Genomic DNA, 72,089 nt, shown 5'->3' on the forward strand with positions numbered 1-72,089 from the left:
CAGGGCGCGGCTCGGCCACTGGTAGCCAAAGATAGCTTAATATTCACTGAGCTCGGTTTAAGCGGGCCGGAGTCAGTGGGATAAATAGAGGGTGCGACCTAAAGGCATTAATCCTAGTTATCATATGTGGATTGATTATTGATATGAAATGATATACTTGGTATGCTGAATACTTGATTAACATGAATGCTTAGACTGTTGAGTACATGCTTATGTGGTATGATTTATATGATTGTCTATTGAGTGATTATGCTTTGTTATTGTGTTTTCTTGCTGGGCCTTGGCTCACGGGTGCTACGTGGTGCAGGTAAAGGCAAAGGCAAGTTGGGCCAACCTTGAGGTGGAGAGCTGCGGGGCTGAATGTACATAGTCAGCTGTTCGGCCGCCACAACCGAGGAGTGGAACAGGACGAGAAATGCTTAGCTGTCTGTGTTTGCCTTAGAGTGGCTGGTCACAATATCTAAATCTTGAATATTTTGTAAACAATATTTAACTTATTACTTTTGGGATCCCATGTGAAAATAAAATGTTTATTTATATGAAATGCAACTTTTGAGACCAAAATCTTTTAACCCTAGTCCAACTATAGTTTCAGTAACACGTTTTGAGTTAAACGACTTGATTAGCGAGCCTTGCACCTTTATAAACACATAGTGTAACGGTCTTGGCTATCCAGGGGGTTACAACTCGATAACCCCCCCTTTCCTCTCTCCCATCTTCTATTTCCCTCATCTTCTTTCGTCACTTAAAACCTTAGCAACCGCCATACCCACTTCCCACCCCCAGCTCCATTTGTGACTTCATGCCCAGTTGCAGCTCCATTTGTGACTTCATGCCCAGTTGCAAGAACCTAGTGCCCAACTGCAAGAACCCATCTGCACCTCCTCTTCAACCCATCTCCATGTACTCCGAGACCCTAGCTCCATCCGCCTTCGTGCCCAGCCTCTCGCGTAGGTGCGTGAGCCCAGTCGAGGCACCCACGTGATTATAGGCGCGAGCGTCCTCGAGCCCAGCTTCAAGAACCCATTTGCACCTCCTCTTCAACCAATCTCCATGAACTTTGAGACCCCCAGCTCCATCCACCTCCGTGCCCAGTCTCTCATGTAGGTGCGTGAGCCCAGTCGAGGCTCCCACGTGATTCCAGGCAAGCGCATCCCCGAGCCCAGCTGCAAGAACCCAGATGTGAAGCACCCAATCGCAAGCCTTTGTGAACCCAGATTCGAAGCACCCAGTCGCAAGCCTCTGTGAACCCAGTCGACCACTTTGAACATTTTTTTTCTGGGTTTGCTTCCCCCCCCCCTTTTCAGATATGTTGTTTTAAAAGTTGAAATCTTCTTATATTTGCTTGAGTACGAGTTTAGATTTTAATTTTTTGTTTGAATATAAGCTTGAAGATTAATAATAGATTATTGGGTTTGCTTGGATCTAAGTTATTTGCTTGTGTTCTGTATATTGACAAACAATGTGGATTTTTGTTTTAAATTTGTACTATTTGTTTAAATAAATTTGCAGTGGCTTGGTTAGAAATTTCTCAAATTGAATCATTTGATTTAGCTATGACTGATTTAGTTTTTCAACTTTATTGATATATTTATCTTCTATTTTTGTGTTCCTTCTAATCTTGGATTGCGAAGAGAGGGTTTGTATGTGAGTTAATTTTAGAACTTAGGTTTAAGTATAATTAAAGAGTTTAGTTTTAGTTTTGGCTGATTCAAATTCAATTTAATTTTCTCAAACAAACAAAATAAATAATTAATGTAATTAATTTTTAATAAGAAAATTGATTTTCAATTAATTATTTAATTTAAATTAATTCTTTTAGAAAAATTGATTATTAATTTTTAAACTAATTATCTAATTATTTTAATATTATTAATTTTTTTAAAATTTTAATTAAACACGTGGTTCTACCATATAATCAGAGTGATAAAAGTTTGGGACAAAAATACTATATATTAAAAAAAAAAATTCAATTAATAATTGATGGAAGTGGATCTCTATAAGGCCAATACTTGAATAGGGCTTATAAAATGGGCCGCATGTAAGTAAATGGGCCGTGGAAACAAATCACCCCGTCGGCTGTTTTTACCAATTCGGGCAAAATCACTTGGTCAGTAGAGAAATTAGGGTTATAATTATCCTATCAATAATTGTAATAATAATAAGGATAATAGTATAAATTCGTCTTTCCCAATTCCCGCAATTAAACCAATAATAAGAAGAAAAAAGAGAGAAAATTCCTTAGTGGTTATACTTTGGAGTACTTGTAAGTAGAAGTAGTAACGTTTTTCAAAACCCTCGCTTCCAACCTCCCCCCACTTTTTCTCTTTTCTTCTCCTCTTCTCTTCGAATGCTTCCCAAAACCCTAGCCTTGCTTCTCTCATCATCGTCGTCTCCGGTTGCGTTAGGGTTTTGATTTTGCTCATTTATAGATATAGATATAAATATATATTGTTTTCTCTTTTCTTGTCTTCTGTATTTGGAAAGCCAACGAGCGCGCGAGAAAGATATGGTCTCTGCCTCGCGAATCGAAGGTGGACCTCAGATACTCTCGGCGGGAGTGCGCAAAACCATACAATCCATCAAAGAAGTTGTGGGTAATCACTCTGACATTGAAATATACTGGGCGCTTAAAGAAACCAATATGGATCCCAATGAAACCACTCAGAATTTGTTAAACCAAGGTGCGCCTTTACACTTTTATAAGAAATACGATTTTGACACTTTTTCCCCTCTGTTTAGAATAATGGGCTCTCTTTTAACTCTTATTTGTGGTTAAGCCGGTTTAGACCACTATTGGGATTCTTGAGCTTTTTTTGTCGTAAGATTTTTGAGCCTTTTGTTTTCGTGTCCATTGGGTAACGCATTTTGACTGTTGAATTGGTTATATCTTTTGCTTACATACATAGGTTTCTTTAAATTAATTTTAAGTCTTACATTCTTTCGGTTTTTTCCCCTGGCTTTATTGGGTTGAATAATTTTGGTCTTTCATTTTTCTTCATGTGGGTTGTTGTCACGCTTCATGCAAATGGGTACAGAATTTTAGCTGTTTAATTATTTTCCCAGTTTGCAGTTACTTTGATGTTGCATAATTATGGTTTTTGCCTTGCTTACTGGTTGTGTTTGGGTGCATTGTGTTACGTGAATGGATATATGTTGGGAAAGATTTGAGTTTAGTTAGTTCTTTGTTGTCATTTTCCCCCTCGTTTTGTGACTCTTCTCTGATTGGAGATTTTCATTTATTTGTGTCATCGCTAATGACCGGCCACCCACTGATGAATTCATTGCATTTTATTGCCTTATTAGTCGTGATTCTTAATTCATTGCGTTAACCTCAACTTTTTTCTGTCTTCTCTCCCACCATAAGTTTCTTCTTTATCTAGGTATTGTTCTGGAACATGTCGCAAATGGTATAAAGTAATTTATATTCGTTATTCTTCTGAAATATTACGTACTGATTCTTTTTATCTTTTGTTTGTTTATTTCTTGAATACGGTTAAGCTTGTTTGAAAAAATTGATGTAATTTTCTTATTGCTGAGTTCTGACATTGTTCCCCTGATTTACCTCAGACCCATTTCACGAGGTGAAAAGAAAAAAAGACAAGAAAAAAGAGGTAAATTATGTCTTTGAGTATGTATTTCTATTTTTAGACTTGGTAGTTTATATTTTCTTGTCACATACCCTTACTACTTTTTTAACCTGTTGTTACTGTATCAAGATTGTGTGCTTATATATTAGAGTCAGTGTTGTATTCTGCATGTTTATGTGGTGGACATTCTTATGCAAAAAATAGAACACTTTCTTAGTGTTTTCTTAAAAAAAAAACGCCAGTGCAGCGGCAAGGAAGGACCTGAGTATGTCTGACTTTGGAGACATCTCAAGTTTGATTTCAAGTAGCTGCACAAATCTAGATTCTCTCTCGGTACCTGGCTATGGGGCATCCCTGTGGGATTTAGTTGGGATGGGGTCTGGATATCCACTGCTATAAAAAAAATCAGCTACTCTTTTTGTATCCTTCTCTCTATGTCTTCATATGAAATTGATTTTGTGAATGATAAAAAGCATTTTGCATTATGGTAATGTGCTCTAAGCTGTGTTTTAACTATGAATTTGCTTTCCCACTTTGAGAGTTGAGACATTGTGGACATTGTTCTTTTAGTTTTTCTACATATTTATTTTTTAGTTTCTGTTGTTGTTTGCTGGAATAGGGAAATTTATGCCACTTTTAAATACTTCTAATTATAAGCACTTAATGAGCAGTGTTAGAAGTAAAATGGGCAAAACAAGTTTGTTCCTTTGTTCTTAAGTTGGTAGTAAAATGATATTTTTTACTCTTTTTTTAGGAAGCAAATGCTTTCTTTTTTGGGTATCATTATTTTTCAAACATATGATAACTCCTTATGTTGGTGGTTTTGTAATCATCATAAATAACAATATTTGCAGATTGTTAAGAAAAAAGTGCTTTAGGAATGCTGTTGAAGTTTTACTGATGAATGTTATATGTGTGCTTGTGGTTTTAGAGTGTAGGGTATGAAGGTTCAACGGAGCCACGGAGACATTCTGAGCTTGTAGGTCAAGAAGTGAAAGCAAGTACACATTCTGATCGTAATTCTCGCAGAGGAGGCTACTCTCGGAATGCTTTACCTGGTAATTCAGGAAGTGTTTAACTACTAATCTAAATATAACTGTATTTTTATCAGTTTAAGCTGGCCTTGACCTTGGCATTAGATATTACTAAGATTTAGAATGTCTTGAGCAGTCATTATATACTTTTTATCTGGTTTCTTATGAAGGATACTTGCTCTAATAGATTGTTTAAGTGTGTTTTTCTCTAATATGAGATGTACTCCCCTTTTGTAATTTTAGAAAATGTCAAGCTTTGTTTCTTGTTGGGCTAAAAAGGGGTTGATCTTTTTGTATGTGTAAATACCTTAAGAGATAGTGATCTGTTTCTGATCAAGCTATGCCTTCATCCTTTTGTTTGTTGTCTTTTTTAATTTTTTTGTTGGAGTAAATTTAAAGTATTGTCTTATTGTACTCTTTTGTTCAATCAAGTCATGTTACTTGAAGGATGATTTATTAGTGTGTTATTTTTATTTGGGAAATCCTTAATTGTTTTTCCTTTTAATTGATCTTGAATATTTTTTGGAACTTATTGTTTATTAGGGAATTGTGGCAATATATCTGTATGATGTTCTTTCAATTGTTTGACACAGAATCATATTACATGCAGGAGTTAGCAGAGAGTTTCGTGTTGTTAGAGACAACAGAGTTAATCGAAATATTAATAAAGAGTCGAAGCCTGCTTCAGTGCCTGCTGTAACATCAACCATTGAGAGCATGTCAAGTGGTACTGGAAAGGGGTATGCCATTGCATTTCTATGCTAACTTACTTTTCTTTTAATTGATAAATACTGAGTTGCTTTTTACCACAATATTTCATTTAGAATGCTAGCATAAAACTGACTACATATTTTTTGAAGGAGTTTCATATACTTATAAAACCAGCCAAGTAAGGCCTAGGTGATCTATATCCCTAGATAAAGAATTTGAATGATACTTGTAAGTTGTGACACCATAAAAAGTGGAAAAGTGAATAAAAGATTGTATTAAAAAAATCTTGGTATTGCATGAAATTAAGCTGTTTCAAGAATCTGGGTTATAATTTATAACTTATAACTTCTTATAAGTATGTTATAACTTATTATTACCAGATGTCAACTTACCGTGTAACTGTTTGGCAGATATCTGGGTTCAAGTTTTTGTCATTTGTGTGCACTCATGCGTGTGTAGTTTTTCCTTTGTGATGTATGCATTTGGCATGGCATCTACGGATTTTAAGGTCTAATAAATGTTCACATAAATTACCCAGACACTTTGTTTCTTGGGATTCTGGTAAGCATAAATGGAAGGAAAAGACAGTTACACAGGGAAGGTTTTATACTGTCCTGTTTTTAAGCATGCCATAATCCAGAGGATATTTGCTTGCATAAACCTAAAGCAAACCATGTTGAATTTGCTATTAAAGGGGTTTTTGACATTAATCTATGGAGGCCACTTTTCTATTATTAGGCCTTTAATTTTAGGGTGTAGGTATATGTTATACTTTTACTTTTTAAAATTTTGTATATGATATGATTTCTTTGTTGTCAAATTATGCAAGACATTTGGGGGTTGTTTCGTGATAATTATTTATTTATTTTTCCTGTTGTCAGTTCAATTGGAAGTTCAAGCAGTCAGAAACCCTCTGATGGCAAGATTTCATCTCAGGGTTTGAATAAATCATTTGATTCCCATTTTAGAATTGTCCAAGATAATGACTCCAGTGGCTCGGTCAGAAAAGAAGTATCTGAGGAAAGACGGGTTGTTCAGGCAGGGAAGGCTAACAATGCTCGATCACAGTCTGCGATGGTGGCATCAAGCAGTTCTGCTATAGGGGTGTATTCCTCTTCCACAGATCCTGTTCATGTGCCATCTCCTGATTCTAGATCTTCTGGTTCTGTTGGTGCTATTAAGCGTGAAGTTGGGGTGGTGGGTGTTCGTCGACAATCATCAGACAACTCTAAGCAGTCTGTAGCTAGTAGTTCTTTACCAAATTCAATTTTGGGAGGGGAGGGCGCTACAGAATCTTTTCAGTCTTTCACAACCATTTCTAAAAATGATGAACTTAGTCAAACTCATGAATCCATTATGCCTAGCATATCAGTCAGCAGATCATTATTAAGTCATTATGGTAACAGGCAGCAACATCAACAACCAGTAGGTCATCAGAAAGGTAAGTCTCGAAATAAAGTGTCTGCTTGAAATAGATGATATTTATATACTAGCAGGAATGTTATATTTGCATATGCTCTTAAAAAAGTGTGTTTGCACATAGTATATGTTCTGAAGAATTTTTTGGTGCATTTCCCTGCAAAAGAATTTTATAAGATTGTAGAAAGCTTGCAAGTGGATTGTGTTTGCTCTTAATAAATAGACCCTTCCATTTATACATGTTTATAATTTTGGTAAAATATGAACCATGTGTTTTTGTTTGCAGCTTCCCAAAATAAGGAGTGGAAGCCTAAGTCAAGTCAAAAGCCAAGCCTTAATGGCCCTGGAGTGATTGGAACACCTACAAAATCTGCTTCGCCTCCTGCGCACAATTCTAAGGACTTAGATGCATCTAATGTGCAAGATAAGCTTTCAAGAGCAAACATACATGAAAATCAGAATGTCATCATTGCACAGCATATAAGAGTCCCTGAAACAGACCGTTGTCGTCTGACCTTTGGCAGCTTTGGAAAAGATTTTGACTCCTCTCATGATCTGGTTAATGGGTTTCAAGCAGGAAGTGCAGTGGTGGAGGTAAATGAGGAACCTGCTGCAAGGTTCGTGTGGTTGCTATTTTTCTTCTGTATTATTCACATTTTCAGACTTTCTGAATTTGTTAAATCCAAAAAATTTGAATATTTGGGAATGTTAAACTCCGAAATAAGTTAGATGTTCAGTAATGAAAACTTGACACTCTTTACACATTAAAAAAAGTGTCAGAAAGAGATATAGGACTTGTAGATTTATTTTGTATATTATTTAATATAGATCCATTGTATGTATTTGTTGCAGTTTGTCGGCTCCTGAATCAACTACTGATGAGGCTATTAGCAGCAAGCAAGTGGATTTGATTGATGAAAAAGTCAGAAGCTCTGAATCTGATTCTCCAAGATCAGGTGCTGTGTCCGACGATCAATTACCAGATAAGAAAGAGTCCTCAAGCCCTCCAAATTTGGATAGTTATGCAGATATCGGATTGGTTCAAGACAACAGTCCATCCTTTACTCCTTCAGAGTCACAGCAGCAGCAAGATCATCCAGAATTACCTGGTTTCTCGGTGAGCAATGTTCAGACTTCTGTAAATATTTTTGTTCAAAAGCTGATCCTTGATCTTGATCAAATGTACAAACTTTTTGTTGTTTGTCGATAGCAAACATGGGTTTTGGCTTGTCTTTGTGATGATCAGATGCTACTATTTGGAACCTGAATGTTTCTCGTCAATGGTATGGTTATTATTTCTTGCCTATGGTCCTTCTAACTCTTGTTTTACAAGCAGGCATATGATCCCCAGGCCGGTTATGATATTCCATATTTCAGACCTGCAATGGAGGAAGCCATTAGAGGACAAGGCCTACCATCGCATCAGGAGGTATGCTTCAATTGTTTGATATGTTATAATTAGTACTCTGGCTACTTTCAGCATGCTTAAGTCAATATCTCTACTGGTTTGATTTTCTTACAATTCAATATATATCTTTTTTCCTTGTTTTACTTCCTGATTTCCTTTTTTGAGTTCTGTTTTCAATTCTTGTAGGGCACCTTTTAATGAAAATTAGTCTTCTCTCTATCTGTTTGAAAGAGCAAAAGCTTTGTGAAATACAAGTTCTGCTTATTTGCTGCATTAACTGTGTCATTTTGGTCTAATTATACTATTTCTGCGCTTAAAGGTCAAGTTGTAGGATAGCCTATGAAGAATATATTGATGTAATGTATCTGGTTATGTATGTCTGTTTGTATGTGTGCTCATGTGTTCATGCATATATGAAACAACATATGAACTGGTTGTGAATGATTTATTTACTGTCATTGACTGTAGGTGTTGAGCTCACATAATCCCAGTGTTCCTTCATCAACAATTGCCATGGTGCAACAGCAACAACAGCCTCCCGTAGCACAGATGTACCCACAAGTTCATGTTTCTCATTTTGCAAATTTGATGCCATATCGCCAGTTTCTGTCTCCAGTTTATGTTCCACCAATGGCCATGCCCGGTTATTCCAATAACCCTGCATATCCTCACCCATCCAATGGAAACAGTTATGTGCTGATGCCTGGAGGTGGTACTCATCTAAATGCCAACAGCCTAAAGTATGGAGTTCAGCAGTTTAAGCCTGTCCCTGCTGGCAGTCCAACAGGGTTTGGAAATTTTTCTAATCCAAATGGCTATGCTATCAGCACTCCTGGTGTGGTTGGGGGAGCTTCTGGGCTTGAAGATTCATCACGCATTAAATACAAAGATGGCAATCTCTATGTTCCAAATCCGCAGGTCTGTTTCATATGCTAGTTAGAGTTCTTATGGCTTTTACTTTTTATTGATTGCCTTATTTTGCAAATGTGGACCACATTATTATCTCTTTATTAAACTTAGTTTGTATTGCTTGGTGTGACAGGCCGAGACATCTGAGATCTGGATCCAGAACCCAAGGGAGCTCCCAAGTTTGCAATCAACTCCGTACTACAACATGCCTGGGCAATCACCTCATGCTGCTTATATGCCATCTCATACTGGTCATGCTTCCTTCAATGCGGCTGCAGCACAGTCATCCCACATGCAGTTCCCAGGTTTGTACCACCCTCCTCAACCTACTGCAATCGCTAATCCACATCATTTAGGCCCTGCAATGGGTGGCAATGTTGGTGTTGGGGTGGCTGCTGCTGCTCCTGGTGCACAGGTTGGTGCATATCAGCAGCCTCAACTGGGTCATCTCAATTGGACAACCAACTTCTGAAAACAACAAATATAAGTCTAACCCCTGGGTTGTAAGGGATTGTGAAGTAGCTATATAAGTTTTTTTCTTTCTTTTTTTCCCCCTGTGAAATGAAAGACTAGTAATTTTCTAATTAAAATGCGTCAGCGCTGTTCAGCATCTTTTTTCTTTCATCTGCTTAAATATTATTTAGCCTTGTTGAGTTCACTTTCACATAAATAACAAAAATATTATAAAGAGTGATGATTTTGGAACATGACTGACCGTATTAGTTCAACCCAAGTGAACTCTCGAACATTCTCAACATTTGATAGTATGACAGTCGACCAGATCTCTCTTTCCAAATCAAGCTGTTCTCAATTTCTATCCTGATTTCTGCTGATGATGGTGATTCTGCATCATTCTGTATCATGTGTCCTTTTTCTCTTTAGAGATGCCACATGGGTGTAATAAAGGGTGTATTGGGATGCTGTCATTTTTAAAGGTCGCTTATTACGATCGTATATATTGGGATTGCCGACTCTTCTGTATCTTTTTTCTTTTCTGTTTTTCTGAGATTTCATTCATGAAATCACCAGGCTGAGGGAGAGAGAGAGATAGAGGCCAAGCCCCCACGAGGCCTTTCACTTTCACTTTTACTTTCACTTCCACTTCATGATCATTTCATTCTCTTTACTAATTACCCTTCCATGCTTGTTGCCTTCAAAAGCAATGAATGATTACCAGGCTAACTTCTAAAGCCCCTTGGTTTAAATTGCAAGCTACCTAAGTCAACCAACGTTTACAATTTCAGGGTTGCTTTCTAAGTTACCATTATTTTATCTAAGTTTGTTAACCAAGCTAAGTTTTGTGCATTTGGGTTTTTCCAAAAGAGTAATAATAATCTAAACTTCCTTTATTGATTATAACTTTCTTAAATAGCAAACGAGTATTACTATTTAATATATGATTGCATGTGTAGTTAGTTGTCTCATAATGTTGATTCCAAGAATTAAAATTTCTTAATGAATACATTTTGAAATATGTTTTAGTATCAGTAGTTGAGAAATAGAATTGGATGTCATAAGTGACCCTATACTCGTAATCATATAAGCCTAGCTAGAGAGAAGAGAAGAGAGATCTACAAACATAGCAACAGATTTTGAAAATGGCTTATGCTAGGACACACGTGCATGGTAGGGCCTGACAGATTGTCAGTCAGTCAGTCAGTCAGTCATTGGTAGTTGTGGTCCTTGCCTACGCATGCTCTGTTTATAACTCTCTTAATTTAAAGAAAAAGGAATATATATTCTCTCTTTTATTACTATAAAAAAAAAAGAAAAAAGAAAAAAGAAAAGAAATAAAAAGAGAATGAGTAGTTGGCTGCTCGTGCAAGTTTTAATTTGGACGCTCTCTATTTGATTTATTTTTTTGGATCGTTAAAGTGCTACGGTTGATAAAAGGTTTAGGACCACTTTAAGCATTTATTCCGTACATTTTGTACGGCAATAGCCGTTTGGTTGGAATTGGTAATAGAATCGAAGCAGTCTCTATTCCATTTGGGTATCTGAAATTTAGCAAATTGACAGCTTTAGTTCTACCCAAGTACAATTAAAGTTAATTGCTATGAATATTTCAAAAGAAAAAAAAATAAAAAATAAAGAAAGTTAATTGCTATTGATCACACAATAGATAATAAATCATCTAAATTTCTGTAAAATCAACGTCCGATTGCACTTAATAACTTTTTTTAAAGGATATGAGTGAAGTATTAATAACTTAAATAGTAGTTCTACTACTATAAATTTAATGATTTTGGTTTTTTAATTTAAAAAAAATTGTTAGGATTTAAGAAGTGTGAAAGATATTAAAATCCTAAAATGAGTGCTTTTCATCATATTTGATAAAATAAAAGGAACTTTATTGGTTTCAATCTTTTTTTTTTAGGAAAAATAAAATAATATTGCTTTGGTACTCCTTTTAAGAGTTGTTTTTGTTTTACATGTATTTTTGACTTATCCTTCATCAAACAACCTCTCCTAAAAATTTATTGGAATTTACAAGCTTTAAAAATTTGCATGATTGTTAACAATAATTGTAATGATTTCAATGAAAATTTAACAAAGTAATAAGAATCACCAAGGGTTTGCACTAGCACGATTATTATGGGGGCAAAACAATGTATTAGGGGTTTCAATAGGGCTAAGTTTTGGAGGTGACCCCTATAATAGACCTCAATTTCTACCATTTTTTTTTTCAAGTATTCCATGGCATGGTAGGCTATGGTCTATGGACGGTGGGTGGTGTAGCATTTTTTAGGTGGAGTCAATTGATATAAATATATCGTGATCTATTATATATGATGAAAAGACTAGAGAATTTGAAAAGGAAATAAACTCAATCACGCACAAAGAAAAAAAAAAAAAAGGGAAAATTGATGTGAATTATTCCATCCCTTGTGGAAGCCACCATACCCCACCCCCAATTAGATAGTGTTTTAGTACGAATATCAAATGATCAAAATTTAGAAATTTGATGCATCTCTATATATAAATTATTTTGCTGAGTGTGAATTCCTTTACGGCTATTTAACACAAATGGCTTAGTGAAAATCTCATTGTTTACTTTTATTATATGCGTAGGGACAAAATCTATTTATATGTTATCATGTACAAAAAAACAAAAGCTGAAAAACAACCTTTGAATCATTTTTAACGGTTTCGTCGACATCTAAAATAGTATAATTGCGTCCACTTATATAATAATAATAATAATAATTGTTACAATAAGTGATATTAGGAAAAAAAAAATATGCAGAGGAATGATTTGAAGTGTTGATAAATGTGACTGAAATAAATAGTATGTGAAATGAAAAAGTGATTATGTTTAGTACGATAAACAAAACTAGCTAGAATTTGTTTCCCACTAGTCTAGCTAATATCAAAATGAATAGATATATAAAGGACAATATATATATCATGATACCAACCAATTAAGCTAAATGGAAGAGTGGTATGTATATATTTATTTAGGGATTTATTATATATAGTTAGTGGAGACTCTATTTTTACGTCAATGAAAGAATATTTTGATGAGAGATTGTTTAGTGGGATTGGGATGATGGGTGTGATGGAAATATATTTATGGGTATTGGGCTAAAAAGAGCTTTTTTATTACTTGGTTAGGGGAGGGCACGTCAATGTTTGCATTGTGTTGGGTTTTGGGTCCCCAATTTGGTCATTAAATTCCATAGTGATCTGAATGGAATCTTCCCTCTCTTTCATGCATGTTTCCCACATCAGCTGCCCTATATGATCTCAAAAGAATCTCTCACCTCTTTTTACGAGTCTCTCTCTCTCTCTCTCTCAATATATATACATCATTTATCGTAGAGTTAGGTTTTCATGTAACTTTTCAGAGCATTACGTACACAAAGTAGTCATGAGATATTAATGGCTATAGTTTTTTACGTTTATTGACCTTATCTTCCTTTTTGGTATTAATACTGTTAGTTCATCATGCATGCATGTTGTGAAAATTGATAAACATTAGTACACTACTAATTAATAATTAATGATAATAATTAGATTATTTTGTGGTTATTATTGACGTGGAAGTAGTGGAACTAATATGGATAATATATGAGTACTTGTATCATGTTTGATTACTGCATGGTGGAATATGGTGATATAATTAATATTATACCATAAAGACATGTACATAGCTACAATGATTAATTTAGTTGGGCAAAGTAGCAACTAGCTATTTTTTTAAAAATTTTTTTCCAATTATTTGATAATGGGGAATTTTATTTCTTAAGTTTGAAGGGAATGTAGAGAGAGAGAGATTATATTTAAAAAAAAAAAAAAAGAGAAAGAGTTAAGGGAAGGAGAGCAAGGCGCACACGCACGTTGCTTTAGGCTTTTTGAGGCTTTTTCTTTATTCTTAGAGCACCCTCTGTATAAAACATATATAAAATATAGCTTATAGGCTAACTTTTTCTCCGTTTGTTTGTGTACACACATGAATTCTCTTGTCCTAATCTTACTTAGATTTTTTATTTTAATTTTTTTTGTGGGGACTGATCTTACTTAGATTAATCAAATAATCTACTACCAAAAAAAGAAAAACAAAGGATTAACCAAATAATCATATATAGATATTGCTTGGCTACCTCTCTCTCTCTCGCTCCAAAAAGCTTAAGAGCCACGAGTGCAATCATTGTGCAAATAAGCATCCACTAAGAACATGCAATATAAAAATTACTTATATATATTCATATAAATACATTGAATATTTTACTAGTGATGAAATGATCAATATATGTGTGTTTATATACATATATTTATAGGTAATATATAAGGCTAATATGATGATAAAATGAATGAGTATCACACAATATGCAACAAAAAATTACATATAATATGATGATATATGATTTTTTTTTTCAAATTAATAAGATTTATTATATATTAAAAATACTTGCCCATGTTTAATGTTTTGGTGCATATATAACAATTATCACTTTTTTTGTTGAAAAATATTGATCCACAGTATATGTCGCCTTCACGGGAAAAAAATTAGCTGACTTGGTGTGTCTGTCCACTATCACCCACACCGAGTCTTGAAGCCCTACTGTCCTGGGTAAACCTCCCACAAAATCTATCGTAATATCCTCTCATATCCACTCGGGAATACCTAAAGGCTAAAGCAACCCTGCCGATCGCTGATGCTCAGCCTTCACCTGCTAACAGGTTAAACATCTGGCTATGTACTCCACCATATAGAAAATATAAATATATATTAAAAAAAATTCCATTTACGCAATGAAATAATTGTTGGCATGTATATATGGAGCTAAGGTTTTTCTTCCAAGTGAGCATGCAATTGTCATTTTCTACAAATTTTTTATTTAAAATTTTAATTATAAATAATTTTTTATTAGGTAATTGTGGACTTTTAATTTAAGAAGTAATATATATTTTGAGATGATTACATCTTACAACTAAAGATATTACAATTTAGTGCATAACATGTTATGATGAATTCCAATTTTCGCTAGAATTCATCAAGGCGAACACAACCCACCAATAAAAATATTTTAGCATGACTTTAAAAGAAAGAATGTCAAACAACTCGCAAAGTGATAAGAGACGAACACCACCACGACCACATAAGGGACATCAACCACCACTACGTAACATAGGGGGACAATGTACAATATAGATGCACCCGGTGAACGTGAGTTGCCTCCGCCCATAATTGTCATCAATTGTTTAGGCTCTATCATGACCTAAATGCCATTATTAATTATCTTCGGTATAATAACATATTTATTTAGTTTTTGTGTGTTAATGATTTGAGATCATGCACTTAATTTTGCATTATCAAATCACTGAAAAAAGTTATCCCATATTCAATACATGATGATGAATTTAAAATTTATATCGGGACACAAAATTAAAGGGTTCAAAGTCTCCCATATCATCGCCATTTATATTAATCCGATATATATATATATATATATATAGTATTGTTTGTTTCCCGAATCATCAATCCCAAAATTTGAGACATTTTCTTACAAAGAAAAAATAACTCATTTATATATATGTATATTCTTGCAATTAATGGTATGTCATAATACTAGCCAGAATATGTATGACAAAAGTATGGGGCTAGTAATTTATATATACATTTATTATTTAATTTAATATGATCAGTATTAAATGCCTACATAAATATCACAAACGAAAGAAAAGAACAAAGGAAAGATATCTTATTTTTGCCAGCCTTGAATTAAGCGGGTACAGCATGTCATTGAGATAGTAGGTAGACTTTATAGTGAATGAATCTCGTTAAAGAAACAAAATAAACAAATATGCATTGCTAATATACATATACATATACATATACATACATACACTCACTACTCACTACTCACTACTCACTACTCACTGTGTGTCTATCTAAATAATGTTTATATATATGTATAATGAAAAAATTAATAAGGAGCACCACTAGTGCGCATACCACAAAGAATTGACATATTTTTATTTGTGTAATTTAATATTGAGTCTTATATATTTAAATTTAACGATAATTATAGACTATCGTTAACCAATTATAGAATAACCCACCTCATATAGTATTGAACACATTAAGATACCAAATAGTCGCCAAATAACAACACTGTATAATTAATAAGATCTCTTGCATGAATTGCAAATATAATTATTATATAATAAGATCATGCATGTATATAATTCTATAATTAATGTACCCTATCATTTGTCCATAAAACTCATAATTAATATAGTATGTCTACATGTACATACGTGTTTGTTTATATATAGATATATATTATTATGCATGTATTGATCCATACTGACACACACATGTGGTAATAATATATACAGATTTTTTCATCAAAATTTGATTGATCAAAATATATATATATTTAAAAACAAATACAAGAAGTAAATTAAAATATATTGATTTTATATAAAACGAACACTTAATTATAGTACTTGAATAATTTTCTCTAAACAAACGTTGAAGTTTTGGAACACAGCCACGGAGCCATACATATGGTGAATAGGGTGGGCTGAAGCCTGAGCCTGAGCCTGAGCCTGAGCCTGAGCCCCCGATCAAATTCTAATCTCTTTAAAAAAATTATTATTATTAATGTGCTTTTATTAAGAAAAACTTTCAAAATTAAGAAAAACTATCCTTAAAATTGACATATATATATAATTCATATAATAAATAAAGTATATACATATGGTGAGGTAAGTAAGAAATTAAGTTGATCTGAAGGGGTTTAACTGTAAAAGAAAAAGAGTGATACAATATGATCACAAGAAAGGACTGCGTAATTATCTTGTCGGTAAATTATATGGATGATTCACTGTAATCAAACTGTTGGACAACACTACTCGGTAGTAGAGATACACCCTAAAAGCTTGGAGTGCCCACCATAACCCTTAAAGCTAAAAACAAATTCATATCTTTCTTTACATATAAACAAATAAAATAAAATCAACTAAAGCAAAGGTAAAATTGATTAGAGGAATGAAAATAAGTAAAGGCAGTAGTGTTATTTTACCATCTAATTTATTAATTAATTAATCAATCAATAATCCCTCTCTCTCACACTCTGATCTTTCTATATGTATAGTAGTGTTCTATTGGAAAAGGGGTTATGTATATATATATATATTTTATCTATTAGTAAATTAAAGTCAATGTTCACCAAATTTACTGCATAATTATATTCCTCATTTGCTGTTGTGAAAGGAGTTAGTAGATTTGTGATTATTGTGAAAGGATATGCCAATCATCTTTAGACAAAATTGACTGTGTGTGTAAATATATAATTAAGTATATATGTATGGATCTGTAATAGATTACTTAACCTTATAATATAATAAGATAATATAAGGCAATTAATATTGTTATAATATTTGCCACGCTTTTATATTCTATAACATTAATTTATTTTTGTGTTTGCCATTTTTTTAATTTGAATAAAAAATGTTTAAAATGAAGGATATGGATAAACACTTAACAATTTAAATATTATGTTATTATTAAATAATTTTACCTAAATAAAAAATTGCAAGCTAGCTTTATTAACTTTAACCCACACACTTTTAATATAAAGTTAAATATGCAGAGAGCTAAGTATGGATGGATTTGAATTATAGGTAGTGAGCCGCAGAAGTTGACTGTACATGCAAAGAACGCTAGCAAAATTATCTGCTCCAACAATCATACTGTTTATTATTAATGATGCACTCGTTTGATAACAAATCCCAGTAGTGCTATATATATATATATATATATATATAGCACACTTTATTTATTTATTTTTCTTTCTAAAAGTTGGGAGAGTCCCATATGTAGTATTGAAGGGGACTCAAACCTTAGGGTAATTCTACAGTAATACCCCTACCCCTTTTTATTTATGTTATTTGGAAAGAATATAATCTTATTGTTTTTTTTCATAAGAGTGTATATTATATTTACAGTAGACATCTCAATACATTTTATGAATTTCAAATAATTTATAGCACTCAAATCAGAGTTCAAACAGTTAGTTTGTCAAATGTATAAAAAAATTAATTACGCATGTAATTGATCGTTTGAATTATGATTTGAGCATTGTAAATTAATTAAAAATTTTAAAATATTAGTGAGATATCTGCTATAATTATAATATACACGATTATAAAAAATAAATTTGATTATAATTTTTTTATATATGTCAGAAATAGAAAAAACTTCTACAGTAGGAGCATGACCGCCGTAGGGGCATTTTCCCTACCAAAAATTATCCCAAACCTTAAATTATTAACTGGCCAGAGGTAAGATTTGTGAAAGAAACATGTATAATGTGAATCTTGGATTAAACAAAAAGTTATTTTGTTTGTTACAACTAAATACAAACCACTAATTAATTTAAATGTTTAATTGAAGAAAAAGGGAAAGAAATAGAGATGATGGACCAACGATCTGGACCCAGATGATCAATATCGGGTGTGGCTAAAGTAAATTAAAGGGTGTGCCAAAAATTTTGCCTGCTAATAGACCAATACAAAATTAAAAAGAAAAGGATATATTTTAAAATAATAATGTAGACCGCTAATCAATATCGGTTTGAGTTGTTAAGATCAATACCGGGTCCTACCTAGGTATTTAAATCGTATTATTTAATTTCCCTTCTCTTATTCTTATAATAATTATTATTATTGTTGTTATTATTATTATTATTTTTGCTATTTCCTTATCTTTTTGGAACAAAGGCAACAAGGATCTTATGTCAGTTCTAGTGAGCAGGCCAAGGAGATCAGAACTAGGCAAAGTTTGTTGTGTGATTACTGATTACTTGTGAGTTGTGGAGAAGAAGAAGATGATCGGGAAGGAGGGTCATATTATTTCAATAATGGGATTTTGAAAATAAAATAATATAGAAAATAAAGAATTTGCCACGTCATCATGCCATCTGGCAAGGAGTGTCCAGCTTGGACTTTCCATGCACGCGCTCGAAAAAAAAAAAAAAAAAACCACCCTTATAAAGCGTGTGAAAAAAAAAGAGGCACACAAAGAAGAGCTCTCTCTCTCTCTCAATCATCGTCTTGCTCTCTCTCTTCTGATCAGGCGTGGTCTCTGGCTTTTGATTACTTACTCAACTCTTTCTCTAAAGCTTAACGAACACCCATCAAAGCGCATGTCTGCTTTGTTTTCTTTCTCTTGTTTTGTTCTCCAACAGTGAAAGAGAGAGAGAGAGTGAAAAGAGTAGTGTTAGAACAAATCCAAGAGTCCTTGTCTCTTGAATTTGTCCTTTTTACACATATAATCATCAATAATTTTTTTTTTCTTTCTGCTTTGGTGTTTCATCAAACACCTAAGAAACACACTACAATCTCTCTTTTCTCTCAGCTTTTGACACTCTCTGATACAAAACAAATAATTACCCATCATTTGAAATCCAAAACCCAGTACTATACTGTTTCTTCCTCCATTATTCTCTCACTTTGAGTTACTATAAATTGAAACGAAACTATGGAGAGTTGGGATAATAACTTGCAACGTTATCATCATCACCATCACCGGCATCGTCATCGGAGAGAAAACCCTTCTTTCTCTTCCACTCTTCTCGACGCCATTTACCGGTCCATTGACGAAGGAAAAGGTAACGAAGAAGGAGAGCTGATCTTGTACAGAGAGACCATGAGGAAAAAACAGAGCAGTGCTAGTACCACAACTTCTGGGAGTCTAAAACAAGATGATGATGGCATGGTCAATTTCCGTCGAGCCTGCATGATCGAGAAATGGATGGAGAAGAAGGTCAGCGAGAAAGTTGTTGTCCGCCGGAACTCCGTGGCGGATTTCGATCTTAAATCCACTAACCATCACCACCACCGAGATATTATGCTCCTCAACTCAAGTTCAAGCTCTTCCGAGTCAAGTTGCGGAGGCGGGTTCTCATCTTCCGAGTCAGAGTCGTTCCGTACTGGCTCAAAGTCGAGGTCCTCCTCTTCCTGTTACTCCATTCAGAAGCCTAAGCCTATTCGGACCAGTGTGTCAGCTCCGAAGTCTAATCAGCCTGGTCTCTTCTACGACAATCATCATCAAGATCGTTACGAGCAGTCGTACAACGGTGGTTCAGCTCCAAAGTCCACACAAAAACCGAAGCATGAAAACGGGTTCGTTAAAACGAAATCAAAAGCTCTGAAGATCTACGGGGACTTAAAGAAAGTAAAGCAGCCGATCTCCCCCGGCGGCCGGCTCGCGAGCTTTCTCAACTCGCTTTTCACGACCGGCAACACGAAGAAGACCAAAATTGAAGAGTTGGGTTCGCAGAGAAAATCCAAATCGACAAATGGGTCGACGACGACGTGCTCTTCAGCTTCATCGTTTTCGAGGTCGTGTTTGAGCAACACGCCCTCATCCCGAGGAAAATTCAGTAGCAGCAGTGGAGCAAAGAGGTCGGTAAGGTTTTGTCCGGTCAGCGTGATCGTCGACGAGGACTGTCGGCCGTGCGGACATAAGAGCTTGCACGAAGAGCAAGAGTCGACAGCAGCTCTAATGGCGTTAACCAGTAATAATGTCGAACAGGTTGGCTACTATGTTGTGGACGACGGCCATCGTCGGGTCCAAGAAGTTGCGATAGATTTGTTCAAGAGTTACCAGAAGAAGAATCTAAACGACGTCGTCGGTCTAAAAAACGACAATAACAACGATGTCGTTGAGTTTGATATGAGAGATGTCGTTCATGGAAACGACGACAATGAAGCGTTTGAAGACGACGATGATGATGACGCTAGTTGTTCAAGCTCTGATCTCTTTGAGTTGGATAATCTCTCAGCAATTGGAATCGAAAGGTACCGTGAAGAGTTACCTGTTTATGAAACTACCCATTTCGGTACCAATCGAGCCATTGCAAGTGGTTTCATTTTGTAATTCCAAAAAAAAAAAAAAAAAAAAAAAAAAAAAGGAGAGTGGTGAAAATGGTATAAACTTTATAACTAATTAGCTTTCTTTTTTTTTTTTCGTTCTTTTTTTCAAGTAATGGTGTGGGGGTTTTTACATTTTAGTGAATAACATATTTCTTTTTTTGTTCTTTGGTTTTTTGGTGCTATATATGACTTATCTTAATTACCTCTCTCTTTCTCCCAATCTTCACTAGATCAAAGATGATTTCTTTTTATTATTTTTTTAGTTAATGGATTGTCCATGTTGCTACAAACTTTCTCTTTTTTGCAAAGAATATGTATTTATAAGGAATGTGACAGTTGAGTTGTCGAAAGATAAAAGATGTTGGAGCAAAAACAAAATGAGAGAACTTTGATATATTCGATCTGTTGTTGAAAACTACAAAGTGGCTAAAATTGAAACATTATTCTGGGACTGCGTTATAAGACAGTGCTAAATGGAATAAAGTTAAAGATACATATGTATAGCAAAGAAGACGATCATCAATTCCTTGATCAGGTTAATTTATTTTTATATAATTTTTTAATAAAGCAAAGGCAGATTTTCTACAATATCTCATCTCTCATCTATTGTAATTTGTTGCAAAGAGAGATATATTAGCTTGACAGCTTTACCTTTTCTTATCATGATCACCACGTGGGGTCCTCCTTTGCTTCAAAATAACACCATCATATTACTGGTTATAACAACTGTAAATTAAAATTTACAACACAAGATTACTTAATTAATTAGTACTATTTATATATATATTTAAAAAGTTGCTCTTGTTATTATGAATCAATTTGGTGGCTCATTTTTGTTCTTGTTCTTCTTTTTTCCTAGCTATTTCTTTTTCGTACTAGCCGGAGTTGACAGCTGGCTGGCCGGGGAAACTTTTCTCGCGGCGGCCGTAATATTTTCCGGTGATGTAAATGCATGTAAAGGAGAGGCTATTATACTTGATGAGGTTAATGGAAAGATAGAGAGTGATGGATTCATGGTCTCCAAAGCTGTTGACAAAAGGATCTAATCTTTGATCCTTTAGCCATTGATGTCAAATTTGGTTGGCTTCCAAGCTAAGAGAGAAATGGCTCAAAAAGTAGTATATTTGAAAGATTTTTTCCGAAATCTTATTGCGTATAAAAATATTGCCATAAACTTCATTTTCAAAGCAACAATAAGTGACGAGTCTAAAGCCAATATGTGTGTGGTATTCTCTTGAAACTTTTTCTTTTTACTACTCTCCTTTGTCTTTGCACAAATAAAAAAGCCACGAGGACATTGGGTATTGGGACTTACACATTTAAAAGTTTGTTTTCTTCTATATTGTCATCATTTTTTGGAATATTATTTCACCCTAGGCTAGCTATGGTTAGTCGTCCCTCTTCTGATCCAAACTATTATTTTCTAGTTTTAAATTAATTAAATCGTATCAAATTCGATCGCTCATATCTAGTAATTATAAATTTATTTCGATAGTTGATATATGGTCTCCATGATTGGCGTTTACATCTTTGGAGTCATGTGATCAAAACACAAATGTCAAAAAGATACTAACTTTTCTAACAGTGTACTTGGGTTTTGGAACAAATTATTTATATCAAAAAAGAAAAAACATCGTAGCAGCTCGTTTGAACCTAGCATTAGTTGTCGTTTTGAGAAAAAAAGTTGAAAGAAACGCAACTTTATAGGGAGTCACAAACTTCCTTTGAATTAATTTTGCAAAACACATTGATAATGCTTTGTTGAGCTCTAATCATTTGGTTCTTGAGAATATGGTGGCCAGAGAAGGAGAAAACAACTCAAAGTTTTTTTGAATCTCTTACATCACACAATTTAAAATCTTACATTATATTCATTAATTTTTTTTTATTATATGGCTTAGTTTTTTCTCTCATTTTTACAATGGTTTAGACTTTTTAGGGCAAATATTTGCATAAATGAAAGTTCTTTATTTTATTTTTATTATGTATTTTTTCTCTCATACTATTAAGTTGCTGTATAACATTACTCTTATAAAACACAAAATTGATTTCTTTCCAAGAGCTGATTATTATTACACCGTACTTTTTATGAACAAATATATTTGTGCCAAACATCGATCCCTATTTGTAGAGCAGTGTATGATTTTTTTTATATGATATTGATATATATATAACTAGTATATATAGTGTAATTTAGAATGTTTATATATATATAAATACAATATGACTAACGCCAGCTAAATATGATGTTTGGTATAGTGATATTTATAAATTAACTTGTTGGCTCTTTGATGATCTCAAGAAGTATATATATTTTTCAATACATACATATATGTATATATAAAATAAATATATATAATAATAATATATAAATATACTTTTTGTCTTTCGAACTATTCCTATGATCAAGCAAGTCATATCCTAAGAGAGAGTTAGAATGAGGACCACTAAATCATAACAGTGTGATATGCTAATTATATTAATCATAAACCCATATTCTTAACTAAATTGTTTAAAGCAAAAAATTTAAAGTAAACTTCAACTGTAGGAAAAGAAAAGGCTAACCTATGGTCAAAAGTATGATAGGCTCAAATGGCTACACATTAAAATTGGGACCAGTACATATATTATATATTTAGTATATATATTTATATATATATATATCAAAAAGAAACCTTCATAATTAGTCAAGGCGAAATTGCATAACACACCCACCAACTTATTGGATTAAGGAAAGTGTTACTTTCAATTTTCAAATTTCAACATTCGTTTATTAAGATTTGAGATCTTTTATTTATTACTATTCCTATTTCTTACGTAAAAGTAAACAATTTTTTTCTTAGCAGAGAAATAAAGACAGAGTAATATACATATCTATCTATATGCATAATATATATATATATGTAATCATACGTATACGGTTCGGTGGAGTTAGAAGTTTTTTTCTTTTTTTACATGCTAGGAAGAAGTAGCTATAGATAGGGATAGTGGAGTGAGGAAATACCACCAACCAACTGACTCGTTGACTATTTCTTATTTTGACATTAACTCTAATAATTTCGAATCATCATGACCATAATCTTCCTCCTTAATTACAAATTTACGTCTCTATCTACACATATTTCTTTATTTATACACTATCTCTGTTAGGCTTAGTTTATAAAATGTTAATCCAAAAAGAAAATGAAGTGGGTTAGTGCATTTATTATACATTCTTTTATTTTTTAAAATACGCGGAAATATGTACTATTTATCGATCTATTATATGAAAGCGTTGATTGTTTTGTGTCATATATATTAATTGTTTTGCTCAGAGGCCCCTGAACTGCAATAATATATATTGATAACTTTCTAAATTTCATAATTAATTATCATGGGACGTAAACTCTCAAGCATCACCTATAGTCCTATATATATACTCATATATAGCTAGTGGTGACCACAGTACTTGAGCATATTGCCATGCAAAGCACTATTAGAGATTATATAAAGTACAAATCTTTCCAACGAATTGTTATGAATTGACATGAGAACACCCAATTTTTTTAAAAAATTAATACCAAATTCCAGTATCGCATTACTATTATCGTTTTTCTATTTTATGGCAACAAAATTGTTGAATATGGACAGCCCATTTGGAAGCATTATTTATAGCAACGAAACCATGATCATAATAATAAGAACAAATTTTGTAATAAGATAATAATAATGAGTTGTTGCTATCTTAAACTTAATGCCCTAGCTAGCTCATGTAATACGTACGATCGAGATAGCTAGTGGGCAACCCTTGGCTGTTATAATGTACTAATGTCACTTACCCACCATGCAAAATTCACTGGCACATATCAATTTCTCAAAAGCCATTTTTTATATGATATATACACGACACAACACACATGTGGCTATCTACATATTAATACAAACATAGATATTAATTGTAGGACCTAATCTTTGTTTAGGGTTCGAGTGTTTACCACAAATGGTTCTATAGTAGTGGTGTCTCCATTTGTCCATGTAGAAGGGTACACAATGGGTCTATAGACTAGAAACTACTTTTCCAATCAGGCCACAGTGCCTTAATTTTGGTATATATATATATCTCAATTCAACAATATTGCTAATGGCTTATACGTACTCTTTTCAATAATTTGACAGATATATTAAATATGAGGCAAGAAAGGTAGCTCGGTCTTAATTCTCTTGGTGGTCAGACTACTTCTTCATCCACACAAATTCTATATATAAAAAACCTTTTGTTTTTTTCATAAATACTATGATTTGTCGTGTGCAATAATTTACAAGATAAGATATGATAAGACCCGTATATATATATATAAACTTACAAAATTGGTTAGGTTTTCCATATATATTTTGTTTCCCAACTTTAATAAACATTTTTTAATTTGTTTACTATAAATTTTGATGATATATAATGAGAATTATGAAAGTGGGTCCAACTTTGCTGCTGAGCCCAGCAAAACACTGGCATCCAAGCGTGCTGCTAGTCCTAGTCGTAGTAGAACTTGTTGTTCACATAAACATATATACACTTGGAATGGAATTTTGGATTTGGAACTTGGAAGCCAGCTCCACAGTGACCTTTTCTTTTTGGGGTTCTTCGAGCCACCGCACGTGATGAGGTGGGACCCGATGTTGCAGACCTGTCGCGCATGCACACGTGTGCTCCTCCTCCACGGATCCCCGTGAGATCCGCTGTCAAACAGGAACACAAAATATCATTCGTTCTCACACTAAAAGTTATTATTAAGTGAGTGAGTATAGAGAGAGAGAGAGAGGGGACCGTTTTTAGACACCCCTTCTCTTTGATTACCTTTGCAAATTGCCCCCTTACTGCCTAGCATGAAATCACCACCACTCACATTCTGACACCTATGTTGCTTTGCCACGTTTTGATGCGTCTACATTTCTTGGTCCAAGTTACCATCTTGACCTATGGAGTTTGTGTGTGGAGTCATCACTAGGGATGGGTAGTTTTGGGATTAACAATGTGAAACTGGTTTTGGATGGGAAAATAAAAAAAGAAGAGAAAAGAGTAGAGGTGGGGTGGGGGGACAAGGCAGCTTTAGTAAAAGAAAAGAATGTGGTGTGGTTGTGTTGTGTTGGTGTGTGTGTGTGTGTGTGTGAGAGAGAGTGAAAAAAGAGAAAGTGGGTACTAATAAGAGGAATTTTATTTTTGGTGATCCCAAGAAGATTGCAAATAGTGAAAACTGTTTAAACGGAGCTAGAGAGTTTTTTTTTTTGCAGCTTTTCCTTTTTGCCTGGGGATGCATTATAGTGCATGAGATAGAGACATTAGATTCCAAAGGCCACTACATGAGAATCAAAAGGGTTTCTCTTCTTCTTAATATTATTACCCTTCTTTTGAAGAAAATTTTGAATAGTACTTGTGGAGAACATATAAGAATTAAAAGAACTTTGTTTCTATCCAATAATGATTCCAATTTTCAATTCTATAAAAGTTAAAGGGACTGGCTATAGCTGAGGGCCTAAAGCTAATAATAATGTGAAAAACTACTAGCTATTTATGTCATTGTTGCGTGATGAGGATTTCTTACACAGAGATATATAACTAGTCGTCATTGCAATGTCGATTCAATATGTACGTGCCATAATTATCAACAATGTGAAACCTTATATTAATGAGCTTGTAAAAATGACAATGACACGCGCTTAGAGATTTGGACAACAAGGACTACAGTAGCCACTACTAGCTTAAAAAGAATCTCTTTGAAATGTAAGTTTCATTAAAAACGTTGACATGAGAAGCACTCTAGTGGAGAAGAAGCTTTTTTCTCAAAAGGGGTCCAAAACATGTGTGTGGTCGATAATAATGGAGTGCTGTGCTGGGGCAGTTCCTCCACTCGACGCCGGCCATACAAAGCCATTGTACTGTTTAATGTGGCTCGGCAGACTCAGGCCAGAGGCACAGCCTGGTCTGCCTTGAAAATGTCCTTGGCCTGTGTAGTCATTATCAGGCTCAACAGACTACTTGTTAGAATTGACGTACACTACTTGGTTTGAATATAATCAAATAAATCCAGCATACGAAATGTGACTGGTATGTAACCTAAGTTAACTTCACTTATATCCAGTCAGGATTCATAATCATTATTTCAGTTTTCTTTTTGGCTAAAATAATATGTAGTTCACCAATCTTAAAATTATTAGTTTTCTGTCTTGTAGTTAGGCGAATTTTTGAAATTCATGGCATTTTTTTAGGTGTCGATTAACATTACATTATTTGAACCCTGTTCAGAGTATTGGTTTCAAGTCATTATTTGACTGGTTGAAAGTAGATTCCTTATAAATTTCAGTACAGTGTGGACCTAACTCCTATAGTTGAAGTTGAACTATTACTAGTAGAGTTGTCCTAGAATATGAAAGCTACTACTGATTTGTCTCTCTCATATTTAGCAATGCGTCCCTTCTTATAGCTACTTGATTGAGACTAAAACTAGCTTGACTATACACAAAAATAACTGCTTCTGTCTTAGTTATCTTTTTTTGAAGAGAAGAAGAATTTGATAACAGTATAAAGTTTAAATTTCATGCAATATTTTGTGAAAGTAAAAATTCCTTTCTAAGCAAGCTAGCTATATATATTAATAGTTTTTCCAAATAGGGGTTGAGCAGACTTTATCATATGAGGAAAGAAATAAGCTAGGCACTGTATTGTTATTGTCTGTTTGTGTATAGTTTTTGACTGATATATTAACTTAAACTTTCAAGATCATTGGCCAAATATCTATATATCTATTACTATATTGAGGTGTGATTATGTGAATGATTAATGATTTTCTAAGAGTAGACCCACCACCAGCAACAGTTTATTTCTAATTAAATTAATCCTTTTCAATTTTCTGTATATATCTTTGTAATCTTGCCAGATGTGAAAGGAAGCTACCTTTGGCATATTTAAACAAAATCATGCGTATAGCAAAAGTGACACTATCAACATTATTTTTCATCTTTTTTTTTTCAAATTAAAATAAAAATCTTGCTACTTTTGAGTAAGACTTTTATAATTAACTTGTTTAAATCTTGCAACAGTAAATATCACGCATCTGAATTTCCTTTAACTCATATCTAAGAAATGCTTTGATTAATTTTCTTTTCTGGCCCCTATACTTATCTTGAAATCATTGAGATTATTATTATGACGTCTCCGGTGCATGCATGCGGAAAAATTAAAAAAGTGTATCAATATTAAAGTTAGCATAGTCTATTTTAGTTGTGATCTAACGCATATATACACATAAAGCAATCAAAAGTGGTAATTTATTATAAATATTACTTTTATCGACATTTTTTTACTATTAACCTTACCTTTTCTTTACCACCACCCTGTAAATCAATTTTTTTTAAGCGATTTTGCATAATAGTTATAGCAAATATTTCACTAATTTATATTATTAGTTTTCAAAAGATTATGAATAATTTATAGCACCGAAATCAGGATTTTGTATGTGTGTCTAATTTTTTTATACGCGTGCAAAATAGACTATTTGAAACCTATTTCAATTTCCTAAATTATTCAATAAAAATTCAAAAATTGATAGATACCTACCATAGCTCTCTCTCATGTATACAATCTTATAAAAAAAAAAATTGAGGCAAACATATACCACAAAACCTCCCTATATATAAGTATATTATATATTCTCATCTTTCCTCGATCTACCTCAGCTATTTCATTATTTTTATTCTTCAGTGACACAACAATCCTGAAATTTGTTGCAACTTTTCCGTGATTATTAGATCTTGGGCCGTGGTCAACACAATACCTTACAATTGATACGGGTTGATCAGCTGTGAGTACTTTTACACGCTTTCCTTATTACATTACAGTTGAATATATATATAAATTCTATTTTCCTTTGTTTTTCTGATATATATTTATACGAGCAACAGCAAAGTCAAGCAATGAGTAATATAATTTTCTTGAAAGGAATAATTTTTTAGGGAAAAATAAAAAAGGTGTACACTTGCAATGTAATGTATACAAGTATATTTTTTATTGAGAGCTGCTGTCATCACTACAAAAATCAGGGCCTATACCGAGAACAAATGTCCTCGGTATAAGCCGAAATGTCCTCGGTATATCTTATACCGAGACAATGTCGTCGGTATAAAGTTGTCGGTACAGCCGCGTCGGTAAAAACAAAACGTCTACCGACGACATTAAAAATGTTCTCGGTATACGTTTTACCGAGGATAATGTCCTCGGTAGAAAGTGACAAATGTCCTCGGTACAACAAACCTCAATTTCTCATCGTACTGGTACATACCGACATCTTGGTGGTATATACCGAGGACAATGTCCTCGGTATAGACTTGTCCCCAATTTTTTTTTATATTTGTTATTCCCTTATTTATTTATTTATTTTGAATTAAATATAAGAAAATAGAATAAAATTAAAACACTTATATTAAAGATATAAAAAAAAACATAAGAGTGTATTCGTTGAATTAAAATAAAGACTTGTCTTAAACATGATAATGTAATAGTCAATTGTAATAAAATTCATACATAAGTCCTACTGAGTCGGTGCTCCAACATCAGGATCATCGGGTGGTGGTGGTGGGGCAGATTGAGATCCCGGGGTGATACAATGAGTCCGGACATGCTCCTCTAACTGTCGAAGACGCTCTCTCATCTCAGACAACTCTTCATCTCTAGTTTGTGAAGGACGAAAATCAAATGGAGTTCGGTCCCTTATGTTAAGGATACGTCCATATCCTTTCTGGTGGCCCCGTCGTTTTCCGAAGACATTTTGTACCAAAGATATGTCTTCATCTTCAGGCGCACTCGAAACTGGTGTGGAACTCTCAGTATCAGTTGCCTGTGTCTGCTGTGTGTCGCGGTATGCACGCAATTCCTCCTGTGATACAATGTATAATGTAATTAAAATTTTGAAACAATTAAAAATTTGAAAAATGTTTAAAAAAACTTAACGTACCCAAGTATTTTTTGCTGTCTCTGTCACCCACCCTGTGCCTGATTTATGGTGAGTATCCATCCAGCTATCCGGGATGGACTCAAGTTGCCCAGTCTCTAAATTGCGCTGTCACGTACATATATTTTTATAAAATTAATAATTAAACGTAAATAAGAAAAATAAACTAAAAAATAATTAATTAACTAACCTTTTTATAGCGTAAGGCTGGGATTGACTGAGAACCTCCATAGCTAAGCTCTTTCAATTTCTTTCTATTTTCCTTGTTGACCACAGAACGTTTCTGCAAAAAGTTATCGTTAGTAATATATTTAATTAAGATAGTTAAGTTTAGCAAGAAATTAATACCGTAATTTCTGGGCGACGGAAAAAATCAATTGCTTTTTGCCACTGCGTATCCGTGCAACCACCATAACGATTTTGTGGCCCATTAATCGTTAAGTGCTCTTTAATATCGTACTTCCAGTCAGAATACTTTTTAGCACACGAAGTATCAATGCCTCTCAAGATCCCAGGCATATGCCCTTCTCCATATCTAGTACGCCCAATATCAAACAAATCATCCTAATTTACAAACATTTATTAGTAAATATCATATATAACATAAAATAAGAATTAAGATAAAAATACATAAACTACTTACTTCCAAATGTGCAAGTATTCTTTCTTTCGAGGCATTTGGTACTTTTGACCATTGAGGACAGTCCGGATCTGTGTACTGTCGAACAAGTAATCCGAGCTCTCTTGAGAAATTTGAGCTGTACTCTCCGATCTCTTTATATGTTCTCCCCCGCACATCCCACTCGAGAGGGAGAGGACGCCCCAACTGTTCCCTCTTTTCCCGCGTGTTCAATCCCTTATGGCGTCCACGTTTACTTGGAGGCGCTATTGTATGCAAATTCAATATTTTAAAATTAATATGGATTAATTGTTAAATTTTAAGGAGTATATCAATGTGTAAAATATTACCTCGTTCACAATCAGCTGGGATATCTGCCGGTCCACGTGGAGGATCGCATCCTCCACCATCACCCCCGTGAGATTGAGCAATAACATCAGCCATATCTGTCAAATTAATCGATATTAAAATTACATTTATCAGTTAAAAATGACAATATAAAATTATTTATTGTTAAAAATAATTACTTCAACATATTATAAAATTACCACTTAATTATCACTATAATAATCTTCACTATCATCATCGGTTTCTATGTGTTCATCTTCCTCTTCATCATCTTCATATTCAACCTCCTCCTCCTCCTCCTCCACTTCCTCTTCCTCCTCCTCCTCTTCTTCTTCCATTTCCTCCTCCCTCTCCTCCTCAATTGCAACATTATCTATCTCAACAAATTGTAATGGAGCCCCCGTACGTTCAAAGCTGATTTGTGGCAACGGTCCAAGATCAACGAATAATTGGAAATTAGAGGAACTAGTGTCGTGCATAACATCTACTTCTACATCCTCCGCTTGTTCTTCAACTAGTGGGATGTCCCACACATTTCTGTGATGCACTTCTTGGACGACTTTCCAATGAGATTTATTTTTAAGGTCTTCAATGTAGAAAACTTGGTTAGCCTGAGTTGCTAAGATAAATTTATCATCTTTGAAGGCCTCCGAACTGGTTTTGATACTCGTTATGTTTTGCTCAAACTTTAATCCTGAAGACCGATTAGTGTCAAACCATTTGCACTTAAATAATACAACAGAACAACCAGAAAGATAAGACATCACTAAAACTTCTTCCAACTGGCCGTAATAAGTACTATTTTCGACACCCGCTACAGAGACTCCACTATTTTGAGTTTTGCGATTCTTGTCCCTGTCATAACACAAAAATCTTACTCCATTTACAACACACCCAGGGTACGACGCAACACGAGTTGAAGAACCGTTTGCTAAAGAGATTAATTCTTCATCTACTTCCAAGGATCCTGTTTGTCGAAGATGATAAATCTTATTATAAAACCAATTAGGAAATTCCTCTCTATGTAATTGGTCTAGGTTTTCAACACCTCTAGTCTGTAAAATTTCCCTATGCTCTCTGCAAAAAACAAAAACAACTAATTTAAGAGCTACTAATAAGAGTTATAATAAACATGCAATGAAATGATGAACTACTTTAATTACTTACCGAAGATATGGCAAGATCTCATTGCAGTTGTTTAGAATATACCAATCTGCTATTTTCTTCACTTCATCTTCCAAAATTGTCAATGATTTCTTACCAATTGGACGACCCTGAGATCGAAAGACCGACATCTTTTTAAGTGATGGACCAACATCTACATTTCGGTCTGGACGATTGAACTTTGTCTCAACACCTTTCAAGTACATGGAGCAAAATGTTAATGCCTCATCAACCACATATCCTTCTGCTATTGAGCCCTCTGGACGTGCTTTGTTACAGACATAATTCTTCAATTTTTTCATATACCTTTCAAAAGGATACATCCACCTCATGTGAACCGGTCCTCCAAGTATTGCTTCTTCCGGTAAATGTATTAGTAGATGGACCATGATATCGAAAAAAGCAGGTGGGAAAATATTCTCTAACTTGCAAACAATCTCAACAATTGAAGTTTGGACTTTTTCTAAATCTGAGACTTTTAGAGTTCTCGCACAAATGAGCTTGAAGAAAGTGCATAACTCAATAATAGTTGTACTCATTGATTTCTCTAGGAATGCATGCACACCAACTGGCAAAAGGCGTTGCATAATGATGTGACAATCATGCGATTTCAAACCAGTTATCTTATTGTCATTGTCAATCACATTTTTCCTTAGGTTAGATCCAAAACCATCTGGAAACTTCACTGATTTAAGAAATCGACAAAACTTTTGGCGATCTTCAACAGTGAAAGTGAATTTGGCCGCAGGCTTTTGTATCCGACCATTCAACTTCCTCAGCTGTAACTCTGGTCTCATCTTCATCTTCTCCAAGTCTACTCTGGCACTAACTGTGTCTTTGGTCTTATTCTCCAGCCCAACTATTGTGCCTACTAAACTGTCACACACATTTTTCTCAACATGCATAACATCTAGATTGTGTCGCAGCATTATGTTGGCCCAATATGGGAGCTCAAAAAATATACTTTTTTTCCGCCAACCAACTTGCTCTTTTGTACGCTTTCTTTTTTGGCCGCCATAACTGACATGCTTACCAGGAAGAGAATCAGGTATAAAACTCATTTGTGTGAACATTTCTTGCATGGTTAATGGCTGTGGTGGTAATCTCTTTTCAACGACACCATATGTCTTCTTGTCCCTTCTAATGACATGTCTGATTGGTAAAAAATGTCTATGACCATAAAAAGCAACCTTCTTTTGTAAACGAATAGATGGTGTTGCCACATTGCAAGTAGAGCAAGCATGATAACCTTGAGCAGTCCATCCAGAAAGGCTACTCCTTGCTGGGTAATCGTTTATAGTCCACATCAAAGCTGCCCGAAGAGTGAAGAAACTGCCATCGACTGCATCTCGAGTCTGTACACCAGTCACCCATAATTCTTTTAACTCATCAATCAATGGTCTTAAGAAAACATCAAAATCTTTTCCTGGCGAATGAGGTCCCGGAATTAATAAACTCAACATGAAATTAGTTTCTCTCATGCACAACCATGGTGGCAAGTTATATGTCGTCAACACTACTGGCCACATACTATAAGACAGACTCATATTACCAAAGGGATTGAATCCATCTGCAGCCAATCCAAGCCGCACATTCCTGGGTTCCATTGCAAATGTTGGATTATTTCGGTCAAAGTCCTTCCAAGCTTTCCCATCAGCAGGATGACGCAATACACCATCTTCTTTTATACGTTGCTCGTGATGCCATCTCATATGTTGAGCAATGTGCCTCGATGCATATTTTCGCATTAACCTAGGGGTTAAAGGAAAATAACGCATACTCATCGGATAATCGATCTGTCAAATTAATCCAACTCTTGTCGATCGACATTGTATGAATGTAGCACTGCACGGAACACTAATCATCAAACTTACAATCAATTTGTGTGTGTCCTAATTCAGAGAGAGGCAAATGTAAGAGTCTTCAATGACTCACCCTCTCTAAACGGGTCTAAGGCTTCTTGTGATGAACACTAAAAAAATATAATATTATCACTATGTGATAATAATACTATTATATCTTTGGTAATAATTTCTTATTACCAAAGAAAAAAGCAAATATAATTAAATATGTTTTTTTAATGTCTTATGCTTTTTGAAGTTAATTATGTTGTTTTATGATATCTAACTATAATATATTTCAGTGTAAATATTATTAAACTTATTTAAATTTGACATATTAATTTAGTATTTATTAAATTACATATTTTACTTATGCTTTATTGAATAGTTTGATTAATTTAAACAAAATTTCTAAAATTTGTTTAAAATTTATTTAACTACTTTAGGATTAATTTTTATTTTTATTAAAATTTAGTTGCATAATGTTAATGTTAATTTTTTTTATTCTTAATTTTAAAATATATTATTTATATAAAAAACATAAATTATTCAAAAATTGAAAAAAAATATTAAAAAAAATACAGAAAAATTAAAAACAACTAACAAATAATATTAAAAACATATTTTTTTAATTTTAATTTTAATAATGATTAAAACTAACAAATATTAAATTTAATTTTTTTAATTTTAATTTTAATTTTAATAATGGTTTTCTAATAATATATTTGTTAATTTTATTTAATCAGAACTAACACATATTATTTTTTTACATATTAATTTAGTATTTATTAAATTACATATTTTACTTATGCTTTATTGAATAGTTTGATTAATTTAAAAAAAAATTCTAAGATTTGTTTAAAATTTATTTAACTACTTTAGGATTTAATTATTACTTAAATTATTTAATTAATGTTTATTTTTATTAAAATTTAGTTGCATAATGTTAATGTTAATTTTTTTAATCTTAATTTTAAAATAAATGATTTTACTTATCAATTCACTATTTATTAAATTAGAAATTTTATTGAGTACTTCTACTAATATTCACAATATCTCTAAATTTTACAATTCTATAAAAAATTCGGCAGCATAACGACTATATTTTCATCTATCCCAAAATTTAAAATCCTGCAAATAACACATAAAAAATATCCAGACCCAGATCATGCAGAGAGCATTACAAATTCATTTTAAATAACTATATAATTTATAATTATTAGTCTAAATTTTATTAATTATTCAATTTTCTAACCAAAATATTAAAATTCTACTAAAAATTAACAACAACAAATTAATCATCAATATTCATAAAATCTGAATTTTTACTACTAACATAAGCAAAAAAATTAAAATTGACAACAACAACATACTAACATTACCACCAAAATTTTCAAATTAACACTCAAATATTTAATATGTTTACTAATATGTTTAATACACATAAAATTCACCAAACACAACATAGAATTTATTTAAAAAAAATACTAATTAATCATTTAACAATTTTCTAATTCCTAATATCATTTTTACTAATACTTATTTTGAAAACCTAAAAATAAATACATTCTATCTAATATAATTATTTCAGATTTTTATTAAAATTAATATTATATTATTTATATAAAAAAACATAAATTATTCAAAAATTGAAAAAAAAATTAAAAAAATACAGAAAAATTAAAAAAAACTTACCAATGCCTTCAATATCTTGCTAGCAATCCCTATAATCCAACAAAAACCGAATACCCAACCTTCAAACAAAAATTAGAAAATATCATTATACAATTTCATAAATATATATATATATAAAATGAATAAATAAACCATACCTTCAACAAATACACAGAAATTCCTTCACCCTTGGCAATTTTGGGGCTTAAAACCGAGCTTTTATGGAGGAAAACGACTATAATCGGCGGAGGGAGGCGGAGGTTTCGGAGAAAACCCAGAGAAACCAGAGAGGAAGGAGAAGGGGCTTCGCGGCTGAGTGTGATATTTATAAACCCTATACCGAGAACATGTTCTCGGTATAGGTCCTCGGTATAGCAACTAAACCTATTCAGAACCGCGAAAATGTCCCGCGCATATGAAATGTCTATACCGAGGACATGTTGTCGGTATAATGTTCTCGGTATTGAACCTTTTTTTTGTAGTGCATTTACAAAGCATACGACATTGTTTTGTTTCGTTGAACATGTCATTCTAATGTCGTATGTCAAGAAATGTTTTATTAGGGCTATTTTAGTATGGGTAAAACGTTCACGATGTTAGAATATTATTTATTTGGTATATAAAATCAACTAATTGATTTAATATATTAAAGTCAATATTTAATTTATTGACAAAATATTCTAATTAATGGTCAACATTGTTTGTTACCTGATTTGTTGTTACCCGATTTTTCATATCTCAACTGATTGAGGAAATATCTCAATCTGTGGCAGAGACTCTGATGGTAGGTCTCACTCTATAAATATAGAGTACCGGTCCCCAAGCTCGCTGCTCATTCTGACTTTCAGTAACTCCATCTAAAAGAGTTAGTGAGAGCTTGGAAGCCCGTGTACTCGTTCTAACTTCTGTTCATTTTCTTTTGTAGATCTAAAGCTAGATCGAGGTTATCAATAGCAATGGCTGGAGGTATACAATATTCGATTCTTTTTTGCATATGTTCATTCATATATTAATTCCGCCTACATGTATATAGAATTGTTCATATGTCTACTTTCATATTAATTCTAACATTTGGTATCAGTCGCCAGTCTACATCTCTGCCTTGCTAATTTTATCTGCATGTATATTTATTTGATTTATATATGCCTTCATATTCATATTCATATATATATATACATATATCTTCGGTTTTGGTTGGCCTACATTTAACAAAATTTCTTTTGGTAATTTTATTGTGTTTGTATTGTTTTGTGTTTACATATATGTTATATCTAACATATTTTGGCAATATAAACAAATTATACACATATATTTTTTTATGATTTATAGATGTGCCTATGTCTTCATCTATACACATATATTATATATTCGTGTATATAGTTTTATATATTGTTTGAGGGCCATATTCATAATTTTTATTTTTATTTTTATTTTGATAGAGAGTTTTAATGTCTCATATTTTTTGATTTTTTGTTTCAAAACTAATTTTCCACATAAGTACCATTAGAAATCCTTCAGATTATTTTTTCTAATGATCTATGTTTCCAAATCAAGTTTTGAGAATCCAAAATCAGTTTTGCAACCTTCATGTACCCGGTTATGGCCAAAAACAATTTTGATATTAAATTTCGATTTTTTGTTGTTGTTTAATCAATCTAACGTCATGAATCTCTTTAGACATGAATTTCGAACCAATTTGGACAATAAATTTTATCTTGCCAATTTAATTAAAACATATAATTTTGGTAAATTATATATTTGGAAATTAATTAAAATGTGCACTTACTTGATTTTGGTGTATGGTATATTTCTTTTATTCATGCAATATTAAATAATTGTGCTATTTTAAGAATGTAAGAAATTTTTACAATTAAGTTTGTGCAATTATTTTATTAATTCACGAAATCAGTAAATGATGTTATTGTCTTATTAAGCATGATTTTTTCTACCATTAAGTATATATATGGAATTATTGTATTTTCGTACATATAATTAATTATACTAATTTGTATGATTATTTTGTTCTCATTCATGCAAAATTTATTTTGAGTATAATTATCTTTAATTTTATATGTATGCCTTTATAATTTTAAATACATTATATATATTTCATTATTGTGCTAGATATATTTAGATTATATTCAAAACATTAAGATAGGTTGAATAATATTTAGCACATTAATCTCCATAAATTATTCATAAAATATTCATAAAACATTTAGGGTGAATAAAATTATGAATAATTCATAAACAATTTTGTGGTTGACATAAGAACGCATGAAACTGAGACAAATGCTCAATCTAGAACGGTTTTTAATGATCTTCGGACGACCACACTAGGAGCACTACTCTCTGTGATTGCCTATTATGTTATAACGAAATTGTTCTTAGGTCTTCCTAGAGCCTAAAACATAATGTCTAGTGAACCATATAATTTTACATAATTAGGGAGTAGCCACAGCATCTTTAATTATATAAAATTATATATTAATTTGAAAGGATCACATAATGGACAAAATTGTGATTGATTATATAAATATAACAATTTTACCCCACAGGGATTTTATTATATTTATATAATTAATTAGGATAATATATTAAATTAATTTTCTTAATTTACCCACAGGAGTTATGATAATTAATTTAATAGTTTTATCATAAAGTTTAATAAAGATAGAAGTTTCAAACCTTACTTTATCCCAAATAATTCGTTTGAATAATCTATCATCCTTTACATCCAATTTTATTAAATTAAAAATTTAGCCCACAGGCAACTTTTGTTTAATAAAATTTCAATCTTCAGCATGTTATACATTGGTAAAACATGACTTCATTAAGCCTCAATCTTCTAAATCTAAGTTTGTAATCCTATTCATGCAGCTTCTTCATCATCCTCTAGTTTTGCTGAAATCCTTACCGAAATTCCTGAGCTTAGGGGTGATAATTTCAAAATCTGGAAGGAACGAGTTCTTCTTCATTTAGGCTGCGCCGACATGGACTACGCAATAAGGAAGGACGAACCTGCTGCAATCACTGCGACTAGCACTGCTGCTCAGATCGCACTATATGAGAAATGGGAGCGGTCCAATCGCCTCAGCATCATGTTCATCATGTCCAAGATCCCTCTGGGAATGCGTGGATCGGTGGAGCAACCTGAGAAAGTCAAAGACTTGATCAAACTGATCGATGAGCAGTTCGACACTTCGGACAAACCACTTTACAACAACCTCATCCACCAGTTCTCATCCACAAAACTCACCGGTGTCAAAGGAGTTAGAGAACATATTTCAAAGATGAGGGACATTTCTGCTCAACTGAAGAAACTCGATGTAGTCATTCCTGAAACCTTCCTGGTCCACTACATCCTTAACCATCTTCCACCTCAATATGGGCCTTTCAAAATTTCCTACAACACACATAAGGACAAATGGACTATCAATGAACTGATAACCATGTGTGCTCAAGAAGAAGCAAGGCTCCTGCAGGAACAAGGTGAAAGTGCTCACATGGCCACCCAAGGCAAGAAACGCAAACCATCCAAGAAGGACAAGGGGAAAAATAAAGTGCCTCCCCAAGGCGATATAAAGAAGGATTCCATCAAATGTTTTTTCTGCAAAAAGAAGGGACATGCGAAAAAGGAATGCGCCAAGTTCAAGAAATGGATGGACGACAAAGGTAATCCAATTTCATTCGTATGTTATGAATCTAATATGGCTAATGTTAATATTAACACATGGTGGATTGATTCTGGATCGACAATTCACATTTCAAATTCCTTGCAGGGTTTACAAAACCTAAGGAAGCCAGTGGGAAGTGAGCAAAGCATCTTATCTGGAAACAAGATGGGCTCACATGTGGAGGCTATAGGAACGTGCCATTTAGTTTTAAGTAGCGGTTTTGTTTTAAAGTTAGAAAAGACATTTTATGTACCAAGTTTCTCTAGAAACTTGATTTCCGTTTCAAGACTTGTACCTTTTGGTTTTTCCTTTACATTTTCAGACAAATCTTTTAATTTATATAATAAATCTGAATGTGTTGGAAATGGTATTTTGTCTGATGGTCTTTACTGCCTTAATTTACAAAACAATACCGCTTATAATACTATGCACGTTCACGATGGCAATAAAAGATGTGTTATGAATGAGAATTCCTCTACATTATGGCACCGGAGATTGGGACATATCTCTATTGATAGAATTAGAAGGTTAGTAAATGATGGGGTACTCAATACCTTAGATTTTACTGATTTTAATACTTGTGTGGATTGCATTAAGGGAAAGCATACCTCCAAGTCTAAGAAAAGTGGTGTCCATAGGAGTTCTGACCTATTAGAAATCATACATACTGATATATGTAGTCCAGACATGGACTCATATGGTCAGAAATACTTCATCTCTTTCATAGATGATTACTCACGCTACATGTATATCTATTTACTTCATAACAAAAGCGAAGCGTTAGATGTCTTTAAGATATTTAAAGCTGAAGTAGAGAAACAATGCAACAAGCAAATTAAGATAGTAAGATCAGATAGAGGTGGAGAATATTATGGTAGATACACTGAAGATGGACAAGCACCTGGTCCTTTTGCAAAGTTTCTTCAAGAAAATGGGATTGTTGCCCAATATACCATGCCCGGTACACCCGAGCAAAATGGTGTTGCAGAAAGGAGAAACCGAACATTGATGGACATGGTGCGAAGTATGCTTAGTAGCAACCCTAAAATTCCTAAATCCTTGTGGACTGAAGCTCTAAAGACATCCGTGTACATATTAAATCGAGTTCCAACCAAGGCAGTCTCCAAAACTCCTTTTGAATTATGGAAAGGTTGGAAACCGAGTTTGCAACATGTACGCATTTGGGGATGCCCATCTGAAGTTAGGGTATACAATCCACAAGAAAAGAAACTGGACCCAAGGACCATAAGTGGATACTTTATTGGTTACGCTGAAAGGTCTAAAGGTTACAAGTTTTATTGTCCATCTCATAGCACTAGGATTGTGGAATCAAGGAATGCAAAATTTCTTGAAAATGCCTTGATTAGTGGGAGTGATCAATCCAAGGACTTAGGTTCTGAGAAAGATCCTTTAGAACCCTCCACCTCAAGAGCAAGATTGATTGTGGTCGATAACACCCCTGCAGTCCAAATGGATGTTGAACCACCACAGCCAATTGTTGAAGATCCACAAGTCAATGATGAAGTTCAAATGGATCAAGTTGTTCAAGAGTTGCCTATAATTGTTGAACAACAAGCTGAACCACCCGCTCCTCAAGAGCCTGCTGGTGTAGCCTTAAGAAGATCCACTAGGACAATAAAATCGGCGATACCTAGTGACTACATTGTGTATTTGCAAGAATCTGACTACAATATTGGAGGCGAAAATGATCCAGAAACGTTTTCACAAGCTATGAATAGCAAAGAATCGGAACTGTGGTACAATGCCATGAATGAAGAAATGAATTCTATGAAAAGCAACGGAGTCTGGGATCTTGTTGAGTTGCCTAATGGGGCGAGGGCTATTGGGTGTAAATGGGTCTTCAAAACAAAGAAAGACTCATTAGGCAACATTGAGAGACACAAAGCGAGACTCGTTGCTAAGGGATTCACTCAAAAAGAAGGAACTGACTACACGGAGACCTTTTCTCCGGTATCTAAGAAAGATTCCCTCAGAGTTATCCTGGCATTAGTTGCTCATTTCGATTTAGAGCTACAGCAGATGGATGTGAAAACTGCCTTCCTAAATGGTGACCTAGAGGAGGAGGTATACATGAAACAACCAGAAGGATTCTCCTCTAGTGATGGTGAGCATTTGGTGTGCAAGCTTAAGAAGTCCATCTATGGTTTAAAACAAGCGTCCCGCCAATGGTATTTAAAATTCCATGATGTCATCTCTTCTTTTGGATTTGAAGAGAATGTCATGGATCAATGTATATACCAGAAGATCAGTGGGAGTAAGATTTGTTTTCTTGTTTTATATGTGGATGATATTCTTCTTGCAACCAATGATAAGGGCATGCTACATGAGGTGAAGCAATTTCTCTCAAAGAACTTTGAGATGAAGGATATGGGTGATGCGTCTTATGTCATTGGCATTAAGATCCATCGAGATAGATTCAAATGTATCTTAGGTCTATCTCAAGAAACCTACATTAACAAAGTTTTAGAGAGATTTCGGATGAAAGATTGTTCACCAAGTGTTGCTCCTATCGTTAAGGGTGATAAATTAAATTTGAGCCAGTGTCCAAAGAATGATTTTGAAAAGGAAGAAATGAAGAACATCCCATATGCTTCTGCTGTTGGAAGCTTGATGTATGCTCAGGTGTGCACACGACCCGACATTGCCTTTGCTGTCGGAATGCTAGGAAGATTTCAGAGTAACCCGGGATTAGACCACTGGAAAGCTGCAAAGAAAGTTATGAGGTATCTTCAGGGTACTAAGGATTACAAACTCATGTTCAGACGAACCGACAACCTAGAAGTAGTTGGCTACTCAGATTCAGACTTTGCTGGTTGTACTGATTCACGTAAATCAACTTCTGGTTACGTGTTTATGTTTGCCGGTGGAGCTATATCATGGAGGAGTAACAAACAGACCTTGACTGCTACTTCTACTATGGAAGCCGAGTTCGTTTCGTGTTTTGAGGCTACATCGCATGGTGTATGGCTAAAGAGTTTCATTTCAGGCCTTAGAGTTGTAGATTCTATATCTAGGCCATTGAGAATGTTTTGCGACAATTCAGCTGCTGTATTCATGGCTAAGAACAACAAGAGTGGTAGTCGAAGCAAGCACATCGACATCAAGTACTTAGCCGTGAGAGAACGTGTTAAAGAAAATAAAGTGGTCATTCAACACATTAGCACTGAATTGATGATTGCTGATCCTATGACGAAAGGCTTGCCACCTCATAAATTCAAGGATCATGTAGTGAACATGGGACTTGGTTCCCTTATGTAAATTTATTGTACAAACTGAAGTTATTATCAATGAAACTCTCATTTTTGATATTTTCTCATATTTATGCGCATCTTAATTTTATTTGAGAAAATTTTACTTTCATAGGACCTGAATAAACATAAGGTTTATTCGTTTAAGTACATAGCCACATAAATTACATTGTTATGTAATAAATATATTGTAATACATGGAAGATAATACTCGTCATAAAAAGAGGACCTATCGCCATGATTCATGTGTTTATTATCTAACATGGATGATCGTCGGGCTTAAGTAATACATTAATTTAAATGCTGACCAAGTGGGAGAATGTTAGAATATTATTTATTTGGTATATAAAATCAACTAATTGATTTAATATATTAAAGTCAATATTTAATTTATTGACAAAATATTCTAATTAATGGTCAACATTGTTTGTTACCTGATTTGTTGTTACCCGATTTTTCATATCCCAACTGATTGAGGAAATATCTCAATCTGTGGCAGAGACTCTGATGGTAGGTCTCACTCTATAAATATAGAGTACCGGTCCCCAAGCTCGCTGCTCATTCTGACTTTCAGTAACTCCATCTAAAAGAGTTAGTGAGAGCTTGGAAGCCCGTGTACTCGTTCTAACTTCTGTTCATTTTCTTTTGTAGATCTAAAGCTAGATCGAGGTTATCAATAGCAATGGCTGGAGGTATACAATATTCGATTCTTTTTTGCATATGTTCATTCATATATTAATTCCGCCTACATGTATATAGAATTGTTCATATGTCTACTTTCATATTAATTCTAACACACGAGTCTCTGTCCAAGTTGTTGTTATTTGGCACATGTGTCAAACATCACAAAAATTGTCATTCTTTAATTAATTAGCAATAATTCATAATAATAATTAAATTTAATTATATGGGATATTAAGTCGTAGAAATAATAATATGATACATACTTAGTATTGGGCCTTAACAATTGTATACCAGACCAGTACCGACATAGTCTCAGTCCGTAATGGCATTTGCAACAAACACCAACCAGCATGTGGGGATTGCTCCATTACAAATACCCATCATTCCCAAGGTTTGTCATATTTAGTATTTAGTAACTACAATTATATATATATATATAACAATCTCTTGTATTTAAAGTTGGCAGAAATTACAGGCCAGTGGCCAGTGGCCACTTTATATTCCAAGTTTCAATGCCAAGAGTAATGTTTGAGTTTAATATTAAAATTCGTTTTGTATATACTATTTACAATTTAGAATAGAGTAATGATATATGCACTCAAAATATATAACCAAATATTATACACAGTGATGTAGCAGTTTAGTCTAGCCAATCACATTTATTAAAACTGGGACTCACTATTTTAAAAAGCAGTGACACATCACTGTGTGTAATATTTAAGTGCATATTTTAAGTGCACATAACATTACTCTTTAGAATATTGGACTATAATTAAACATTAAAGTGGCTTTATGTTGTGGAACAGTTTAAGATTGCACTCTGTTAACTAATAGTTACTCCTGACAAGAAAAGTAACAGACCACGCCTGTAGATTGATTGAATATGCAGTTGAGCAAGGTGCAAAGCTTGTCGTTTTACCGGTGAGTTCACTTCCCATAATATAGTAGATACTGCTTGACAAATTGCCTGTAAGAAGTATTTGAACTAAACACGATGTCTTAGCTAATTTAGTTGCTTCTTTAACCGCATTTTAGTCTTTTCTTGATTATTTTTATTTTATATCTTCTGCGCTAATTAGTTTTATAACTTAGAACTTTTTTATTTCTATTTTGCAATATACTCTATCTTTTCTATTTTACTCTTCGTTGTTTTGTTATCTTTATTTGAGTTTTATGAATTGTATCTTTGCATAATTATCATGATATCAAAGCCAGGTTTATGGAATTGAATTTTTTAAGTGTAATTATAGCTTTCGCGGATGTCAGAACATCTTTACAGCAAACTGGGTCGGAGCATCTTTGCAACAACTCGGTATGTGATTTTCGTGTTCATTTTAAAATTTTAGGAGTTTGTCAGATTGCAGAATTTATGAATTTTTTTTCTGAAATAGCATTTAGAAGTTTGTTATTTGTTTCTGAAATGGCAAGTAATAGAGATAATTTCCTTCGATCCACTAGTATGACGTTAGATGGAAATAATTATTCTGAAAAAAAAAATTAAAAGGGAAAAAGATTTGGGGTTATTTTCTGGAACTTTAGTTAAACCAACAAATGACAAAGCCGATTATGCAACTTTACTAAAAAATTGTAAATTATTACTTAGATAAACAACTCCGTAAAACACTGCCCAACAAACTAAATATGAAACAGCGAAGAAAATTTGGGACCATCTTGCAATGCGTGTAACTTTGCAAAGCAATATCAATTAGAATCATATATTACAGCTCTTATTCAACTGATTACTTTGCTAAACACGCTGAGGATTTCGACAATGACAAAGCTTCGTTGAGTTTTGCCATGCTATCTGAAGTTGCTCTTCGTCATAAGATCATAATCATCGGTGGATCAATGCCTGAATGGTTTGATGGGCATTTGTATAATACTTGCCGCATCTTTGGACCGGATGGGAAGCTTAAGGCTAAGCATAGAAAAGTAATTACCTCAAGTATACCATAGTTTCTTGTGACTGTAAATGAGGAACGTACTGTCATCGATATAAAACTCGAGCAAGAAAAAGTGAAAATGAGTTTATGTTACTTTGCAGAAACATTTATTTGATATTGATATTCCTGGAGAGATCTCTTTTAAAGAATCAGACACGTTTAAAGCAGGTGATGAACCTACCATTGTGGACACAGGTATATACACCACGGCTTCTTATGACTCAAAATAGTTTATAAATTTTTATTGTTTCCAAACCAATGTCTAAGTATACTGTTAATATGCAGTGTAATTCCACCAATCACTAATTGGTTTTTAGATAGAGTTAATGATTATTGACATGGTATCAAGAGCTAAATTCTTAGCGGGTATTCGATCCACACCGATCCAAAGAGTGAGCTAAACTGCACGAGATCCGCAGAGTACGAAAAGACTTGAGATCTTTTTTAGATGGAACCTGATGATTATTGACATATTGGAATAGGGATATGTCATGATCTTTGCTTTCCTGAACTTGCCATGCTATAAGGTTCTTAATTTTGATGAAATTTTTTATGGGATTCGGTTATCTTATGCACATGTTTCATGTATTGAATCATTACTTGCTATTTGTAGGTGTTGATATAATATGCTATCCTGGAGCATTCAACATGAGCACTGGTGAACTGTTGTGGGAGCTGGAACAGAGAGCAAGGTAACAAAATATATTCGAGTTTTATATAAATATACATTATGAGACTTTATTGAAATATTGTATGAGAAGTTTTTTAAATATTTCCAAGTTGACCATTACAACGGTTCATCAGGCACTGATTTGATTTTTTCCAATTTTCAGGGCAGCTGATAACCAGGTGCATAAAAAATAAAAATAAAAACTGCTTTTACTGCCTGGAAATCGTCCAAAGTGATAATTAGCCTAAAAAGAAGTTGAAAACATTATAAAGTTTCTTATTTTGTGGCTACTTGCTCACCTGCTCGAGATTCAAGTTCTTCTTATGTGATATGGGGCCACTCCACACTTGTTGGACCGGTACTATCTCTTTCCCTTTATTTAGAACTATTATTGTTTTTTATTTTAGTCTTTTATGAACATCGAAAGAGCATAGAAAAGCAACCAGAAAACCATCTAATGAAAAAATATATTAAAATGGCTTTATTGGTAGTTGGCAGTCGGGTGAGATATAATTGCAACATCAGGGCATCAAGAGACTGTTGTGGTTGGTGAGGTTGATTACTCCAAAATACAACAACAAAGGTGATAATTGCTGGTTTTTACTTTTCAATAAATTTATGTTTATGTCAATGCTATTTGTTTAACTTCAAAGTTTATGGAACTATGCAGAAAGAGCCTCCCACTTAATGAGCAAAAACGAAGAGAGATATACCAGTTTGTCACCGTACATGAACAAGAACCAAAATATTGATTAATCACAACATTTCCACATATATGCGTAGCATACATGCATATAGAAACTAATGCTTTCGATATTTATTGCTACGATAACAAAATGTGGCCTTTTTTTTCTTGCTAGAACGATAATTAAGTTCATTGATTTAAACAAAATGCAGCCATTAATAGCCAAGGATTGAATGTGAAGACGTGTGTTTCTTATCTGAATGACTTTCACATATTACTTTATGTTAATTTGAATTATGTGCTTTTGTCTAAATTTTACGATAGGATTTTTCAAAATTGGGACCAGCATAATGTTGTAATTGTTCAGTCGCAACTATATAAAAAATGTTATAACAAGCTATGTGTCGTTTAAGATGATAAGCGATATTAACAAGCGAGAAAAACTTGCAATAACGAAACGACAGAACATATAGTCGTTTGGATACAACAAAAGCCATATGTCGTTTTTCTCAGAACGAATTTATGAAATGTTAACATCTTTGGACGGCCAAAGTGGCAATGTTGTCCTGGGTAGAGTTCATTTCTTGAAAAATTACAAATGTTCTCATTGCAACAGTGCAACTTCCTAAATTAAAGTTCCAGATAAATACCACGTATATTAATATATAATAATCAATTTCCGAAACCAGAAAGACTACTTCTCTTCTCGATGTTTCAAAATCCATGATGAATATTACAACATATGGACCCAAAAAGTCTACTCATCCTGACACACATGCTTAGAGACAAATGAAGCTGGTTGAAGCCCGATGGAGCTTACTACCAAGTTCTTCCCTTCTGAATGATGTTGCACTGAGCATATTGTTATACATTTTCATAGAACTATACTTCAGGTAGGGATATATTGATGCTGCTTCATGTAAAGAAGCTTCTGAGCATGGCAATAACTCTTCACAGAATCATGTCTTCAAAGGAGCCTTCTTCTCTCTGTCAGATATTCGAGCGGGAGCATTTGAATGCGACTTGAACCGACCCCTTCCACCCTCATCAGTTTCCTGGAGAACAGAAAGTAATTATTTGTCATCATGGAAAACGCTCGTTTCCCATCTGGTTGCATGAAAAAGGTACAGTAATGGGAATAGAATTTGTGTCTGCAAATGATGGTTCTGAGTACTAAAATAACGTGTATTAAATAACAACCACCCAGCAGTCGTGTACGTTTTATAATGTGAATTCAATGGTCCATGTCCACCCTCTGGCAACCAGACAATCAGAAATCTAATATCATCTGAACTTAGAATGTATAAAATTTGAACCTCTACACTTTGTTTGGACCTCAGAATTTACCAAGGAAAAGTTCTATTGGAGAAAATACTGTCCTAAAATACTATAGTAGATTTTTTTCTAATCATTTTTTTCTTTTAAATATCTTTATGTAAGTTTTAAATTTTATAAAAATTATATTAAATTTGAGTCTCATTTTTTTTCTAAAGTCCTCATTTTTTGTTTGAATCCAAACAAGAGAAAATAAAAAAATTTAGAATGTATTTTTTTTCCTTCCTAAAATCCAAGTTCCAAACAGAGGGTAATAGATCTAGAATTTGAAATGGCCAAAAGTTATAAAGTTATTTTCCTTACAGCTAAAATAACCAAAAAGAATTTGGTTATAAATTATAATAATATATATGGTGACGATACAATAGCCACATAAATATGTTGTGCAGCTTTACTTTCAACTGAACAACTAAACAAAGAAATAATTTTACCTTCTTCTTAACAATCTGAACCACGTCTTCATCATGAAGATTGTGACCAAGACCACAATGTTGGGGGTAGTGCCTGGCACTTATACCCCACACCAGCACGTATTTAACATCCTTCACCAGACTCCTGTGTATGTGGTTACAGAAGTCCTCAACTGTGCAGCCACCTCTGTCCTGTAAAAACAACCAAGAAAAGAAATCACGAGACGCTAGAGAGAGAGAGAGAGAGCAAATTCTTTGATGATTAAATAGATAGTCTGATAATAATATGAACGTACAGAGGATAGAACAACAGGATCTGTGAAATCAGGTTGCTGCCCTTGTGGCTTTGTATAAACTCGAACAAGCCCCATCTCCTCCCACATCTTTGCTAGTAGTCTATCGAAGTTTAACTGTTCAAGCAGCACAGATGAATAAATTTTAGACTTAGAGAGCTCAATATAAATTGTACAATGAAACCAATATTCTCCATTTATCATTCTTTGGTGATGTCTAAGTATAGAACTTACCCTCAGGTTGCAACTTATAACAACAGAATTAGGTTGTCTTGCCAATGTGTCGACATCATCAATACCAATAACATCTATCTTGTTGTAGACATATACACATTTCATGTATTTACGATTTCCCTCAATGACATCAATAAAATCATCCACTGTTGCATCCTCACGAAATAGCACCTGCAAAAGAATTCATCATAAAACAAATATGATTTCCCTATTGGAAAAATCCAAGATGCAAAGCCAAATAATGTAGATATACATGTATAAAACACTTGAAGCTGAGAGTGTGAGCTGGTTCTACTAACAAAGTCCCTTAGCATCATACCTCAGCGTTGTGAATTTTGTATTCATGTAAAATTTGATAACAAAGCTTCTCATCCACATGAGTTAAAGTGAGAGTGCTGTTGAATGAAATACCCCCAGTTTTTTTCTTTTTGAAGTATATCTGCCAAGAAACAATGCCAAAACCCAGTTAAGATTCCTGCAGATTATAAAACAAACTCAACAATATATAAACTGTATATAGAATAATCAACACAACACAAATATAACACAACATAATTTTTTTTTATCTATATAAAAAAAATAATAAATCTTCGATATCATAAGCTTGCCTGAGGAGGTCTTTTGTTTAAACGCAAACCCACAGCTTCCAGCTCCCTCGTCAATATTTGCCGATGACCCTCACTCTGATACAGTTTACAAACAATTTACATAAGGGATAACAAGATTGTTTGACTAAAACAAATGATGCATGAACCATTAAAGATACAGCATGATATCATAAGCTTGCACAAATAATTATAAGTAACAAACAGCATGATGTCATTCATAACCCAATCCAGTAGCTAGGATAGATAAGTGTGGGGAATATAGATTCAAAGTACATACTTACTTTTGAGGCATCAAGAACCATCAGAACAATGTCAGACGACTTGGCAACAGCAATAACCTGACAGAAGCGGAGAGTCACAAACTCTTGTAATTTTCATAATAGTTACATTATTAAGAAGAATAAGAGACCAACAGACAAGACCAATTCTAGATTTACTCTCATTAATATTATTAAAAGATATATGAAGAAAAATTATTAAAACCATCCCACCTGCCTTCCACGACCCTTGCCTTCAGAAGCACCTTCAATGATACCAGGCAGATCGAGCAACTGAATTTTTGTGTCATTGTAGTGTATAATGCCAGGAATGCAAGTAAGTGTTGTGAACTCATAAGACGCAGCTTCTGACTGTGTACCCGTTAACATTGTCAGAAGTGTCGACTTTCCCACACTACAAGCAATTGCAATAGGTAAGGATTTGAACATTCTCTATCTCAGATGCAAACAATTGTGCACTCAAATTGGCAAAATTCTATTAAATCTACAAATATACAACATATAAATCAAATACATAATTAAGCAAGATGGATCAATAACTATGAAGGGAAAACCATTTATAAATCATACAAAGAAAAATTCATAAAATTCCAAGTTATAATAAAGATAGCAAACCTGGGAAAACCAATTAAAGCAACACGTCCATGGCCAAATTTTGTTACTTCAAAACCATCTCCCCCTCCACTCGAACCCTTAATGTTCATAGATTCATATAAAATAAAAATAATCAATCAACATATACGAGCAAGTAGAGAAATTTTCCTGTGCAATTTAAGAGCAAGCATGGCAAAGCAATGGAGGAGTTGCATTCCATACCTTTGGAGGCTCCAGTAATTGAGTCCTCAGCTTTGCAATCTTTGCCTTGAGCTGACCAAGATGATATTCTGCAATTATCACCATTGTAAATTACATGTAATTCAATCCATAAAGAACAGAATTAAATTGATTTTTAAAGAAAGATACCTGTCGCTTTGTTTTTTTGAGTCCGAGCCATCTCGGCCTCAATTTCTTTGATCTTTTCAATGATCCCCATTTTTCCTTTATTTGCAGCTCCTGTAATCGAAAATAATATGTCGAGCACATAGATATAACTATATAGGGTCCGAAATCGCCACAATTTATGGAAAAGTAAACAATAAATTGAAAAGTAATATGGGAAGCAAATTAGGTGAAATTGAAATTGCAGTTAAAGTAACTCACCGCGACTGAGCTGCCGATGACTCCTGAAGCTTGAAGCTGAGATAGAGAAATGGCAGACTCTGGTAGTGATAGTGGAGGAGGAAGAGGAGGAGTTTAGGGCTCAGAGCCAGGGGGAGAGAAGAAGAGTGTGAAGTCTAGATTCTGGACTTCATTTAACGGCCCACGGTGATTATTGGATCGGGTTTCGAAGCCCCAACCCAGTCCCTTATTACTTTTTTTTTTTTTTAGGAAATTACACTTTATATGGGATTTTTAATAGAGTGTGCAAAAATATGGTGTTTTTTCAAAAAAAAATGTTAATCTATGGCTTTTTTTAAGAATTTTCACTTTTATGGGTTTATTTTCTCATATTTATGTATAAAAGTTAGTTTATGCCATAGTTTTACTCTTAATCAAATTTGGAAGGGTATGTTTGTAATTTGATTATTATTTTTTTAGGTTATTTGTTTTTTATATTGTTTTTATATTACTAATTTTATATTAAATTTTTCTTTGGTTATTTTACAATTTTTTTTTTGTAATATGAATTTTTTTTAAATTATTATTTATTTATTATAAACATTTTTTTTAAGATTGTACGTTTTTTTTTTCAAATTCTGGGTAGGGTAACCAGTTACTTGATTGATTTTAAAAAAAAATCATAGAGCTAAGTTAAATAACATGCATCAAGAGGGGTAACTAGTTATCCTGAGATGAGTAATTTTCTGCCATAAGAGAGGTAACCAGTTACCTAAGAGGGGTGACGAGTTACTCATATTAAATATGAAAAGAAACATCAAATTTGAAGGAAAAAGTGGAAGAACACTTCATTAAAAAAGGAAGAAGAAGTAACTATGATTTCAGTAACATAAGTAACTAGTTACCATAAAGAAACCATAAATATACACACACCAGAACATGAAAGTAACCCGTTACCCTCATAAATATACACACAAAGAATGTGAAGGTAACCAGTTACCCATTCACATTGTCATATTTTTATTAGTTTTCTTTCTAAATTTTGGTATTCCTATAAGTGTTACAGTAATTGATTTGATTTTTTTTTACATATAGTGGAAAACACTATAAAAAAATTACAATAATAAATAAATAAAATAGTAGAATAATTATATAATGTTAAAATATGTGTGAAAAAATTGAAAAAAAAAAGAAATAGAATGAGAAAATAATAAGTACAAAAATGAAAAAAATATATGAAAAAAAAACAAAAGAAATGATGAATGAAAATAAAAATGAATAAATAAGAATGAAAAGAAGAAGAAGAAAAATAATGGAAAAATGAAAAGAAAAAAAATATGAATGAAAACATTGGTAGAAAAAAATGAAAAAAATGGAAGAAGAAAAAAAATGAAAAAAAAGCTCATATGTGTGAAAAAAGAAAAAAAATGAAAGGGGAAAATAATAAATACAAAAATGAAGAAAAAATAGAATGAAAAAAAAAACAAAACAATACAAATGAAAGAAAAAAATAGATAAATAAATAAAAATGGAAAAAAGAAGAAGAAGAATGAAAAAAATTGGTAGAAAAAAAAAAGAAAAAGAAAAAAATGGAAGAAAAAACAAGTAAGGAAAAAAAAAGAAAAAAAAATAAAAAAATGATGGAAAAAAATAAAAAAAATAAAAAAAATAAAAATAAAAATAAAATTACCTTCAAAATCAAAGAAAACATAACTATGATAAAAAAATATGACATTTCCATATATTTAGTTAGCTACTAATTGTGTTTCCATACTTTAACTTTCTCTTTAATAAATTTTCCATACAAATTAAGAAAAGTATAACTCCTATATTTTTGCACATTGATAGTATAAAAGCCATATTTTTTAAAATTTTCCTTTTTTTTTTGTAGGGGGGGGGGGGGGAGTTTTACATAAAAAGAAAAAAGAGGAAATTATACTATATATGGGATTTATTCTTAAATTTTGAAAAATATATGTTTTTTTTTTCCTTAAGTTTTTTATGTTATATTTTTTTTGTTTACATTTTTATGGGAGTTTTTTCTCATATGTTTATAAAATTTTATTTGTATACCACATTTTATCTTCTATACATTTTTAGCACTTAGTTTTGATATGTTTTGAGATTATTTTTATAATTTTAATTTATTTGTATTATTTTTTATCATTTATATTTTATAAAATATATTTTTTTATATAATTCTTTGAAAAAAATAATCTGAGACTTTCATCACCATATATTTTATTCCCATTTTTTCTACTTTTCTTCCATTTTTTATCTTCCTCAATCAACATTTTATTTGCAGTAACTAGTTACCACTATCAAAACAATTTTGATTTTGTTTGTAATAGTAATCCTGTGCCACTGTCAATTTTTTTTAGTAATGTGTGATATCTGATTATAATAATAAAAATCAGTTTTATTTTTAAGTGGTGTTGTAGTAGCTAGTTGCAGCTATAAAAATAATTTGATTTTTAGTAGTGTACCATTATCAAAATATCAACTGAATTGTAATTGGTTACTTAGTGATATTTGGAAAAAATAAATTGATATGTAAAAAATAAACTAAATTGATCATGAATGTAACTAGTTACAACTAGGTCTGAAAAACAAAATTGATATGAAAAAAAAAAGAACCAGTTGCGATGGTAACCGGTTACTTAGCTTGAACTGGAAACAAATAGGATCACAAACAAAAAAACTAAACTTGTCATAATCGTAATTGGTTATAGATTCAGATCTAAAAAAAGAACCAATCGTCATGGTATCTGGTTACTTAATCAGGTGTGAAAACAAAATCAGATCTAAACAAACAAATCTAAATTAATCGTTATTGTAATTGGTTACAACTAGATCTAAAAAAATTAGATATAAATCAAATGAATCAGACGTCATTGTACCCAGCACTTAAACAGATCTGAAAAAAAAATCCAAAAATCATAACAGATCGTGACTGTAACCGGTTACAATTAGGTTTAGAAGTAAAAAAATTAAATATGAAGTGCGAAATCATATTTGAAATGGCAAAACCAGGTGTGAAAAAAAAAGAACAAGAACAAAGAGAACAAAAATAAAACTAGATTTGAAGAAGAATAAGAAAAGAATCATATGTCATTGTACCTAGTTACTTAAACAGATCTAGAAAAAAAAAACCCATAAATCATAACAGATCGTGAATGCAACCGGTTACAGTTAGGTTCAGAAGTAAAAAAAATAAAATATGAAGTGCGAAATCATATTTGAAATGACAAAACCAAATGTGAAAAAGAAGAACAAGAACAAGAACAAAGAGAACAAAAATAAAACTAGATCTGAAGAAGAAGAATAATTAGAGGGGCGGAGGTACGTCGCAATCAGAGGTGGGGGCGGAGGTGCATCGTCGTCGGGGGCGGAGGTAGCATCGTCGGCAAAGTGCTGAGATGAGAGAACCAAATGGGAGAGGAGAGAGGAAGAAATGATAAAAGAGAGAGTTGTCGCGAGGGAGAGAAATTAGAGAGTGGGAGAGTTTTGTGAATTTATGATTATGGTAATCTATTTTTTATATTTTATGGAATTACCATATTTAAAAAAAAAATCAAAACTTACCATATTTTGTATAATTAATTTTTTCCCATAAATATAGAAACTATGTTTATTTTTCCAAATATTTATGTAAACTCTCAAGAAAATAATTGACAAAATACCAGTTTGATGTTTAAAGATAAGTTTACATATTCGAAAGAGTAGAGGAGATTTTAAATTTATAGGCAAAAAAGAAATGCTACAAAATATGGTGAATTTTTCAACAAAAAAAGTTTAAAACATAGGAATCTCATAAAATATAAAAAATAAATTACCATATTTTTATACAAAATTATCTCACACTTTCTCATCCTCTATCTTTTCTCACACGTTTATCTCTCTTCATTTTCTCTTTTCTCAATTTCTTCTTCCCCATTTGGTTCTTTCTTCTCAGCCCTTTGCTGTAGACACCACCTCCGCCCTCCACCAGAGACGCAGCCCCCCCACCCCCCGACGATGATGCATCTCCACCGCCCTTTGGTTCTTCTTCTTCTTCTTCTACTGCTGTTGCTGGTTATTTTTCTGGTTGTTCTTGTTGCTCTTCTTCTTTGTCACATTTGATTTTGCACTTTAGATATGATTTTTTTCTTCCAGGCCAAACTGTAACCGGTTACCATCACGGTTTGTTTAGGTTTTTTTTGTTCAAATCTTATTTTCTTTTTTCAAACCTGTTTAAGTAACTAGATACTATGACTAATTTTTTTTATTCATATTTGATTTTTTTCAGACTTAACTGTAACTAGTTACAATAACGATCAATTTAGATTTTTTTTTTTTGTTTACATCTAATTTTCTTTCTAGGTATATATAAGTAACCAGTTATCATCGTAACTGTTTTTTATTTCAGATCTGATTTTTTTTTTTCAAACCTAGCTGTAACCAGTTACGATTATGATCATTTTAATTTTTTGTTTGGATCCTATTTGTTTCCAGGTCTAGCTAGGTAACTGGTTACCATCGCAACTAGTTTTTTTCATATATATTTTTTTCAAACTTAATTGTAACTAGTTACCTTCACGATCGATTTAGTTTATTTTTTCATATCAGTTTTTTTTCTCCATATTTCACTAAGTAACCAGTTACAATTCAGCTAGTATTTTGATAATAGTACATTACTAAAAAATCAAAATTATTTTTATAGTTGTAACTAGTTACTACAATACCACTTGAAAAATAAAACTGATTTTTATAGATATTGTAAAGTCCTTTATTGGATAACTTTAATTTAGACAAAATATTTTAATTGTTTAAGGAAAATTAGTAGCATATCTCCTTATTGAATCTTGGGTTAAATATCAAATTATTCAGCTGATTTTCTAGTGTGAAAATATCTTTAAGTGTGAATATATTTGACCTTATTTATCACAAATAATCAATATTTGGTAATAATATATTTTGTAATTATCTTGAGATTATTTTAAGGAATTATGATTATTCTGGAATAAAGAATGTATCGAAAATGAACATGGTCAAAAGAAATGATCATGTTCGTTCTGCAAGATAAAACTGATTTCATTGCTGACTCATCAGTTTCTTTTTCTGTCGACATAGAATTCATCTGGCTGGTTGATTTCCTTTAAATATCTTGCTAAGGCCTTTGGAATTTTTACCTCTTCCATTTTGAATATTTGTAAACATTACGTTATTTTGAAGAGTGTCTTTATTTGTAGAGATTAAGTTTGTTTACCTTAATCTTTGTGAGAGTGCTGAGTGTACTTGTGGATATCTATTTAGTCCATTGCAAATAGATAGTGTCTATTGTGAACGTATTCATAAGGATCTTCGGGAGAGGATTCTGTCTAAGTCTCACTTCGGGAGGAAGTGTGCACTCGCTATTCTTTGAAGGGAGTACAAGAGAATCAGTGTTTCATCAAATCAGATTCGTAGAGAAGAGTACAACAAGATTGCGACAATAGTTTAAGATGGATTCTTACATTGTTTAAGTCAATGCTTTTGTACACATTGTTTCTTTACTAATTGGTTTATTCCCTGGGCGTGGCCTCAAGGAGTAGGTTATCCGAAAGAGTTTCTGAACCTTGTAAAAATACGTGTGTTCTTTATTGTTTTGCACTGTCTATTTATTGTGTTCAGTTTCTGTCGTGACAAGTTCGGATTCTGTCCCGACAGAACTGCTATCTATGTAAATAGTTAATTACCATTCCGCACTTTAATTAATTCACATGGTTTAATTAATTTGGTAATTACAAAAAATATAATTTCAATTGGTATCAGAGCGGGTCACTAAACTCTTAGTGAGATTTTTTGGTTTTCCGTTTGTTTTGTTTCTTGTGAAATGTCTATCTTTGTAGAAGGAGGATCTATCACTCGCCCTCCATTACTGAATGATACAAACTATCCATACTGGAAAGTAAGGATGAAAGCTTTTATCAAATCCCTTGATGAAATGGCTTGGAGATCAATATTATCTGGTTGGACACCACCTGTCGAGATAAATTTGAAATCCGGTAAGACACAGGTAAAATCTAAACTTGAATGGTTTAATGAAGAAGATAAATTGTCAATTTATAATAATAAAGATTTACATGCAATTTTTAATGGAGTTGGTGAAACTTTTATAAAATTGATTTCCTCTTGTGAGTCTGCTAAATGTGATTGGGAAATCCTTCAAACTCAATTTGAAGGAACCACTGATGTTAAGCGATCTAGGCTTGTAATGTTGACTACTAGATTTGAAAATCTTCGCATGTCTGAAAAAGAAACCCTCACTGAGTTTTATGAAGAGTTGTCTGACATTGCTAATGAATATTTTGCTTTAGGAGAAAAGTTGTCTAACTCTGTTTTGGTTAGGAAAATTGTTAGATCTCTCCCTGACAGGTTTCAATCCAAGATCACAGCCATTGAGGAGGTAAAGAACCGTGACACCTTGAAAGTTGAGGAATTGATGGGATCTCTTCGAACTTTTGAACTTAATCAAAAGATCCGCCAAGAGAAACCAATTGCTGTGAAGGAGAAATCGATTTCCTTGAAATCTTCCAAAGAGAAAATGGAAAGCTCAGATGAGGAAGATGATGATGAAATGATCTTGTTATCGAAAAAATTTAAGAAGTTTATGAAAAAGATTGGTAACAAGAAAAACATGTATAAATCCTCCAAAGGTAATAATTTTTCAAAACCTTTTGAATCTACTAATAAAAAATGTATTCAATGCAGGGAGTGTGAAAGTTTTGGACATATTCAAGCTGAATGTGCCAATACTTTAAAGAAAAATAAGAAGGTCATGGCAGTCACTTGGAGTGACCAGGACTCTGAAAGTAGTGATGAGGAAGAAAATTATAATCTTGCCTTAACTTCTGTTTTTTCTTGCTTACCTCTTTCTGTGCAGGTGAATGAGAACCTTGTTTGTTTAAATAATACTATTTCAACAGATGAGGGTTCCCATGGTGATTCGGATGAATCCGATTTGGATGAGGATTCTTTGAAAGAATCATACAAAAACATGTATGATCAATGGTTGAAAGTATGTTCAGATAATCGTTTGATGGCAAACAATAACAAAGTTCTCAAGAAGATAAATGAAGAACTTGACTCTCTTGTTAAAAAATATGAAATTGAGATTGTTGCTAAAGATTCTGAAATCAATCGTTTGTCTAATGAAGTTGATAAAATTGTGAAAGGTATCAAATTTCTTAATCATAGATCTATGGTTTTGGATGATGTTCTGCTTGCAGGTCAAAAAGCTTGTGATTTTTCTAGGTTAGGATCAAATGGATCTAAACCTAAAGGAAAAACAATTTATATTTATGGAAATATTCCTATTGTTTCGACAACTGACCCTTCTGCAGGAACAACTCAAACTCATGTGGCATCATCTTTTTAATCTGTCACAACACATGAGAAACAGACCAGAAATTTCGAGAATAAAAAAACTGGTCATTTTATTCCAATTTGCAATTTTTGTGGAGTGAAAGGTCATGTTCGACCTAAATGTTTTACCTTGATGAATTTTCTTCACAAAAATTACTTTAATCATCATGGTAATTTGAGACAAATGCCATTGAAGAAAATGACTCCACCTAAGAAAGTTTGGGTGAAGAAAAATAAATTCAAACGTCTTGCTACCTTTACTTGTCTTACAACATGTGTTTCTAACTCTTGCTTTTTTTATAGTGGTTGTTCTATGCATATGACAGGTGACAAAAGCATACTCACTGACTTCAAGACTTTGAAAAATGGGGAAGTCACATTTGGAGATGGTAAGTCTTGTAAGATAATTGGTAGTGGCACTCTAAATTCTGAAGGACTACCAGAGTTGCAAAATTTTCTTTTGGTTGATGGACTTAAAACTAATCTAATTAGTATAAGTCAAATTTGTGACCAAGACTTGTTTGTAAATTTTTTTCTTGATAATTGTTTTGTGCTTGACCAAGATAGAAATTGTGTTTTGAAGGATTATAAATCTGTTGATAATTGTTACACATTATCTCAATCACACAATTGTCACACAATTAAAAGGAGTGATACTAATTTGTGTCATGAAAAACACGATTATGTGGATTGTGAAAATTTGAGAAAAATTGGAAGTATAAATTAGACCCTCTGTTTGTTAAATGACAATTTGGACCCTGCGTTTTGCAAAACGGAACACAATAATACCTTGAGCCCAATTTTGGTCAAACTGTTTTTGAATATGACCAAAATACCCCTAGATTTTTAATTAATGAATTATATAAACAATTAAAAATATATTTTAAAATAGAAAAACAAAATTAATCTAAAAAGATACATTAATTGTTGATTGGTTTTTTAGCCAACTGACGCAAAGTCAAATAATTAATTGGAGAGCTTTCAATTAGACAATCAATTCACCATAAATGAGCCAAGAACCTGATAATAATGAACAATAAATAATAAAAAACACCAGGATTTATAAATGTTTGGCCCCAAGGATTGGTAACGACCTACTTCCTCTTAGAATTGTATTGATCTTATGGGTTTACACAAGATAACCACTAAATGCAGGTAGATTTCTAAGTGTAAATAATAATACAGAATGGCAGAATCGCTGCTAAGTACCAAGCCAGGTTGCTCGGTATGTTTCTGGTGTTGGTCAGTAGGCTATTTTTGTGTGTCTCCCTCCGCTATGGTGGAGAGTTTGTATTTATAAAATCTCTCTCACCCAAGGATTGTGCCTAAGCATAACTGATTGGGAAATATCCATTTCTTCTCGCAGGTAGTTACAGCCCTATTTGTTAGGAGGTTTGACCAAGTCTTCAGGGCTGTTAGGCGCTCTTTGCAGGCGGTTAGGCGATTCTTGTGGAGTGCTAACGGAGAATGTAACTGCTTTCATCCTAGCAGGTATGTCTGTTCGTCATACTGACCAACTTCTCTCCTGGCAAGTGTATCGAGCAGTGACTGTTATTCATTTGTCAAGTGTATTTCGACCAATCTGCCTGTCATACTGATCAGCAAGTTTCTGGTGGTCCTTCCAAGCAGCTGAGCCTCTAGAGATAGTATGACGAGCAGTACCTTGTCGTATACCCTGCACGTATACACTGACCAACCTGTTGGGGGGTCTGCCTAGTCTGCTCCATGTGTCCAAGTTTAGTGTCACGTCAGATATGCCAATTTTTGGGATAACATTAATTAATTAAAAATCATAAGTATTTTAATTTTAAAAATAACATTACATATAAATTTTTTTTTAAAAAAATCTTAAACTAAATCACAAAATTAAAAAATAGAATATTTTTCTTCTTTATGTTCTTCTTCTTCCCTCCTTCTTCATTCCTCCATTTGCAAGAACCTTATTGCTGACCCCAAGCATCGTCACCTTCGTCAACCTAACGCCAAAAGAGCCCCAACCATCACTGACCACGGTCCAGATTTGAGTTTTCTGTGTCTTTATCAAGCCCCCACACCCATCCCCGGCATCATCGTTCCAGATCTGGGTAGTCCGCGTCGTCATCGAGCCCCCACACCCATCCCTGGTGTCGTCGTTTCAGATCTAGGCTGTCCGCGTCTTCATTGAGCCCTCACACCCATCCCCGGCGTCATTTCCTGTAACACCCTACTACCTTAGAGCCGTTACTAAGTGAGTTTAAAATGTGCAATTAACTCGCTAAACGAGGTTTTTAGAACAAAAGTGTGAATAAACAAAAAGTCAAGGCTGTATTCTTTGAAACTACTCTATTTCATTTAAAATTCCAAGTGTCTAACATTTGGGATCCCAAAATAAGGTTTATAAAATATTTACAACTCAAAATAGGTTTACAGATAACTAACTACCAAAATCACAGTTTAATACAGCCATTTCTCAAAATTCCCCCAACAAAAGCAGTCGGGCAGGCCAAACATGTACGCGCCGCTTCATGCTCTCCGTACTCATGGCTGGTTGACTTTCTCTTTGCCCTTACCTACAACACAGAGCACCCGTGAGCCGAAGCCCAGCAAGAAAACTCAACAGCACATAACATATGCATATTATATGATCAACATATCAGATAATCCACAGATAAACAGATAGACCATCAGACCAAACAAATACGGCCATGCTGTCCCAGAAGCTTTACCAAAGCCTGGGGTCTCGGTTCTCACCATAAGGATATCCCATGTATCCATTGGGGTCTCACCCTAACAATAAGCACTCCATGTGCTAAGTATTATTCCCAGCCCCATTGTCGTTCTCGGCCCTTCGTCGTTCTCGGCCCTTCGCCGTTCTCGGCTCCTTGTCGTTCGTTCTACTATAACCACATAGCATAACTCAAACAACATTCAAGCATATAATAATTCAATCAAGGCTACACCCTAACATGTAATACAATCTAGGGTTGTGCCCTGCAACAACACTATAGGCCCATGCCCTGCTCTACGGGTATTACAGTTTTCTTACCTGTATTCCGAGCTTTCCAATGCACCAAAGTCACAAGCACGGTCTTCTACCTAGAGCCTCTCCGAAAACCTAGTCACAACACATATAAAACACTCTTTAATACTAACCAATCCAAAACCACTTCCCGGGACCAATCCCGTACTCTCGGGACCCCTATTTCCCTAAAACAATGCAACAGAAACTTCCCTCGAGCCCCCGGGCAAAAGCCCTAAAAAAATGCAAAATTCACTGTCTGAAAATTGCCTAGAACCGCGGCGCCCCTTCACGAACCCAGAATTGTGGGTTTTCCCCTGCGTTTTTCCTGAGCCAAAACACCTCCAATTCAACCCAAACACATACCTAAACCCCAAAACCAATTTAAAACCCCAAATGAACCATTTCACAACCTATAAACACTAACAACAAGCTCAAACACACAATCACACCCAAAATTCATACTTTGGTTTCAAATTTCAGAAACTTAAACCATAGCTTTTAAAACTTAAACCAGAGCTTGAAAATGTAAACCAGGCTTCCAAATTCTTAAACCACATCAGATACGAAAATTCAAAGATGTTAAAAAACTCTTACCTCAATCAAGAATTAAGCTTGAACTCTCTCCAATCCCAGCTTCAAGCCACTCTCCCCTTGATTACCAAACTGAGTTTCCATGCAAAACCAGCCATACTATCTTTAAATTTCCACACTTACTCTCTGAAAATCAAGCTTAAACTTAAACAAAAACAGAGCATAAACTCTTACCTCTGAACAATCTTAGCCTATACTTGACTTTAGTTGCCTAAAGCTTCTTGATTCTCCTCCTAGGTTCCAAACTTCAGCTTCCTTCTTGTTTCCCTTTCCTTCTTGTTTTCTCTTTCAAATTCCAGCATAAACCAATTATGACTAAGTGTAAAACGTGATTCATCCTTTCCTTCAGCTAAAGATATCTAACCTTTGCCAAAATACCATTTTACCCCTCTCTCAAAATCCTTTCCTAACTAAACCTCAAGGGCATTTTTGCCATTTCACCTTTTCTACAACTCTACCATTTTCCTTATCCAAATTATGTTACTCTTAATGGTTACTAATGGTCACTCAAGTTACTCAGTCACCATTAACCATTAGCTCACAAACTCAAAGTGTAAAATTCCCAAAATACCTCTAGGCTCCTCCCGAGCCGGGTATTTAATCCCGTTGTGACTTTTAAACTAATTAGCTCCCTAAGACCGTCTCGGCACGTGCATCACAGTAATATCACCACTCACACGTGGTACTAATCATATTACACAATTATTACATTTATGCCCTCAACGGGCTAAGATTACCAATTTACCCCTAACATACAAACGGGGCACACACACATATTTATACCACCTAAACATGCATTCTAATCACATATTCATTCAAATTCATATATTAATATATTAATTCACTTATTGCCCTCTAGGCACGCTAATCAAGGTCCTAAACCTTATTAGCAAATTGGGGTGTTACATTTCCTTCCAGCCAGCCAAGCGCCTCTGCTTGCCTAGTGCCATTGCCTTTGCTTACCTCCGAGGTCATTGTTGGTAGAGAAGGGGACCGACATGGGTTTAGGTCTTCGATGCAACAAAACTCCACCATCGATGTAAAGTCTCAAATTTGCTAATAAGGCTCAGAGCCTTGATTAGCGTGTCGGGAGGGTAATAATTGATTTAATTACGTTATTATGTGGATTAAGTGATTAGAAATGCATGTGTTAGGTGTAACGCCCTGGTTACCCCAGAACAATTACGGTGGACCGGAAATTTGACCCGCTACCCGAGTCCTTTGGTAAAAAACGTGGTCTAAGTGTAATTAACAGGTTAAGGTGAAAAACTAATAAAAAGGAAATGGATATTTTCATTACAAACTGCTCTTCAGAGCAAATCAAAACATATACAAGTTGTTCTCAGTACAAAATGGTCATTATTGTTTCAAATTTACAATCCCGCCGACCTAAGCGGCAAAAATAGGGTAAACCCCCTAGTTCCTCTGAGAACGCCTTGGCCGTGGTGGTCAAGCGGCCGCATATGTACACATCACCACCTAAGCTCTCCACTCAAGGCTGGGTGAGCTTTTATTTCCCTTTACCTCCACCACATAACACCCATGAGCCAAGACCCAGCTAGAAAACACAATAAAGCATGATATAATATCAACAATGATCATAATAATCTTTCAGGACCAACAGTCCAAACAAATAGGTGACAGTCGCAACAGTCACAAAAGTGGGTATAGCCCCCCTCTAGCCATGTGACGTTAGGGTCACTCGGGCTTAACTGATAAGAGAACATTTCATAAATTTGATTAGGATAGGTGTATGGTGAATATTCACCAACATAACCTTCCTCATGACTTACGATCATAACTCTGGAACAACGTTCCCTAGCCATGTGACAAACAGTCACCGGGGCCATATGCCCTGGCTCTGAATAACTGGTCTTAGACCAGACAAGTGCTTATAAGTTCATCGACCTTAGGGTCGGTCCAGCAGTAATACCCCATATGAGTTATTCAACGCTGATATCGATTAGATCTAATCTTCATTTGGCTCGGCGTTCATGATGCTATGCCATTTCTGACTCTTAGGTTAGTAAAACACGACCAGTGTTCAACTCATTGTGAACTTGACTAATAAATCACAACTTCACAAATGGATCTAACACCGTTGCCGATTCTGACTAATAAGTCAGTGCCACATACAGATAATCAATATTCACTAGCATTTAATATGCAATCCATGTCCACATTTATCAATCAACATGCCTCAATACCAAACTCGCATGTCACATAAACACAGGGTGCAGTTTTCTTACCTCCTGTTCGAGCGAGAATTAATAATAAGAACGACCCTTGAGAACGATCAACCTTTTGGTCATTTAGCGATTACCTGGTCATAACCAATTATGGGATTCCATCAATAAAATGAATAATAAAGGGTTCCCAAACCAAAACCTAGCCTCCGAGACATCAAACACTACTAAACCGGGTAGTAGGATCGACCCCGAGGCCTAAGGCTTGCATCCCCGAACCAAAAAGCCACTAAGGGCCGCGGCCCGCCCCTCAAACAGAGGCGCCTAACTTCAGCATCCTTCAAGGGCCGCGGCCCTCCCTGGCCATGCCGCGACCCAACCTCCAGTTCAGCCAAAACCTCTGTTTTTCTTCCCTTGCGATTTCTCTTGGAATCAACCTTTCAAACCAAGCTTAAACACCACTCAAACCTCCAATACAACCCCTAAACTTGATCAATATCACTCCCTTAGAAAAACCCAAGATAAACCCCAATCAAAACTTCCACCAATTCAAACAATCCACCACAAAAACACAAGTTGAAAACTAACACCAAAACAGAGTATACCAGTAAACTAATGGCTGGAAACTTACCTCAAACTCGGGTTGTGATTGTAACGACCCAAATTTCCTAATAAGGTTTAGGACCTTGATTAGGAGGCCGGGAGGGCCATAATTGATTCATTGTATTATTTTATGATTATATGCGTGATTGTGTGGGTCATATTATTATATGATGATATAGGCATGCATGGGACTATATATACTCTGCTGTGAGGGTATTATGGTAATTTGGCTCATTGAGAGCGTAATTGTGTATTTGTGTGTATATTGGTAGGTTAATGTTGAGACCACATTATTATGTGGATATATTTGTGATCTGTGACTCGAGACGATCCTAGCGAGCAAAGTGGCGAAAAGTCACGGCGGGGATTTATACCTGGCTCGAGGTGAGCTTAGGGGTATAAATGGGAATTTAGCGAATACACTGGAGTCTATTATGACATTGAGGAATAATATTGATAACTAATTAGGTATCGGGAATTAAGCGGGAAATATTAGAGACACTCGAGAAATTAGCGGGAATTGGGTAAAATGACTAAAATGCCCTTAAGTGGATTAAAGGGTTTAGACTTAATGGGGGAGGGCATACTAGTCATTTAGCTTGCAGAAGTTAAATAATACCAGGGCTTTATGTTAGTGGGATTTGTAGAATATTGGAGAAGTCTGAAAAAGAAAGAAAAGGAAGGGAAAAGAAAGAAGGGAAAACAGAGAGAGTTCTCTAAGTCGGTTTATGTTTTCTTCACCAATTTCTTGAGGATTTCTGGAGTAAAACTCAGAGGGAAGTTAGTCCAATTAAGCCACAAGGTTACTGAGCAAATATTGAGGATTTGGCAAGGGTTTAGCAGGATTAGGCCATCACTTGAGGTAAGGTTCTGTAATCTCTTCAGTTGCTGGTTTGGTTTTGTTTCTGGTTTTTAAGCTATGGTGCTTAGGTTGAATTGGATGGAACTTTAGGAATTCAGGCTTAAGACTGAGGAGAGGCTAGCCAAGAAGGTTTAGAGACAGCTTGTGGTCGAAATTCTATCAAAGGTATAAAGCCTAAACTCTAACTTTGTAGTTCAGCTGGTTTTGACTGAGTTTTAGAGCTTAGGAGTGGCCATGGTGAATTCTGAGGTTGTGGATGCATGTGCTTAAGTTCTGGATGTTTGGGGTGCTTGGGATGAGTGGAGTATGGTCATGAGGTTGTTTTTGAGTTTGGGAAAGAGTTGGAAGAGTTTTGGTTCGAGTTGGTTTGAGAAAAATCGCAGAAGAGAAAAATGGTGCTGGGCTGTCTGTGACTAGCGCTACAGCACTAGCCTTTGGGCGCTGTAGCGCTAGGCCATTATGCTGAGGGGGCTTTGGCTTCTGTCTGTAGCACTGTAGCGCCCTCCCAAGAGCGCTGTAGCGCTACCCTGCCTTCTGAAGGGGATTTTTGGGTTGTTTGCAAGGGTTTTTGACCTAGGGTTTGGGGTTTGGTTCCACCACCTTGTTTGGTGGAACTAGGACTTCCCGGGGGCTCGGGATTGGCCCCGGGGCTAGGTTTTAAACTTGGGGATTTATAATGACTTTGACCATGATTGTGACTAGGTAAGCGCTAGGACTCGAGTGGGATCGTGCTGAAGGAGTCGAGGGATCAAAGCTAGTGAATTGAAAGGTAAGAAAGCTGCACCCGATTATGTGGTTAGGTTGGGACTAAGTGTTCCATATGATTGTATACATTGTTATGTGAATGTGATTAACCATGTGAACACGATGGGACTAAGAGCTCCCTCCACTTGTATATCATGTCGTGAGATGGTGTTATTATGCCATGGGACATGCGATTACCGGCCTAAGGGTGTCGGAATCAATATTTGCACACTGGGGCGCGGCTCGGCCACTGGTAGCTGAGGCAGCTTATTTATCACTGAGCTCGGTTAAGCTGGCCGGAGTCAGTGAGTATTACACTGGGGGCGGCCCTAATGAGCCGAAGACAGTGTGTTAAATAGAGGGTGCGACTAAGGGCGCCAACCCTGAATGTTATTCGATGGTTATGACAATCTATTGGCTATGAATGTGAATATTGTGTTATGAATATAGTTGGTTGACTGTTTGGATGACAAACTGTTATTACTGCTTGGATAAATGTTATGAAATATCGAATTCTTAGTTGAGCATTGTGACATATTAGATAAGTGTTGCTGATCTTGCTATGTTATTATGCTTTCTTGCTGGGCCTTAGCTCACGGGTGCTACGTGGTGCAGGTAAAGGCAAGGGTAGGCTGAATCAACCATGAGTTGGAGAGCTCTGGGGGTGAGGTGTACATCGTCAGCTGCTCGGCCACCACGGTCGAGAAATTGTACAGGAACGGAAACCTAAAATGTATATTTTGCCATTAGAGTGGCTTGAACTATTTATAACTTCTAGAATTTGTTGTAACTAAGACACCTAAACCTTGTTTTGAGTCTCCGTGTATTAAACCGTCATCTTCAATGAAAATAGCTTGTTTGTGACCAAAATCTTTCTTTTCTTACTCTGATAGTGGTATAGAGTTTACACTTTGTCTGAATGACTTGGTTAGCAAGTCTTGCACTATTTTAAACACACAGTGTAACGGTCTTGGTTATCCAGGGCGTTACAGTGATGCTCTTCAATGGTGGAACACTCTCCCAAACTCCCAAGGTCTACTTCCCAAGCTTAAATCCTCAACAAGATCACCAAAAATCACAAAGAAAATGGAAGAAGGAGAAAGTACGGGAAGCTCAAGAACTTGCCCTGTTTTTCTCATCAACTTACTACTGAACTCAGTTTATATCTATCCTAGGGGTAAAAAGACCATTATACCCCTAGGTCATTTAAGGGTTTCCAAAGGCTCCCAAGGGCAAAATTGTCATTTCCAACCTATCTCGTTAATCATAATTAACGCTCTCCAATTCCCGCCACTCTAAAAAATCCCAAACACCAATAATTCATATCCCATTACCCTCTAATACTTGGTAACGCACTGTAACTCCCATTTCTTTTTACAAATACATTATAACAATTATGAAAGATAAGAGAAGATATTTTTATTCATACTTTTGAGTGCATTACAATGCTAACCGAATGCTAGAGCTATTAAGTAAAGTGGAAGAATAACTAATGAATATGCAACTATAACATTCATGGGCATTTCATTAGTATAATACCCATAGAATGATGCTAAATACAAGCAAACAATCACTAAAGTTATGAAGAATAAAGAGAAATTCATGATTTGATGATGAATTTTATCTAGAAGGTTAAGAGATAAAGAAGTTGTGCAAGTAAATGGTTGAAAGAACAAATATTTATAGGACAAAAACTAGCCGTTTATGACCGTTGGTGAATAGTGATCCTGACCGTTGGGGATATAGTTGTTTTCTATTATGGGATTTTAACAATTCTAAGTTGTTGGAGTAACTAACAGGTGGGAATAAATAATTTATGGGTGTTAGAGAAACATTTTCAGAAAAGTTTGTGAGTAAAAAATGTTAAACTAAGTAATATAAGAAGATTGGGAAATTTTCATTTTTTTACTATTCACCGGGTACTATTCATAGTGGGTCCCACAGTGGGGTCCGCAAGGGTCCCACAGTAGGGTCCACATGGGTCCCACAGCGGGGTCCACCCCATGGTTCCCACATGATGATGCAGTAGTGATATAATGATGACTTTAGCAAACCATCATGTTTATATTTTGAATATTTTATTATTCCACTATGCTTTATATTTTAAATATTTTATTAGCATAGTAACCCAAAATTTTCCTATAAATAGCCATTCCAAAACTCATCTTGAAATCACAAAAAACCTAATTTTCCTTTCTCTTACTCTACCAAAAAATCTTCTTAACACCCTTCTAAAGTTCTAAACCTTGAAGATCTAGGCGAAGTTTTGTCCGAAACGCTAGCTTACGAAAACCTTTTAGGTAAGCTCTTTCCCGAGCCTTTCATTTCAGTTATTTAGTTATTATATATGTATAGATTATTTTACTATGCCGTTATAATGCAAAAATTTATATATAGATTATTTTACTATGCCGTTATAATGCCAAAATTTATATATAGATTAATTTACTATGCCGTTATAGTGCCAAAAGTTATATATAGATTAATTTACTATGTCGTTATAATGCCAAAAGTTATATATAGATTATTTTACTATAATGCCAAAATTTATATATGGATTATGTTACCATGCCATTATAATGACAAAGTTATATATAGTTTATTTTACTATGCCATTAAAATGCTAAAATTTATATTTGGATTATTTTACCATGTCGTCATATTTTACAAATGCCAAAATTGAAATATAAACTATTTTTTTATGTATCTTTATAATACTAAACTTATATAGGCTATGGTCACACTTTGGACTATTTGGATTTCTATTATATGACCTTATTCCCTATTATTATGGACTGATACTATGACTTGGACATTTCCGTATGACCATGCACTACAAGAAATCTGATCTTTACCTACCAATATTTTACTTACCAATATATATTGGTAGGGAAAGTAATGTTTTGCCTACCAATATTTATTGGTAGATAATATTAGTAGGTAAATGCTAGTCCATTATATTATATTTCGGAACGTAGTTTTACCTACCAATAATATCAGTAGGTAATGATCTTTACCTACGTATATTATGGAGGGAAATTTTTTAACCATTCCCGCTCAATTTTCCCCCCGTTTTTTATTTTCATTATATTATTTTATTATTATAAATGCTTATTTGGAAGTTTATGTGGAGTAAATAATATGATTTTTCCTACATATTTTGTACCTACCAATATTTATTGGTATGTAAATAAATGCTTTACCTACCAATATTTTGGGATTAGTAATATTTATAGGTGATGGTGTTGACAATTATTATTGAATTATTTATGCTAGCTGCCAATAAATTTGTAGGTAAATAGTTGTCTACAAAAAAAATTGGAGGGAATACAATTAAAATTTGGAGCCAAATTTTCCCACGCAATTGTATATTTTTTACATTAATTTTTTCAATTAAATAATAGTGATATGTTTGTCTACATGATCAAAATATATCATATGTGGACTATATATGTCATGTCATTGTCTGACATGACAATATTATTATAATTTTCTATTGATATTTTTACAATTTATATGATGATGTGTTATTATCATATCAAACAAAAATTAATTTTTTTAAAACAAAAACTTAATACTGAAAACCTAAATCTATTACTTAAAAATTAAAATTAAAGACAATTTCTACCCTAACAATTAACCTAATATTTTAATCACACCATTATTCGCCTCCACTCTCACCTTCTCTGCATCAATACACTACTACAAAATACATTTTACAGGACACTTTTTTAGGACACGCACATAAATGCAAGTCCTTAAAAATGTTTATGGAGTTTTTAGGACACTCATTGAGAGTCCTGAAAAAACACAATTTAGGACTCGCAATGAGTGTCCTAAAAAAATATGCGAGTCCTAAAAAAATCTGGACTAAAAAATAAGTGTTTTACTTAACAATTTTAAGGACTTGCTTTGGAAGTCCTTAATACTCTTTATCACCCGAGCTGAAAAATTAGGAATGGTAACTTTTAAGGACTCGCTCTGCAAGTCCTACAAGAGTATTAAGGACTCCCAAAACAAGTCCTTAAAATTTGGAGTTTTATAATCACATTTTTTTATTTGAATAATATAATCAGATTTTTATTTATAAAATAATAAAAAATATATATAAGTGACAAATCCATTTCTTCCTCCCTCCCTACCCGATCCACTTTCCTTTCTCCCTCTCTCTCTCGCATGCTCTCTGCTAGCCCGAACGACTGGCCTCCGATGGTCGCCGCCGTGTAGACACCGGATCAAGAGTACCAGACACCGCCGAAACTCCAGCCTCGTGAGCCCTTCGTTGCCGTTCTCCGCCGTGAGCAGAAGCCTCCAGGCTCGTACGTCGTCGCCGTGGCTTCAAGGCCAATTTCTGGCTTCCTCTGACATCATCTCAGGCGAAGGGTAGCATGGGTGAACTCAGGGTATCAAGACGAACAAAGCCCAGCCAAGGATCGGGCTTTTAAGTGACCGGAGGAGACGGAATCAACTCTCCATTTGCTGCTCGTAGTCTTCTTCTCGAGGTGAGTTCTTGTTTGTCTCTAACGTTGCCTTTTCATGTGTGATTGTTCAAATTTAGAACTATTTTGTTCTCTTGCAGTTTATAATGGATATGAAATTAGGGAAGTTCACATTGATTTCTGTTACAAAGGAGGTTGGTAAATTCCATTGCTGTCAAAATTTTGTATGAGGTAATTAGTTTATATAGATAAGTTCACATTGATTTTGATCAATAATGAGTGTACTACTGAACCTTTCACCTTTAATTAAACATATTGTTAGCCTACTCAGATGAGACTCCAAACCTAATTGGTTATAGATTGAGGAACTAATAGTAATTGGATGCAGGACATAAAAATTTGTGTGTTCTTGTTTCTAAGTAGTAATTGAGACTCAACTGACTTTTTACAATTATTTGTTAGGATTTTAGTCTTGGATTGTGCTAGAAGATTAAGTGGTTGTACTTTATAAGAAAGCCTATAAAAGTTAAGATAAGAATAGAAAATACATGTTATATATTCTTGACTCATCTAAAAAAGTGTGAACTGGATAATTATGGGTAGAGTTATAGTATATATATTTGCTTATATCTACTAATGACTAATTACCATGATTATATAAACAATAAATCCTAACATCTTCCAAGCTAGGTTTCGACTAATCACACTTATTTATCTGGGTTTTTTTTTATTAATATCTTTCTACCGACCATGATGATTATCACATAGTATCCATAATCAAACCAAATCCTCAATTAAGGCTTTCCGAAGAAGAAGAAGATAGAAAAGACATATAGTATCATATATATAAATATATAATACACACACATATACATATACACATATAGATATAAATAATCTTACTTGGAAGATCCCAGGGGTCATATTTGTAGATATCAATCTGTTTGATGAGCTCAATACGAAGGGGTTTCTTCTCAACCATTCGTCTTAGATAAAAGCCATCATCCAACGCATAATGTCAATTTAGAATAATTAAAAGGAGAGAAATTCACAAATTTTATGGGGTTATCATTTTTTGTGTTGGGTTAGGGCAGCTTGAAGTAAACCCCAAAGTTATTTGGTGAAAAGGAAATTAAATCTTGTTCCAATACATTGAAATAAGAAGGGGAGAAGTCAGACGAATCCTTTGTCTGTGGGTATTGAGTTTTACTCTTAATTTCTCTTTTCTCTTCTAAAACTTTATCTGTTGTTAACTTTCTCGCTTAAACTAGTTCTCTCTTAATTTCTCACTTGAACTAGTTCTTATTAATCAAGTTTTCCTCTCAATATTGCAAGTATTCTTATCCTCTTTGGATTTTTTTCTTTTCTTTTTCTTTGGGTGGGTTTTGTTGCATCATAGCTAGATTGAGTAGATATTGTTGTTTATACTTATAAAATAGCACCCGTACTAATATTTTGATGTTACTTTTTTTTTGCTAGGAGGAAATGCAACGTTTTGTTAAGAAAATTGTGGATTTGATGCGAGAGGAAATGTTGTTTTCATGGCAAGGTGGTCCGATCATTATGCTGCAGGTTGGATGGATTTAAATTTGAGCATTACTTATTTTAGGGATATCGATTTTGTTATATAAATGGAGATCTGAGCATTGTTCAAATTGTGAGAGTTGCAATTAGGATGAAAAACACTTGTTCTTAATGAAGTTCTATGTTTAGGGTGCTTCTTTTTTAGTATGATAAAAAGGGTGGGATGTGTTTTTAATTTGCAAGGAGAGGGACTTCAAATCATGGTACCTTATTTGATCGAGATTGGATGCTTTTCTTTTCTTTTTTCTTTTTTTTTTTTGAAATAGTTATTTTTTTTACATGAGGAGGGTGGTGTTAAGGAGAGACTTAAAAATCACGGTGGTATGTTATTTAATTAAGTGCATTTCCCAGCCCCTCTTTAAT

General features: G+C 33.9%; 5 protein-coding genes, 1 long non-coding RNA gene and 1 pseudogene across 10 annotated transcripts in view; 5 read left to right on the forward strand and 2 right to left on the reverse strand.

Annotated features, from left to right (window-relative positions):
* The first annotated feature begins 2,224 nt into the window (after window positions 1-2,224).
* Window positions 2,225-10,052, forward strand: LOC133794521 (GBF-interacting protein 1-like). Of its 2 annotated transcripts, XM_062231793.1 has the most exons (10): window positions 2,226-2,684; window positions 3,571-3,614; window positions 4,522-4,648; window positions 5,235-5,364; window positions 6,217-6,776; window positions 7,041-7,371; window positions 7,607-7,871; window positions 8,091-8,183; window positions 8,631-9,080; window positions 9,205-10,052. In XM_062231793.1, the coding sequence occupies exons 1-10, from the start codon at window positions 2,510-2,512 to the stop codon at window positions 9,541-9,543; spliced, it is 2,514 nt and encodes an 837-aa protein (XP_062087777.1). In that variant the 5' UTR covers window positions 2,226-2,509; the 3' UTR covers window positions 9,544-10,052. The 2 variants fall into 2 exon arrangements, with proteins under 2 accessions (XP_062087778.1, XP_062087777.1); XM_062231794.1 differs by lacking the exon at window positions 8,091-8,183 and having other exon boundaries at window positions 2,225-2,684.
* Window positions 10,053-18,587: 8,535 nt separating this feature from the next.
* Window positions 18,588-20,626, forward strand: LOC133794522 (protein BIG GRAIN 1-like B). The gene has a single exon (XM_062231795.1). It carries the CDS (start codon window positions 19,066-19,068, stop codon window positions 20,464-20,466), a length of 1,401 nt encoding a protein of 466 aa, XP_062087779.1. The 5' UTR covers window positions 18,588-19,065; the 3' UTR covers window positions 20,467-20,626.
* A 7,532-nt stretch (window positions 20,627-28,158) lies between these two features.
* LOC133794525 (uncharacterized) lies at window positions 28,159-39,145 on the forward strand. The gene is made up of 4 exons (XM_062231802.1): window positions 28,159-28,294; window positions 36,012-36,052; window positions 37,967-38,761; window positions 38,869-39,145. Exons 2-4 carry the CDS (start codon window positions 36,043-36,045, stop codon window positions 38,901-38,903), a joined length of 840 nt encoding a protein of 279 aa, XP_062087786.1. The 5' UTR covers window positions 28,159-28,294; window positions 36,012-36,042; the 3' UTR covers window positions 38,904-39,145.
* On the reverse strand, window positions 28,894-35,559 carry LOC133794523 (uncharacterized). 4 transcript variants are annotated; one of them, XM_062231799.1, is made up of 8 exons: window positions 35,245-35,559; window positions 35,108-35,166; window positions 30,410-30,505; window positions 30,084-30,325; window positions 29,789-30,004; window positions 29,631-29,723; window positions 29,444-29,548; window positions 28,894-29,365 (listed from the first exon to the last, which is right to left on the reverse strand). In XM_062231799.1, exons 3-8 carry the CDS (start codon window positions 30,501-30,503, stop codon window positions 29,021-29,023), a joined length of 1,095 nt encoding a protein of 364 aa, XP_062087783.1. In that variant the 5' UTR covers window positions 30,504-30,505; window positions 35,108-35,166; window positions 35,245-35,559; the 3' UTR covers window positions 28,894-29,020. The 4 variants fall into 4 exon arrangements, with proteins under 4 accessions (XP_062087783.1, XP_062087784.1, XP_062087781.1 ...); XM_062231800.1 differs by lacking the exons at window positions 35,108-35,166; window positions 35,245-35,559 and adding an exon at window positions 30,608-30,747; XM_062231797.1 differs by lacking the exons at window positions 30,410-30,505; window positions 35,108-35,166; window positions 35,245-35,559 and adding an exon at window positions 32,821-33,330.
* A 3,893-nt stretch (window positions 39,146-43,038) lies between the features above and the next one.
* On the forward strand, window positions 43,039-46,382 carry LOC133794997 (omega-amidase, chloroplastic-like; annotated as a pseudogene).
* Window positions 46,383-46,496: 114 nt separating this feature from the next.
* Window positions 46,497-50,528, reverse strand: LOC133794524 (developmentally-regulated G-protein 2). The gene is made up of 12 exons (XM_062231801.1): window positions 50,373-50,528; window positions 50,136-50,225; window positions 49,989-50,056; window positions 49,788-49,864; window positions 49,386-49,566; window positions 49,176-49,232; window positions 48,895-48,969; window positions 48,606-48,725; window positions 48,287-48,457; window positions 48,056-48,169; window positions 47,781-47,951; window positions 46,497-47,069 (listed from the first exon to the last, which is right to left on the reverse strand). Exons 2-12 carry the CDS (start codon window positions 50,203-50,205, stop codon window positions 46,974-46,976), a joined length of 1,200 nt encoding a protein of 399 aa, XP_062087785.1. The 5' UTR covers window positions 50,206-50,225; window positions 50,373-50,528; the 3' UTR covers window positions 46,497-46,973.
* Window positions 50,529-71,278: 20,750 nt separating this feature from the next.
* Window positions 71,279-72,089, forward strand: part of LOC133793487 (uncharacterized) — a 2,528-nt gene continuing 1,717 nt past the window's right edge. The window contains exon 1 of the long non-coding RNA XR_009874850.1: window positions 71,279-71,714. This is a non-coding gene — a long non-coding RNA (uncharacterized LOC133793487). The remainder of the gene's footprint in view (window positions 71,715-72,089) is intronic.

The sequence above is a fragment of the Humulus lupulus genome, chromosome 8 (genome assembly GCF_963169125.1).
Source record: "Humulus lupulus chromosome 8, drHumLupu1.1, whole genome shotgun sequence".
NCBI classification, from domain to species: domain Eukaryota; kingdom Viridiplantae; phylum Streptophyta; class Magnoliopsida; order Rosales; family Cannabaceae; genus Humulus; species Humulus lupulus.

Excerpts from the sequence above, each read along its gene's own strand:
- LOC133794521 (XM_062231793.1), top strand. The coding sequence starts at position 2,510 with ATGGTCTCTGCCTCGCGAATCGAAGGTGGACCTCAGATACTCTCGGCG. Across the intron at positions 2,685-3,570 it reads TCAGAATTTGTTAAACCAAG|ACCCATTTCACGAGGTGAAA; the intron begins GTGCGCCTTTAC and ends GATTTACCTCAG. Across the intron at positions 5,365-6,216 it reads TCAAGTGGTACTGGAAAGGG|TTCAATTGGAAGTTCAAGCA; the intron begins GTATGCCATTGC and ends TCCTGTTGTCAG.
- LOC133794522 (XM_062231795.1), top strand. The coding sequence starts at position 19,066 with ATGGAGAGTTGGGATAATAACTTGCAACGTTATCATCATCACCATCAC.
- LOC133794523 (XM_062231796.1), bottom strand. The coding sequence starts at position 33,319 with ATGCGAAAATATGCATCGAGGCACATTGCTCAACATATGAGATGGCAT. Across the intron at positions 30,326-31,795 it reads AAGGATATGTGGTTGATGAG|CGCCTCCAAGTAAACGTGGA; the intron begins GCATTAACATTT and ends TGCATACAATAG.
- LOC133794525 (XM_062231802.1), top strand. Across the intron at positions 38,762-38,868 it reads GAAATGGATGGACGACAAAG|GGTTTACAAAACCTAAGGAA; the intron begins GTAATCCAATTT and ends AATTCCTTGCAG.
- LOC133794524 (XM_062231801.1), bottom strand. The coding sequence starts at position 50,205 with ATGGGGATCATTGAAAAGATCAAAGAAATTGAGGCCGAGATGGCTCGG. Across the intron at positions 49,865-49,988 it reads AATTACTGGAGCCTCCAAAG|GGTTCGAGTGGAGGGGGAGA; the intron begins GTATGGAATGCA and ends ATGAACATTAAG. Across the intron at positions 48,970-49,175 it reads TGGTTCTTGATGCCTCAAAA|AGTGAGGGTCATCGGCAAAT; the intron begins GTAAGTATGTAC and ends AAACTGTATCAG.